We start from the raw sequence: 66712 nt of genomic DNA, 5'->3' as shown, positions 1-66712 counted from the left end.
GGCTAATGGTTAACGACGGATTTAGCGACTGATAATTTAGAGACCGAATTAGTGACCGAAATTAGAGACTGAATTAGTGACTGAAATTAGAGACCGAACTAGTGACTGAAACTAGAGACCGAACTAGTGACTGAAATTAGAGTCAGAATTAGCGACAGATTTTAGAGACTGGAGTAGTGACAGACTTTAGCAACCGATTTAGAGACTAATTCTGTGACGAATTTAGTGACTAACTTTTGAGATCGATTTAGTGACTGATTTTAGAGACTAATTTAGTGACAGATTTTAAAGACCGATTTAGCGACTGATTTTAGAGACTGATTTAGTGATGGATTTTAGAGACTGATTTACCTACCGATTTCAAAATTGATATAGAGACAAATTTTTAGTGACAAAATCGGTCACTAATAATATAATATTAACTGTAAAATATGTAAACTAATTAATCGTAATTGAACCTAATAAGCAGAGATATATCATCAATAATAATCACTATTTTTCATCAACATAGGGACATCTTTACCATACACAATAATATATAATAAATCTCTAAAACACAATACAAATTGTTAAAGTCTTTAATTGCATACATACTACATAAGTCTCTAACTCATACACAATAGAAAAAAATATGTAAAGTAATATAAGGTAACAGACACTGAATATTTCATTCTGACTCTCCATTTGTTGCTTTTTCATGAATAGGTTGCATTGATTGTAAACCAGAAGGTTGGAAGTTTATCTTTTCCATCATTTTTCGTAACAATTAGTTATTCCATTGAATATCTCTCTCAGTATTTTCCACCCTAGTAAGAAGGTCATCTCTTTCAGTTTGAACTTCTTCTAATTTCTTTTTCAATTCTTTAAGTTTCTCTCTTCGTACCCACTCGGATGATGAAGAACTTGAACCATGATAAAAAGGTCTCCCAGCTACCACAGTGGACTCCAATCCAAGGCCATATATTCTTCCCCTTTTTGTTCCAGCTACGTCACGCCACACATCTAACTCACTCAGTGGAGGGGTTCCTTGAGAAGATGATGTTTGTGTCGCTTCTCCCATATACGTGTAAATTCTGCCTGTTAGAAACAATAATATAAGATAAAAGCCTTAAAATCATACATTAAAAACAAATTTGAATTACACAAAAGGGTGACTTACATCTATATGTGTAGATTTCTTATCCACCCACGTCTTATCCTTCTTACGTTGGTGTACATGACAAAATAACTCTGATGGAGTAGGAGCATTTCCAGTTAACTTTGTTTATAAGACAAATACAATAACACATATTAATACAAAGTGTGTATAGAGATAAAATACAAATTAATTCATGATACAAAACAAAATTTATAATAAAGTTTAAAAGTATAAAGACAAAACTTAACCAAATTAGCTCTATGTTGAGAAGTCGTAATGGAACCACTAGTGTGGAGTGACCCTCCAAATCCTCCACAATCAGATGCTCGATTTATTTTTGCTTGTGTGTTTTTTTTTCTTAAATTGTTCACTTCTCCAATGTTCACATAGTCTATCCCAAACATGATCTCTAAGCCAATTTGGTTTATTCATTGGAGCACGGACCTTGTTAAGAGAATTTTTCAATAATACTGCACCTCGCATTTCAAAATTTCTTCTTGCCCATCTATCGTCCGGCCGGCAAATGGTATTCCAAAAAACTTTATGCCACGATATAACGGTGGTTCTAAAAGAAAAAATATTAACTTTGGAGGATACTTAGGGAGCATTTTTAAAGAGTCTATCTCATTCTTTTTCTCTAACTTCCTAGGAAAGACTACAATGGAAAAAATTTGGAGGAAGTTCTAATGATGGAGCAAAGTGATTGATGTGTTTATCTCATCCAAAAGAGATAGATACAGGAAGTCCTTCAGATTTGTTCAATTCGTAGAGGTAAATGATCAAGTTAGGTTGGAGAAAAACATACAACACGTGTGGATTCAAGGGATGAATCTGAATGTTAATATTTCACAATACAATCAGAACAAAAATCCAGGAAAGGGAATGAAGACAAGACAAAATACTTGGATAGCCAAGAATAGAGACGTAATGAGCCAAAGATCTTTTGAGAAGGTGGTGGTCGGGAAGAGCAAAGAGAGTCCTAAACAAAGGAAAGAAGTGTGGAATTAATGTGGGGAGAAGATGTTTGAGAAAATTTTTCTCTTTAATCGCAAATTAGGTCGATTTGAACTAGAAATAACAATCAATGAAGACATCATTAAAAAACTTAACAAAGCATATGTGGGTAAGGTGCATTACCCACACAAAATAGCCTCTTTACAAGAGAAATTCAACAACGAAGTATTACTTTCAATCAAGGTTACGCCTATGGGGATGGACCTTATATTACTGGAATCAGAGAATGAAGGGGAACCTATTGAATCTATAGTTAACTCTAGAGTTTGGCTAAGTAACTGGTTTTCGAAAGTCTATAGCTGGTACACAAGAGTAGTGACACAGGCATTACTCATGGATGCAATGTTTCAGGATTCCAGCTCATGCATGGAATTAGACTTTTTTTTCACCAATTAGTGAGGTCATATGAGATATTATGTGACATGGACCAACCCACTACACCCAGAAAAAGGCCTGATGTTGCGAGATTGGTCATACGCACTACATTGCCAAATCTTATCAACTATGTAGGAAAAGTTAAAATTAATGATGAATATTTCTCTACAAGAGTAATAGAGGAAATGGTGGAGGATTTTTCTTATTCAAGTAGCAAGAAGTGGATGGAATCATTGTCTTAAGAGGAGGAATCAAAGGGAGAAGGGATGTCGAAGGAGACAAGGGGTTGGCTAGAGTCATCTGAGGAGAATAATGACACTAACCAGAGATATAAGTGAATTCCAACAAGAACTTGGTACCAGAACCAACAGATGGACCAGGGGGAGAAGGAGAATAGTGGAACGTTGGTGATAGGATAGTTCCCTAGGGCAGCGAGCATTGATGAAAAGGCCATGTCAGTAGATGAAGAAGTAGGTAAACTAACCGAGAAAGAGGAAGAAGGAAGGAAGACTAAACGAAAAGGATGTTAGTAAAAGGGGTTGATGACGGTGGGTTTCTCAGAGGGAGAAAAGAACGGTACACTAGATATACTCATGAAGACCTATAAGTCAAGAAGGGAAAAAAGCAGTTGATTGACAGGTTAGCTTTTAGTGGGACAATAGCTACAAAATTTCAAAAATGAAAAGAACAAGAAATTGGACAAGACAGGACCGGGGAACTATGGCATGTAATCTCAAGGCGTCATTACTGTCCCAAAAAGCAAAAAAGAGGTGGCACAAGGAAGGCGATGTAAATTCTAAATATTTTCATATGTGCATAAAAGCAAGGTACCGTGGTAATAACAGAGTGGTGATTAAAAGTGGTGATTTATGGTTGGAAGAAGTGGATGGTTGTGCCACGTGCTTTTGAGTTGGTGTCTAACATGAAGATTAATTTCTACAAGAGTGAGTTGGTTGGTATAAATGTTGGTGAAGACTTTCTTCTTCAAGCTTCCAATTTCCTTCATTACAAAGTTGATACAATCTTATTTAGATTTTTGAGAATTCCCGTGGGGGCCAATCCAAGGCGCATGGATATTTGGAAAAAGTTGATTGAGGCATTAAGAGAAAGGTTGAAAAGTTGAAAGAATAGATTTATATCAATGGGGGTAAGAGTGATGTTGTTGAATGTGGTGCTCAATAGCATCTCAATCCACTACATCTTATTTTATAAAATGCCAAGGAAAGTAGTATTGAAGTTTATTCGTATCTAAAGGAACTTTTTATGGAGAAGGGTGAAGGATACAAAAAAAAAAATACCTTGGGTGAGATGGGAGGAAGTGTGTAAAAGTAAAGAGGAGGAAGGACTTGGAGTGAAACATATTGATCAGGTGAATTGGGCGTTACTAGAAAAATAAAATTAGAGAGCGTTGGAGAATCAAAAGTGCTTGTGGATAGATATTCTAAAAGTACGACATGGTCCTTTGTTTGCTACACCAAATATTCCATTGAGAAATTCTAAATTTTCAACCTGGTGGAAGGATATTTGAAGAGTAGGTTACCTTGCAAACAATTGGTTTGTAAATGGTGTGAAGAAAGTATTAGGATATGGATCGAATATGAGCTTTTTGGATAAGGTGTGGCTTGGCATAGATAGTTTTGAGTCCTTCTTTCCAAGATTGTATGCTTTGGCACTAAATAAAGAGAGTGTGGTGTCAGATAATGGTTTTTGGTTAGAGGATAGATGGGTATGCAGGATTCGGTGGAGGAGGGAACTTAGACCATGGGAGGAGGAGGTTGCTACTAATCTGTTTATTATTTTGTAGGATTATCAACCACACCAAAACACTTTGGATAGATGGATTTGGATGAGTGATATGATTAAAGGTTTTTCTATGAAATCTGGGTATTGAACTATACAAAGCAATGTGGATGCAGGACCAAATTTCAACATTTTAATTATTTAAATTTTGAATAAGGTATGGTGTTGTTGGGTTCCCCATAAAGTCCAAGCGTTTATATGGCAAGTGATCCATGACTCTTTTCCCTCCGAAGCTAATCTTATTAGAAGGGGACTAAATTATATTTTAGAAAATGAAAGATGTGTTTTTTTATAAAAGAGAGGTAGAGAATACCGTTCATTATACTCATATTCTTCCTTAGTATACAGAAGGCTATTGGTTTTTCTGAGCTCCTACTGGATAAGAAATAGTGAAAAGTCACTTTGGTTATTTGGAGCTTGACATTGTGGTGTATTTGGAAGCATATAAATGAAATTATTTTTTCTAATTGTGAATTGAATGCCTTGAAAGTGCTAGAGATGATTAAATTGAAGACATGACAAGCTCTTGCTGCTCGTACTAAAACAATTTATTTCTCATTTCTTGCTTGGTGCTTTAAACCCATTTTTATCATGGAGTTGCTCTTTCTTGCATGATGACATAGTTATTACTTCACAGCATACTTTTCTTCTTATTACATAGGAGAAGGTTAGGTTTAGGAGAGATTGTTTTTTTTTAGATTGATCTGAGAGACTTATTATATTGTGCTTAATACTTGTAGATATGGGCTAAGCACCTCTAGTGGTTAATGAATGAAACTTTTGTGCTTATAAAATAAAATAAAATTCAATTGTTAGTCGTGTATAATTCATTACATAATCAATATCAGTTTTCTAGCTTTTCTTTGTAAGTGTATTTTACTACAATTCAATTCTAACAGAAAGGGTGTAGGGGGTTATTCTTCAAACTTCTTAGCAGTAAAACTGACCCATGAAAATTTTGCCATTGCTTTTTCCACTTTTTTTTGGGAAATTTTGGTTGATTAGCAGGATGGATTATTTTCGCACAATATTTTTCACGGCACATATCAGAGTTGTTATCAAATGTGTCATAGAATATTTTAAACAAAATATGTTGTTAACATTTTTCTAATTATCTGCCGTTGCAACAACAAATATATATAGTCATGAAAATTACCAATAATTTACTTTTTACCGTCACACTAATATTATATCATTGGATTCTATGTTTTATAGTTCTAAGAGGAAGGGAAAAATTTTATTTATCATTTTGAGACGTAAGTATATAAATAAAAAGGTAAACTTACCTGAGATTATTTTAAATAAAATGAACTTAAATAATGTGAAGATAAAAAAGAACTGTTCTTTAAAATGTAATTATATTTTGACACTGTTATCGGGTGTGAGAAAGAGAGACTAAACAAAAATAAAAGATGTATTGGGTAATGCGACATGAAAGGAAAGAAAAATACAAAGAGATTGTAAATGAAAATGAGATATAAGAGTAATAGATTTTAAAAGTACTATAAATTTATTAGCTTCAACTTATAAATTTGAGTTTAAGTATTTAAAATTTTAAATATTTATTAAAAAAATATTTATCACATTTTTAAATACTTAATAAAAAATGATTATTAATGTTTTTTAAATACAATAGACGACAAAAAAATGATTTAAAAAATTGAAGCGGGTTGGTAGCCTTAGCTTTGTAAAATGACGAATAAACGAAACAGTGTTGATTTCATTTGCATTTGATCGAACCCATCACCCATGTCTTCTTCATCGACTAAGTCGAATCCCCAAATGATTCACGACGTGTTCCTGAGTTTCAGAGGGGAAGACACGCGCAGCAACATCGTTTCTTACCTCTATTCTTCACTCTCAAATGCAGGAATAAACACTTTTTTTGACGATAATATCATCAAAGGACAAAGATTGTATCAGGAGCTGTGGCGAGCAATTGAAGGGTCCAAGATATCTATCGTTGTCTTCTCGAAGAACTATGCTGAGTCTAGTTGGTGTCTTGAAGAATTGGAGAAAATCATGGAATGTCACAGGAATATGGGTCAGGTGGTTATACCCATATTTTACTATGTTGATCCGTCCGATGTAAGAAAACAAAAGGGTAGTTTTGGAGAAGCCTTGGAAAGACTTGCAGAAATGTATTCACGGATGACAGATGAGTTGTTTCGTTGGACAATTGCACTCACCGAAGCTGCTAATTTGGCAGGTTGGGATGTCAAGAATTCCAGGTAAATAATCTTGATTTTCTTTAGCCTTTTGTTTGAGAATGTTGAAGAAGTTAATTATAATTCTAAGTACTTGAACATAAATAAAAAGTTTAAAAACTTATCCAACAGATTAATAATTTTTCCTTGAATACATTATTAGCATAATAAAATACATATAAACAAAAATGCAATAAACAAAAGACTCTTATTTTTTATGGGGGCCACACACAACAACAGAACCTAGGTCTTCTCATTATTATCACTCTCTTTGCACTAACAACTTCATCTAACGCACAGGTCTTCTCCTCCCAAGACCTAACTATGTACCTTAAATGTTATTCTCATTAACAGCTACAAGTTTTTAACATAGACTTTCCAAAATTATATTTCATAAAAAATCATTCCCAAAATATTTATCATGATTAATCATCTTCAAACAATTTAAATAGCTGCTACTTTCACAATCTCGTGAATATAATTATGTTAACTAAATAAAATTCATTTCATAAAAAGTTTAGAAGGATCAAGAATTAATATAACGGCTTGGTTTCTCAAGAAATAAAATTTATACAATAATATTGAGATAATACAATTAAAATTATAATCATAAAAATTTATAAAATAAATTACTTTAGTTATTGTTTCTTTGCAACATTGATTAACTAATTAACTCCCTCTATTAGACTATTCTAAAACTGCAAGAGAAGTAATTTGAATACCAATAATATTCGACGTCATAAATAAGTTTAAAGATAAAATGTTCGATATGAAAACATGCCGAAAACTAAAATTTTCAAACCTTTAAACTCTGAACATACCTCTCAAATCTTTGAATTATGAACATATCTTCGGACACTTAAATAGAAATTTTCTTCAGAATGGGCGACACTCCTTACTCCTCTCTAACTCTAAAAAATTATCCAAAGCTATCTGGGTAAAAAAGAAAAACAAATGATTATAAAAGTTTCTCCAAAATATTAAAAGGATGAATTAAAGGAAGGTAATGGAAGCTCACATATAAAGGTAGGTGTGGTGAGAAATAGAGAGAGTGTTTGTGTGTTATAACCTTCTTTTCTTTTCTTTGTTTTACAAAACTTACACGCACACATATGAAAGTATTGAATTGAATCATGTAACATTTTAAAATGATCATTGAAAAAGTTTTTTATCTTGACCATCGTTGTATGGTTAAGATTTACTTTCCTCACCTCATGCTAGTCAGATCATTTCCCTATATATGCATATGTAGATATAGGAATATTTCAATTAGTATCTGTATGTATAATCGTTCTCTCCTTAATACACGCTATATATAGACGTTATAGCAGCATGACAAACTCGTCCATAATGCAAAATGGTATGACAATTAATTGCTTGTATGATTAAAGTATAATTTTAGTTCTTATATATGACATTCTTTTACATTTAGTTCTTGTATGATTAAAGTACAATGATTCAAAAGGCACCCTATTGTTAATTGGAAAATTTATATTATCTCTTGTATTCCAGACAACTTATATGAAAAACACCACCTCTAAATATAAAAAAATTCTAAAGCATATTCAAGAATTAGCCTTTAGATAAGATAATCAAACCTATTGTCAATAATATATGAAGTGTGGTAAATGGTAAATTAGGAATCTTATCTAGTTTGATGGGAATTGCAATAGTCCTTGGTGGCACTCCTTCGATCAGCTCTAGTAAACTAGAACTAATCTTAGCTTCATCACAAATCATAATGTTCTCCAAATGTTAACTTTGTAAACTTATCAGCATTTCATTAATTACCCACTTTGATGTGCCTATCTCCAAAGACCACAATATAGTCCTTCCCAATTTCACATTAATGAAAATTGCCCAGAAAGAATAGTTGCATAATGCAACAAAGGCTCTGTTTTTTGGTCCAAGGCTAGAGACCATGAGGTGTCTCCAAGATCAAAGGGTCGAAAGTTAATCTTCACTTGTTATTCATGGCTGCCACTAACCCAAGTACAGTTGCACATGCTGAGGTTTGAACACAGAACCTTTTGCTAAATAGATCAATCTCACATATAGTTACTGAAAAGGAAGAGTCAAGGTTATTTTGTGAGAGTATAAATTATTTTAAATGTTGAGAGTAAAAATGGAACGAAATTTAAAGCTTGCCTCCAATCACCTGAATTTTACTTGAAATAGCTTTTCACAAATTAGCTTCCAAAAATTACAACTCCTTTATTTTGTTTTATCAAACAACTCTACTAGTTTATTGAGAAAACTGTAAGCCTGTGTTACTAAATGAATTTCTTATGTTCAATCTTGGCTAGCTTCCAAATGAATGTCCATTACAAACATTTTGGAAACCTTGTTTTAAATAGATTCCTCCCCTGTAACTATAATTTGTGTGCCACCCTATGATTTTGTCTTAGTAGAAAACCTTTGAAATTTAGCTAATAATATATAATGATCATCGACTGCTCATATCACCCTTTACAACACCCATGACATCTTGATCATCGACTATTAATATTAGTTGTATAGCGGCTCCACACCCTCCACATGTGGATCATCTAGTATCACTACAGTGCATTTTTTACACTGACCATGAATTCACACCGTGAACTCACTCAGTGACAGTTCATCTACTTGTTTAAGCATTCATCTCTTTATAAGCCCTAATTTGCTCATATCCCATTTTATGTGGGACTACTTCACGCTTGATTTCAGCATTATTGAATTCTGGTTCCTCCTGCATCTTCTGCCACATTAAATTGAAAATTAGCTTCACGTATAAGGGTATTACTACTTCACTGTGGTACTATACAAATAACTGTCACATCATTTACATCACGCTATTATCATGCCTATAGGTCATTTTCACAGGGACTGAATTGAGAATGAATTCACATATAAGGATCAATTTGAAATATTTTTACATATAAGCACCAAATTGAAAAATGAATGTAACATATTTGGGCTATAATAATAATTTAGGATTAATTGTACTTTTAATCCCTCCATTATAGTTAATGAGATTTTTGTACCGCAATAAATTTGTATGTGAATTTAGTTCCTTATTTTTTCAGATATTACAGTTAAGTTCTTCTATCACCTTCCTGTCATTTAAAACTATTAAAATTTTCAATATCTGTTCAAAATAGTCACAAATTGAATCAATCAGATCATTCTAAACCTTCTTTTACTCAAAATTCCCCAACAAAACATATAATATTTCAACCAAAATTTAAAAAGATCAAAATTTCCTCCTCTTCAAATCCTAGTCTCACATCCAACAAAATCTGTAAAATTTTATGAACATATTCTTAAAAAAGAAATAAAAAATAGATGGGCTTGATTTCCTAAAAAAAAAAATAGTGAGCAAAATTACAAATGGTTGTCTAAACTAAAAGAACTAAAAATATAATTAAGCCAATAATTTAATACACACATAAATAATATTTTTAAGGTATGAGATACTTCTCTTTAATTAATTGGAAATTACAAATTAACACTCAGAGTTTTGGGTTATATGTAACTTAGTTCCTGAACTTTAAAAAATGCTTATCTTGGCGCTTAGGTTCATTATTTGACTTGTTTATTCAACGGTTAAGGGTAGATGATATATCTAGAGTAAACTAGTTGTAGGTAAGTGACAAGGGATCAGGTCAAGTCAAACTTTTCTTTACAAGGTCTTTGCTTATGCATCAAATTATAGGTCTAAACCTGAACTACTTATGTGACGTCAGACATTTTCTAATGCTTCTCCTCAAAGTTTATATAAACATATTCTTTACAATAATTTCTTAAAATAGTCATTAAGTCTATCAGCTAATGTGGATAAAGTTTTAAACAAAGACTAAATGAAAAAGAAGATAAAATGAGGTAAGGTTGTAGTAAAATGAATCAAACATCACGCACAAGTTCAAGTTATTTTATGCAAGTTAGAAGGGCTTTCTTAAAATATAGGAATCAAATACTTACCCCAATTGAAAAGCATTCATTATCTTATAGCTAATCCAAATTGGGCCTACTTTACACTAAGTTAACGATCTTAAGCATTGATAAACACAAGCCTTCAAACAAACCAGTAAATACATAATTTCAAGAAGATGATCATGATACATTTACTTGAAAAGACTACGTTGTCATATCCAAAATACGTTTTAGATAGCTGGAAACATAATTTTGTTTAGTTAAATATAAGCTTTAGAAAAGTCTTCACTTGTCGAATAAATAAGTTAAGTCAAGCAAAATGCAAGCCATTAACAATTTGCTTCACCTCTTTTATCCTCAGTCCTGTGTCCCAAATATATAGACTATTTATTTATGTTCTTTCTGTTATTAATTGAACAAAAAATCTAGACTTAAATTTCCATTTCTCACAAGGTATGAATTAATATTTTAATCTTATAATTGATCTCTCATATTCTTTCTCACTGTATTTTTCCTCTTATATAATTATTGTGACAGGAGCGAAAGCCAAGTAGTGATGGAAGTTGTTAATTTTGTAATGACAAACCTAAACAACACATTATTGTCTATTACGGATTTCCCAGTTGGATTAGAATCTCGTGTGCAACATGTGACTCAATTTTTGGAGCAACAGTCAAGCACAGTTTGTATAGTAGGGATTTGGGGAATGGGTGGACTGGGAAAAACAACCATAGCCAAAGCTATCTACAATGAAATCCATCTCAAATTTGGAGATAGGTGTTTCCTAGAAAATATTCGAGAAGTTTGCAAGGACGATAAAGGTCAAATCCATTTACAAGAACAACTTCTTTCAGATATCTTGAAAACAAAGGTGAAGATACATAGCATTGCAATGGGGATAACTACAATCGAGAAAAGACTTTGTGGTAAGAGGGCGCTCATTGTACTTGATGATGTAACTAAGTTTGAGCAATTAAAATCCCTATGTGGAAATTGTAAATGGATTGGTCAAGGAAGTGTAATAATCATTACAACAAGAGATGTGCGCTTACTTAAAGTACTTAAAGTTGATTATGTCTATAAAATGGAAGAAATGGATGAAAATGAGTCACTTGAGCTTTTTAGTTGGCATGCCTTCAGGGAAGCAAGTCCAAGAGAAGACTTCACTGAACTCTCAAGAAATGTAGTTGCTTATTGTGGAGGACTACCACTAGCTCTCGAAGTCCTTGGATCTTATTTATTTGAGAGGACTGAACAAGAGTGGAAAAGTGTACTGTCAAAGCTAGAAACAAATCCCAATGATCAAGTTCAAGAGAAATTAAGAATAAGCTTTGACGGTTTAAGGGATCAAATGGAAAAAGATATATTTCTTGACATATGCTGCTTCTTTATTGGTAAAGATAGAGCCTATGTTACAGATATTCTAAATGGTTGTGGACTCCATGCTGATATTGGAATAACTGTTCTCATAGAGCGGAGCCTCATCAAAATTGAAAAGAATAACAAACTTGGAATGCATGATTTATTGCGTGACATGGGAAGAGAGATTGTTCGTGAAAGTTCAACAAAAGAACCTGAGAAGCGTAGCCGATTGTGGTTTCATGAGGACGTAATTGATGTATTAACAAAAAATACTGTAAGAACACTCTACATACAGTTTTGACTTTTGAAACCTTTCTTGAAAGTTTTAGGCTTTTTATGTGCAGCACATGTGTGGTTAAGCTGCAGCTTTTAAATTATCTCTATAGTGAGCAAAAAAAACAATGGTTTCCCATTTTTTTTATCTTTCCTTTTAATTGCAGGGGACAGAAGCTATTGAAGGGTTGTCTTTGAAGTTGCACGGTACTGGCAGAGATTGCTTTAATGTTAGTGTTTTTGAGGAAATGAAGAGATTGAAACTGTTGCAACTCCATCATGTGCAACTTGCTGGAGATTATGCATATCTTTCTAAGCAGCTGAGATGGGTCTCTTGGCAAGGATTTCCTTTAAAATACATACCTGACAACTTTTATCAGGGAAATGCTGTTGCGATTGACTTAAAACATAGCAATATTAAACTAGTCTGGAAGCAGCCACAGGTAAATGTTACATGCCATTTTCATTTTAAAGTCTTGAGGTTAATGATGACAATTTATAGAAATACCAGTTGCTACCATTTCATTTTTCTTGTCTGACCTTTTCTTCAAAATATGTCTTGAAGTTGCTGAGGTGGCTAAAAATCCTCAATCTTAGTCATTCCAAGTACTTGACAATAACACCTGACTTTTCAAATCTACCAAATCTTGAAAAGCTTATTCTCAAAGATTGTCCAAGTTTGTTCAAGGTGCACGATTCCATTGGAGATCTCCGCAGTCTTCTGCTGATAAATTTGAAGGACTGTAGAAGCCTTAGGGGTCTCCCATGTGTAATGTATAAAATGAAATCTGTGAAAACTCTTATCCTTTCTGGCTGTTCAATGATTGACAAATTAGAAGAAGACATAGTGCAGATGGAATCCTTGACTACTCTAATTGCAGAAAATACTGCTGTGAAACAAGTGCCATTTTCCGTAGTCAGATCAAAAAGCATTGGATATATATCCCTATGTGGATATGAAGGCTTATCACGCGATGTTTTTCCTTCTCTCATTTGGTCTTGGATGTCACCAACAATGGATCCTCTCTCTTGCATTCACCCTTTTAGAGTCATGCCATCGTCGCTTGTTTCTATTTATTTACAAAATAATTATTCGAGGGATCTGTCACCAATGCTTAGCATCCTTTCAAAACTTCGAAGTGTTTGGGTGCAATGTGAGACAGAGATTCAACTATCTAAAGGGTTGAGAACAATTCTGAATGATGTGTATGGTGTAGATTATACTGAACTAGAAACATCAAACACATCAGAAATCACAAAATACTCCTTGAGGTCTTATTTGGTCGGAATGGGAAGTTACCAAGAAGTCTTCAATACTCTCAGCAAAAGCATATCAGAGGTTCGTTCTTTCTTTTTCTGTATTCTTGCCTTTGCTATTCATTTTTTTTACTATTTAATCAAGAGAATGTGGAATAAACATTGTACTTTAGTAATCAACAAGCTAAGTTGTCATGCTCATATTAAGCACTAGGAATTTTCACTTTTTTATGGCTAAGCTTGTTTCATGTTTTCTATATTCTCTTTGATCATTGAAAATTAATTGAAATATAAGTTGAAATGCCTGTATTACATAAAAATAAATGCATCTTGACATGTTTTCTATGTTTTCCTTTATAAAGGCCATATGTAGAATTTGGAATAACAATGCAATGATTGAGGAAGTCCATTTGAATAGCAATGTTACATGGCTGACTAAGCCGCCTTTTTATTTGTTCATGTACAGGGATTGACTAACAATGAGCCGTGTGATGTTATTCTCCCGGGTGACAATTATCCATATTGGTTGGCCCACACAGGTGAAGGACATTCAGTGTTTTTCATAGTCCCTCAAGATAGTTGTAATCGTATGAAGGGAATGACTGTGTGTGTTGTTTATTCATCACCCCCTGAAAACATGGCAGCTGAATATCTTATTAGTATCATGATTGTTAATTACACAAAGTGCACCATCCAGATATTTAAGCGAGACACAGCAATTTCTTTCAATGATGAAGATTGGCAAGGCATAGTATCACATCTAGGATCTGGTGACAACGTGGAGATTTTTGTTAATTTTGGTCACGGATTGTTTGTCAAGAAGACAGCTCTCTATCTAATGTATAACGAGTCAACTGACGTGAAAGTAGAGCCTTCTCCCAAGCCAAAGAAAAATGCCTTTGTAGGAATCATAAAGAAGTTCATATCGTGTATGAATCAATCGTAGTAGAGGTTATATTCAACCACTTTTAAGTGAAACCTTCCCATTTTACATAGACTTAAAGGATACATTTATTAGTAAGGTTCTTCAAATCTTGTTCAGAGTTCAGTTCTCATTCTGTAAAACATCATGGTTGCATGACAAAGGCATGGTTAAATTGAACTGTAGGAAAATATTCTAACTGCAGGTTTCCATGGGATTGGAATTTATGATCGATGAATTCCTTATCATCAATGAAGAGCATTGACGTGCGGAAATTTCCTTTATCTTTCCATAACCATGGTTTTTAGTTGAAATATGATAGTTGAAAAGTGATAATTAAAGAAGTGTAAGACATTCCTGAGATGAAGAATTGATAGTTTGATTACTTTTCTCTGACTTTTATAATGAGATGGCATATCAATTTATAGGCATCCTCAACTATTATGTTTGAGTGGTTTAATATTTTAACATTTACAATATTCTAGAATTCTCTGAAATTATCTTGAAACTAAGATATAAATAGTTTTTCTTAAATTGTTCTTAATAAATTTATAGACTATTCTAGAAATTTATATCATTTTCTAATATATAAACGACCGCAGTATTTAAGTAAGAACTTAAATTTATATTGATCCCCTCTTACTATTCCAGACATTTCAGCTTTATCTGCGTGAAAATGATAGAAGGAAGAGTAGGAAATACAAATCCATATTGATGACTCTATTAAATCATATAATCTAGCCTCTTAAATATTTAAACAAAACTATATCAAATTAGAACACTAAGAAATTGTTGTAATCAATCTCTAAAATTAAACTTAGTCGTTGAAGAAATTATCTTTGCTAAGAAATTGTTGTGCTCTTTTGTGTGAATCTTGTAACAACTAACAGTTTAGGGCTTTCTCTATACTCTCTCGAAATGTAACTCTCGAAAGTATAAGTAATGGAGCTATAGAGTATCTAACTAAATATATAAAATATTAACTCTGTTACTACTCAAGAGAGTGAATCTAAACCAATAACATTTATTGAAGTAAATTAAAATTTTTAAAACCAAAGTTAATATTTGCTCTTTATATCTCAAGACATTTATTTATTTATTTGCTTGTTTCCATTTTGATTTGTATTATGGAGGACTGCCATTGAATAATCAAAGATTAGTGCACTGTAAATAAAAAAATTATACTAGTACAAAAATGACATTTTACAACAGGATTTACATCGTAACTGATGTGAAAAAAAATTACAGTAACATTTTTGAAATTTAAACAAAATTTTTTTCAATATCAGTTGGGTCATATCCGATATAAACTGTATTTACTACATTAGTTCAGAAAACAACTGATGTGACCCGATGTGAAAAAGGAGGCACGAGTTTTTTTAAAATTTTGTGGAAGATTTTTTATATTGGGTGTAAATAAAAACTGACGTAGAGAGTGTTTTTTACATCGATTCCTTCAAGAATTGCTGTAAAATAATAATGTTTAAGTTTTATTTTTATTTTTTTGCATTATACATTCCACATCGGTTGTATATTACAATTGATGTGAAAATGTTTTTCTACATCGATTTTGACTTATAACCAATGTAGAAGAGTGTTTGACTCCACTTTACCAGTTACGAACAATCACTTTTCTCGTCTCCACTACACAAAGCACTCCACTGTTTGAATTTCTCTCTCGTCCAAGCTCTAGAATCTTTGTCACAACTTTGTTTCTTTTGATCTTGTTTAGAAATTGTCATTAGTACATGAATTTGCCCCTAATCTCGCATCCAGTACACAACACATTTCACTTAATCTCTTTTTTATAACTTTAGAATTTCTCTTATACAAGAAAATCTTTTATTTTTTATACATGCTAGTTGCTATCAAATAAAAGAGTAACTTTATTTTTGGTTTTTTTTTCTCGCATACAAAAAGAAAGTAAACAAAGTTCAATGTAAATCAGTAATTAGGAAAAACAAAATCTGAAATTATGCAGGAAAATGCAAAACAAAACATGAAGAAAACACAGAAAGTTATGCAAAGCAAAATTTACAATTATGCAGAAAACTTCAAAACAGAATTACGCAAACAAATGTAGAAGAAAACACAACAATTATGCAGAACAATTATAACATAAACCCACAAAAAATAAATGATCAATCTAGCTATCTTTCTGTTACTAATGATATTGTAAGTAAACAATTCTTGGTAACGACGCCAAAAAGTTGTCACAGCTCTTAGAGTACTAACTAGCAACTATACTATGTAGTTGTAGCAAGTAATAAAATTCAGACTTATGAGTTCCAAGTATCGTTCCGAGGGATTGACTCATTTAATTACCACTTCACAAGATTAATAACTATTTGAGCTAAACAAAATTTTGAGAAGTTTGATGCATTTGAAGAATTAAAGCAATAAAGTTCAGAAAATTAGAAAGTAACATAAAAACAGATTGCATAGTTTTGAAATGAATTGATATGTGGGATGGAATTAGGAATGATTTCACCTCTTTATCAATTGCTAAACTAAATTAGATTTGAACTCTAAGTTCCTTAATTGATTGATCATCAATTTCATTAGATTAATCAAAGTTTAATTCCTTGACTCATTGATTTTAATTTTCAATTAACTATCCTAATTCTTTAAGTGTAAATCAATCAAACATTGCATTAGGCATTAGAAATTAAGAGATTACAAGATCATGAATGTTTATCCATAAGATATCAATAACCTTGATATTCAATTCAGATCTAAGAAATTAACTCAACTTTCATTGATGAAAATCTTTTAGGTTCAATTCAATTGAATAGTTAATCCAAGAATTGCATTAAGGAAAGATTTGAATGTTCAATATAATCAATCCATCAAAACAACAATTGAAACTCTTTTAATGACAGAATTAGTTTTAGATTGTTAAGAATTCCTTCATTTCACTTCATCCTTTAAACAAATTTATTCATCCATTCAATCAGAATGAAAATCACACTCAAGAAAGTTCTTTTATGCAAAATCTTACTAATCTAAGCTAATGAACAATAAAGCTACATGTGAAACAACAATGAAAGATATCATCACAACTAATAAGATAGTATTTCTCTCTTCACTCATTAGTGTTTAAGGTGAGTGTTTACCCTTACAATCATCAACTTTACCTCATCCTACCATATGCTTGTGCATATTCTCAACCTTCTTTGCTTATATACAATTAATTGCATATCAAGAGGGCTTTTGCTAGTTAAAATGGGTTTAGGGTAGGTGTTAAACAATTAGGGAAACAATTTAGGTAATTCCAAAGAAAAGGAAGACATTTTGAGTGAATGAGCTTAAAACTAGTGTAATGCCCCGAATTTTGTAATATTAATTATTGATAATTATATAAATCTAAATGTATATTCATGTGTGCATTTTTAGATATATATTGTGAATATGTATGTGTGTTTGTGTGTATATATATATATATATGTGTGTGTGTGTGTGTATGCATGACTGGTTGGGCTGAAATGGGCTAAGTTCCTAAGTACAAGACGAGATACTGAACTGTTCTCGCTGTAGCGAGAGGGCCCTGGGAGGAAGGACCAGAACTGTCACCTTCTCGCTGTAGCGAAAGACGTCTTGTTGTAGCGAGAGAGCGACAGTCTGGGGTGCATTTCTGGGTGCAGTCTCGCTGTAGTGAGATTCTGCAGAAACCAGAGTGTAGTTTTCTCTGATTTTTTCGCTGTAGCGAGAGGGCGGGTCGCTACAAGCAGAATATCTCGCTGTAGCGAGAGTGTCACGACCAAAAAAGGATTTAAAAGGGGCTTAGGGTTTGAGAAGTTATTTCTCAAAAATCCCTTTGAATCCCTCGACCTAGAACCCTTTTCCCACCGGTTAATTGCCTCCAAAGCCGTTCATGAGCTTGATTGAAGGTTGAATCAATGTGGAGAACGCTTGGAGGTGAGTTTTAATGGTTAGGGTTCCGTTTCTAATCCCTATTTCTCTGTTTCTCAGTTTCTTGGAGTTCTCATGGAGTTCTTTCATGTGTTTGAGGCCGAAATCTGTGTAGGGAGCACGTCTGTGGTCGAATCCGAGTGTGGGTCTTCAATCTAAGGTAAGGGAGGACTCTATCTTACTCTTTTGTGCATGAATTGTTGTTATTTTGCTGAATATTGTGTTGTGCCTAAGTTAGTGGGTAGAAAATTGCTACGAAATGCCTTATGGGCCATGTGCCGTGATATTTGAACCTTGTGTGTTTTGACCCGAAGTTGATGGATGTGAATTGTATGTAAATGTTGTGTAATATAGATGAATGTTGGCTATGTGCCGTGTAATGTGAAATGAATGTGGGCCTAGTACCGTGTATTTGAATGCAATGTGGGCTGTGTGCCATGTGTAAGTATGATTATTGCATGCGTGAATGGAATATGTGCAAATGGGCGTGTTAGCGCCGTTGTAATGTGTTGTGAATGATTCAGCGATACACTGGGGGTGTGGAAGATGAGGACGGTAGAAATACCTTGAGGAAGAGGGATGGTGGTGACACCGACTGCGGAACGGGTGCACCACAGGCCACACACTCTCTTCCTGACTAGACCTCTGACCATTACCTTTGTTGAGCGACCCGTGACTGTCCACCTGGTATCTGTGAGGCGGGGGTAACCGGCGACCATTCATGGTGTAAATCTGTGATCATAGTGCTACAGTGAATGTGGCTGACGTGCATATGCATGAGTTTATGAATTATACTTATGGATGTGAAATGCTGCTTGTGATTGTATTTTTTTAATGTATTGGAAATGTTCTGGAGGTGAGAGTCTACGTTTATTGTGTGTTTTTGGGTAATGTAGAATACTCACCCTTACATTCATTTTTCAGGTAACCAAGACGATCAGCACCAGGCTCAGTAAAGGGACGGATGGACTGCTATAGGACTTAGATTTTATTTTGAAAACATTGTAATTGAACTAGTCCTTTAGCAGTTACTTGATATTAACTTGTAACCCTTCACTTATTTCGAAATCTTTTATGAAAATTTGGTTATCCGATTTGCAAAATCATTATTTAATTTAAATTAAAATTAAGGTGTTACAACTAACATGGACTGCATTATTTGTTTCAATCATCCTTTCAATTATGTAGTAAACAGAACTATTTCAAATAAAAAACTAGGTCAAACAATTCCAATCATTCTTTCCTTAATTTTATTCACTAATTTCTTATTATTTCGTTCATTAATTTGCTTTTCGTAACAACACTTTGTTGAATTTTCTCTTTTGAACTTACAACTTAGCTATTCATTTATTTCCTTTTGAAACCATAACTCAGATGGTTTTGCTATTCTTCATCCCAAACTTAAAATTTTGCTTGTCCTCAAGCAATTAAAATTTAGATGTCACCCGAAACTTAGTTTTAAACTCATCCTTGATTAGACTCAATATGCCTCTTTTTCTTTGGATGGTTATAATGGTTTTTCACCAAGGTTTGTAATGAGGAAATATCAAGGAAGAGATATTAAGCTCAAATGGGTGAACTAGGACATTCAAGCACAAATGGAAGTTCATTTAGGCTAACTAGACACAATCAAAGAAGGTCTCCATCATATATGTGAGAATTGTAAAATTGCATATTCAACCAAGAAACAAAGTAAATCGTAGAGGGTGCAGCAAAATTACGATCAATCATACATGTAATCTTCAAGGCTTAAATTCTTACAATTAGAATAAAGGTGATGATATCAGTCAATCATGTTCATAATTCATCTTATAAATCCATATATGAACAAAATGGTAAGAACCTCCTTATTTTTAAAAATAAAGTATGACAATCATATGAAGAAGTATACAAACAGAATATTTACTCAAAAATCAGAAACAGAGAAATGGAAGAAGGAATCTGAATTATTCATCACAAAATAGGAAAAGGAAACCTAATACTCAAACAATTATGAAATATATATATTTTTATGGTTTCTTTATTTAGTTAAGTAGGAAATATGTTAGAATTCAACACATGAATCAAGAGGTAAAGAAATGAATAACTCGTCTTTTCATGTAAAGTGTTCAAAGTGAATCTTCCAGCAAAACTCTCTTCTCAAAATTGCTAAGTATAGCCTCTGTGTAACAACTTTTGGCACTAAGAGTGGAAGTTCCAGCAAATTACAGCAAGCTACATTAGGAAATTCTCTTGTTTGTTAATTTTACTATCACCTATAACCAGAAACTCAGATTATGTAGAAAAAAGGCAATCAAAAACCAAAAATTGAAAAGAAATGAAAGAAAAAGAATGTGAGTTATCTCTCACAAAGCACTTTTTTAATGTCACCAGCTTGATGCCTAATGATCTTTAGCTCCAGGAGATAATTTTGATGGTAACAACTCTAGCTCCATCTTTAGAAATTTCTCCTTTTTCTGACCAATTTGCAGCTCTTCATTCAATTGAGAACCTGAAAAAAAATAAAGTGAAGGAACTTCCAGCTGCTTGATATATTCAATAAATTTCTTTCCTTGCTCTTCATTGTCTTGATATGTCAATGCATCTTCAAACAACAGCTTTTTGGTTCTTCTTTCAGGTTGTGTCTTGTTGCTATCCTTTGGTGAAAACTGAGGACTAAAGAATGTGTTGTTGCATTATTAACATTTGTAGCAGACATTTGTTGATTCTAATTATAATATGCCGACTCATGTTAGCTTGATACTGGTCTACAGGAAGAAAGGTAGGTTGAGGTCTTTGAAATTTTCTCCTATAATTGATTTGTTCTTGAAATTCTGGTATAGCCACATCATATGTTCCATTCACATGATTTTCACCATAAGAATCACACTCTAAGTGGTTTGTTTGGGCAACTTCAGCTTGAAAACCATTAATTAAAGCTTCAAAAGCCTCACTTCATAAGCTCCTATTCTTACAACTTAGCTCTCGTTGAAATTCTAATACATGTTTCTTACCATCACAATAAAGTAACTTTATTATTGGTTTTTTTCTCGAATACAAAAAGAAAATAAACAAAGTTCAAATCAAATTAGTAACTAGGCAAAATAAAATCTGAAATTATGCAGAAAAATACAAAATAAAACATGCAGAAAACACAAAAAATTATGCAAAATAAAATTTACAATTATGTAGAAAACTTCAAAACAAAATTACGCAAAAAATATAAAAGAATATAGAAAAATTATGCAAAACAATTATAACACAAACAACAGAAAATAAATGCTCAACTAACTATTTTTTTGCTACTAATGATATTGAAAGTAAATAATCTCCGGCAACAGCGCTAAAAACTTATTACAGCTCTTAGAGTACTGATTACTACTCTGTTAAATGCAAGACATTGGATAGCGCGAGATGTTAAAGCACTTATAAACGTTCTTTAAGTTCAAACGTAATCGCTCTTACAACTCCTTAATGGTGTAGTGATGGCTTCCTCTTAGAAGATGTTACACCCGTTATAATGGCCAAGATAATGTCACAACCAACTGTAATAAATGCACTCACACAAAAGAATTCAACAAAGTTGTCTCATCAGCTCAAATATCTCTGCTCCTTAATCTTTAACCAATTCAATCATTAGTCTATTTCTGAAAAATTTACATCAAGAAAAGCAATAAAGAAACACAATAAATTTATTAGCGTGCATTATTTTAACAAAGATATTTGAAATTGTGCAATGAAAAACATGATAAACAAAACTTGAGCATGTTGACAAAATATCAATTGATAAAGTAACAAAACTTCTATTATGAGAGCAAATGAGACATTAGTCATGGGGAGAGAAGTTGGTGCAGCATCTAGTGATCATGTTTTAGTCGATCTTAAAGATCAGGGCAGGCTTAAGAATGCAAGAATCAAAATAAAAAATTCCCGTCTAAAGGATTTTGTGTGGGGCTAATGATGGTATATACCGGATAGTTAGAATGAGAGAGGCATGGAAGGCATTGATTTTGTTTTGTTCTTTTCTCTAGACTTGTTTTTTTCTTTTTCCTTCGTTTTCTTAAACTCTCTGTATAGGCTATTTTTTAAAGTAGTCATACTTACTTTGTAAGGAACTCATTAAAGCAATAATACTTAAAATGATTTCTTGTTCTCCTTGTACTGATTTACTGTTTCATTGAGTTTACACATTACAACTTCCCTTTACAAAGTAATCTTAAAGTATTATTTTGCAAATGAGAAAACATATTATCTTAAGTTATAAATAACTTCTGTAATACAAATTTTATAATTAATTTTTAATTTTAAAAGATTCTCTTTCATTTAATCTTTTTAATATAATAGAATATTTATTATTAATAATTAAATATTTACTCATAAAAATTAATAAATTATATAATATTTTAATTTTTATTTAAAATTTATATTTTTTAATAATACCAGTGCAAAGTCAAAAAAGTTATTAGCATTAAATATAGGGTGGTTAATATCAATTTGAACACAGACTCTAATATTGTTTAACAATTGAAAATTAATATTATTAAAATAATTTTTGTTTATCTTGAAACAAATGGACATTAACTCAAAAACTAGTTAAAGTATTTTATCAGTGAAGTGATAAATATTTTTTATACTTGATCCTACATTATAATTCATGAATGATAATTGAGAGTTTTAAAGATATTCATTGAGAAAATTTACTATTATTAATTTCATTTTATTCATATTTCAGAAAAAAGAATCAAGAAGTGAAAGCTTTAAAAGATATTGGAAATTGAAACAGACAAAGAACTAGAGATATACATGGGCTAGTATACGTCCGTGTATATGAGCGTGTATCTCACTGGTCGCGTCAATTGAAGTATATCATCAAAACCAGAGATGTACATAGTCAAAGTACATGGCCGTGTACATGGGCGTGTACTTTTCATGAAAGCTATGAAGTACAATTTTTTGAGACCAGAGATGTACACGGCCAAAGTACATGGCCGAGTACATGAGCGTGTACTTTTTATGAAAGCTGTGAAATAAATTTTTTAGAGACTAGAGATATACATGGCCAAAGTACATGGCCATGTACTTTTAACGTGCGTCAGAATTTAAATTTTTGCGTGAAGATGAGCCCTTGGGCCACTCATATAAAAGGAAACTTGGCACAGAAACCTAGGGGATACTGTTTGGAGGAGAAGAAAGACTCAGAGACGGCTGGAGGATGGGATCAAGCACTTTTATTCATCTTTTTTGTAATTTTAGTTTTAAGATGTTTAGGTTCTAATTTTTCTTTGAGTACCTAGACGTAATAAATCCTAATTGACCCAATTTTCTGGAATTCTTCTAATACTATTTCATGTTCTTTCTCTTGGGTTTAATTGAGTAGTATCAATTGTCTTCCATCTTATTTTCTTGTTTGAATTTGAGTAAAATTCCTGCATGAAATTAACATTGCTCAATTAAAAGGACTTGAATGTATTTCTAGAGATAGAAAGACGTAAGTTTTCTGTATTAGGATTAACCCTAATTATGGAATTCATAATAAACTTAATGCAACCTAAGAGTATTAATTAAGGAAGAGATTCTGATTGATCAACCGAGGGTTAGGAATCATTATCCTTGAGAAAGGTATTGATTTAATTCAGAATTTCCTGCAGAGATAAGGGTTTGGAACTAAGTAGTTGAAGAATTTTAGTTATTTGGACACTTATGAGGATTTACAGTCTAGATACTCGCCTATTTCCCTTGAATACCTTTAGTCATAATTTTCTATAATTTATTATCATAAGAAATTTGTTCCTTTTAATTTATTATTCTTGTATCTTTTAGCAATTTTATCAACAAAAATTATTTTTTTATATTCATTAACAATTGCGCAATTAATGAAGTAATTCTTAATAACAGTCCCTATGGATACAACACGTGGTACTCTATTTTTCATAATATTACTCTGACAATGGGTACACTTGTCCAATGATCGGTTTTTACACACCATGAAGCAAATAGGCGCAGTAATTGTTAAGTTTCTCCACGTTTACACTGAAACAAAAACAAACTGTTTTTGATAGAAAAGGGCATCAATAACTTTATCATCACTAATCACGAAGGATTATTGGTAGGATGTGTACAATTTGGTGACTAACAATACTCGTTTCTTGATAACTCTTTTAGGAGATAGGTTTTTCTTTAGTTTTCTTAAAACTTTTAATTTATTGATAGTTAGTTTTAGTTTTCTTAGTTTCTCTTTTTTACATTATTAAATTTAAATTCTTGCATGATTACACTCACATCTAATCTTATATTATAGCTGTGTTTTCTTTTGATTTTGTAGCTTTTTGGGAAAAAAAATTAAGAAAATTAGATATCAATCCTGAAACTTAAATCACACTCTAGAATGGATAACCACACTACAACATGGGTACATGAATCTGATATTTGTGCTGGACCTCTATATTGATCTTGACAGGCCATAATTGGCACACAAACTTAAGAGAACATGATAGAAAGGGGGAGATATGAAATATTGAGTAGAGAAAGCCTAGAGCTTAGAAGTTGGGACCTTCAAGAGCTTGAGAGCAAGACTCTTGAGATTATTCTTTAACTCTGTGTAATTTTCTTCATTCATGGTTTCTTTTTATTTCAATTCTGTCCATTGTAAACTACTTTTTCATGACTTATATCTAAATCCTTTATCAACGGTGGGTGATTCATGGAAGCTATGTATTTGATATTATATTAATATGAATGAATTTATATCTTATTTTTATGTGATAATAAGCATTGTATTTGAGCTTATTTATCTTGAAATGGTTGATCACCAATTTAAGATTCTCTTCACAAGTTTGAGAAAAGAGTATGAATGCAACGTTATGAGTTGAATGACACTTAGAGGTAGACAAATATGATTAGAGTACACTAAGAGATTAAGTGCTTGCTTGACTTTACTTGAGTGACATTAAATAATTTTGAAAAAGACTTTAATAACATGATGACTCTATTACCGCTTAATTGAATTTGAACAAGGCATATTGATATTTATGTTATGTTTTGTTAACACAGTTGAAATAAATCTCCTTAGCATTTAATTCCATTAAATCTTATATTGTTTTTAAGTTGTTTAGCATTTTAACGTTTAACATTTTAACATTTATTCTTTTTGACATCATTTCTTTTTAATTGTTTAACTTATAATTAACTAATTAGAATTGGTATTTGAATTATCTATGTAGTTACAACAACATCTTATTTTACTCTAGAAACCAGTTGATAGGAAAGGGCATCACTACCTTTATGATCAACCCCCCATAAGCTTAATCATGAAGGATAATTTGTGGGATGTGTGCAATTTGGCGACTAACAGCACTTCTCTCTGTTTGACATTCTTTAAGTAAGAGGGAACACCTCACAACCTCAAAGATCTTTAAGTTGGTAAGACGACTCATTCCTTCGGGCAGCGATGCCAATTTTGGGCAGCGTGAGATTTTGATCCGCTGAAGTGATGAGAGGTTGCAAATCCAATCTGGCAAAGCCTTTAGGTTTTCACAATCATATATGCTGATTTTTTGCAGAGAAGAAAGGCAGACGGTGTCGTCCTTAAACTGAGTTTCAAATTCCTCAAGTGTTTCACTTTCACATTCTTCAATTCGAAGAGAAGTCAGATTTTGCATCCAACCCTTTGGTAAATTGATAGGATCAGAAATCGTCAATTGTTTAAGCATGGAAAGAGGAGCAGCGGAGGAAGATGAGTAAGCTGAACATGTTGACGCTGTTGTGTTTAGTGTTCCTATTAATGGCTCCACACCGCACCGTCGCAAATACAAATTCTTAACGTATGGAAAAGAAGGCATGCAAATCAACCGTGAGCAGGAAGAGACATATAGTTGAGAAAGATGAGGAAATGAAAGAGGTAGGGAGAGATTACGTGAATTCTTAGAATCATTGATATCATCTCCCCGCCTCCGCCATCCCATAAGCTTAGGACAATCCTCTAATTCCAGTCTCTCCAAAGAGGGGAAGAAGGTTACTGCAAAACCATCTTCATAACGATATATGTATTCCAATTCATCAAGATTAATTATCTGAAGTGACTTTAGGGAGGGGAGACATTCCAACGGTGGGAGACAGCGACAATTATAAAGGCCATAGAGATAGATGTCAACAACATTTGTGAGCAGAGAAAGCCAATTTGGGAAAAGCACGCCTGGATACCACTTCACCTTCAATCGCTTAAGATTATTGTGGGGCTGAAGGTTTTCTAATAATTGTAAACTGTCACTGTTACAATCTGGAACTTTCCAATCCAGAGTCAAGGATCGAAGGATTTTTTTATCTTTTAAATTTACATCCTGTGATGCCAAAGTCATGTCTCTAACACAATTGAGATGCTTAATGTGTAATTCTCCCCTTAGGTGGTTTAAGTCTTTCAATTCATTTAATGTGCCATATTTTGTTTCTTGGCTATCTTCCACAACAAAGATTGATAAGAATTGCAACGAGCACAATTTTCCCAACCCAACTGGCATCCCACTCAAGGAGAAATAAGAATCAACAATGTTAAGGTACCTTAAATGCTTCAATTTTCCAATTGAATCAAACATTTTGCAAAAAGAAGAAGATGTCATCCTCAATACGCGTAAGTATTTGAAATTTTCAACAGACAATTCCTCCTCGTTGTATGACCACAGAATCAAAGTGCGCAGCCTGCTCGGATCTAATGATTTCAATAAATGAATGGCATTAGATTCCAAAGATACGTGCATGGGACTACCTTCAACTTTTTCTGCCTTGCTATCCAAGTAACAATAATCATTGCCAGCAACTAGCATTGCAAGATCATGCATTAAATCATGCATTTTGAAACTAATGATCTCACCATATTTATCACTTTTTGCATCTTGGAAAAATGAGTTCATCAAAAAAATCTTTACAAATTGGTTACCAATATCTTCCATGTCCATGTGCTGTTTTTCAATTGAACATCTAAGGTAACCCTGTGCCATCCACAACTGAATCAACTCGTTCTTTGAAATTCTTGAATCCTTAGGATGTAAAGAGCAATATGCAAAACATTGTCTCATTTCTGGCGACAATTTTCGGTAGCTGAGTTTTAGAATTGGCATGATACTATCCTGCTCTTCACATAAATTCCACAGGTCACCGCGTAGAACATTCTCCCATTCACTTTTGTCATTTTGTCCTCGTAACAAGCCTCCCAGCGTTTTAACTGCAAATGGAACCCCTTTACATTTTTTGGCTATTTCTTTCCCAGATGATTCTAGATCTTGATTCACTCCTTTGAAATCATCCTCAAATGCAATTTTCTTCAACAAACTCCAAGATTCTTCATTGGTCAAACCTTTCAAAGGATAGGAAGTGCTAGCAGCAGTTGCCTTTGCTACATTTTCACTTCGAGTTGTCACTAAAATCTTACTATCTTGAGCGCCACCCATCAAGTACTTTCTCAATTCAGCCCATCTTTTATGATTCTCATTCCAAATGTCATCCAGGACCAACAAGTATTTTTTACCACTTAAATTTTTACGAAGCCGTTTTTGCATCTTCTCTAATGATTGGTCTTGTCTTTGGCCATCAGTAATTGAGTCTAATATTTTCTTCAGAATAGTTTTCACATCAAAATTATCAGCGACGCACACCCACATTTGCTTTTCGAAAGAATTCTGCACTTCCAAATCATTATACACCAATTGTGCAAGAGCTGTCTTACCTAAACCACCAATGCCAACAATAGCAATCACAGAAACTTTCTGGCTTTCATAAGGTTGTCTCAACAGACTAATGATCTCCTTTTTACTATCATCTCTTCCAATGATGTCTGATTCTAATACATAAGAACATGTTTCCCTCCATTCACTGTTAGTTTGCGTATCCACCACAGATCGTGGGCTTAAATTCAAACCCTTCATTTCTTTTACTACACCATTAAAACTTTCTCTTATTTTTTTAATTTCGTAGGGCATTTCATTGTATAAAGGAATATGATTTGAAGATGAAATGGAAAGAAGTACCTTGTTTACTTCTTTTCCTTCTGCTGCACCGAATTTGTCTCTCTTATATTGGATAGCAAGGTTATCTAAGAAGTCATCTGCATAATGAAGTACTTTTTTGAACCTTCTGATCCAAACTCGCACACCACCGTCATGATCTTGCTTGCCTTCGGCATCAAGGAGCTTATCATTGAGGGATTCAATAGTGTTCTTAAGCTCTTCCAACTCTTCCATCACATCATATTTCTTTCCAAATTCAAGAAAATCCGTTGAAGCCAACCTGCGAATGAGATTTGAAGTAACAGCGACTCAGCCATCATTAAGAAAGACTGTATAAAGGGTGCTTTATTGAGAGGAAAGTTGAGCAATGTGTAAAACTATTGGCAAAAGGTAAAACAGGTAATAATAATAATACAAATCCGATCGATTGAATCTTGATTTGTCCATGGCCTGCTCAGTTACAAATCCTAAGGAATCATAATTTTCTCACGACAGAAAAAGGTTAAAAAAATTAATAATTAATCCATTTAAAAATAAATATTTATTTCTTATAATTTTAGTACAAGAAAATATGCCAATTATCACTCTAAAATCTCCTTGTTTGAGATATTTTATTAAAATATTATTATTAATACAATCCACTGATAAAAAAGAGTATTTTATATAAAAAAAATGATAATAGACATTTTGGAGTGACAATAGACTCACTCAAAAAAAAATATTAATAATTAATTTTAAAAAAATACAAGACATAAAGTCGAATTTGATTTTTCAAAACTGAACTTTTTTAACATAGCATTAATTTATAACATATAATTATTTTTTTATTAATGTTGATGAATTACTTATTTATGTCTCACAAAAAGTATAATAGAAAATAATTTATTGTAAATTCTGGATAATATGAATTGTCTTGCATTCTCGAATAAAAGAGTACTTAAGATTTTTTTTTATATATATTTACTTGTTTAGCTTCTTTTATATTAATATTTTTTATATTTATTTTTTCATTAAGTTTAAATTTTTTTTTAAATTAATAAATTTTAAAGTAAATTTTAAATATTTTATTATGACGCACTATATTAAATTGTTAGATATAAAAATTATATATTCTATTAGTTTATCTGTAGTTTGTGCCGGATTATTTGGATTTAAAATTTAATATAATATAATTATATTTATTAACCATATATTTTAAGTAATGATTTTCAAAATATGAATTTTTAATCAAAATCTTTTTAAAGGAATATCTGATTAAAGTTTTACAATGCAAAAAAGGTTATTCAAACAAATTTATAGTCTCAATGGAACGGACTTTTTTATTTAAATTTAATGAAAGTTTTAAAAAAAAATTATAACGTGTGATTCATCTTTGAAAGGTTTAATTTTTATCTTCTATACATTGATTTTATATTATATTATTAACCTTAATTTGAATAAATATTTTTTCACCATTAATACTAAACATATAAAGATATAAATTAAAAATTATAAAAGATAACATAATTTGATTTTTTGGAAATAAAATAAAATAAGTAACACAAGACACATTTTATGAGTCTCACTTATATATTTTTATACTTAATATAGTTATATATGTTACTAATTTTATGTTTTATAAGGTTTACATATATAATGTATAAATAAGGTAGTTTATTTTTCTCAATTATTTTAATTCTTAAAGTGTCGTGATTAATTTTTATTTTTAATATCTTGATTACGTTAAGAATAATTTTTAGATTTTAGTTCGTGATAACAAGATTGAATAGCATGCGTATAAACTTATAAACAAAAATACGTTAATTGTTACGACATTTTAATTACTTTACTTATATAAATTAAAATTTTAAATGTGATTTCTTCTGAAGAAAAAAAAAAGGAAGATTTAGAGGTAACACTTAATACCTGTAATTGGGACTCAAATTATATCTGACTTGACTTGAAAAAATTCTGTCATTTGATCTATTGCTATAAGTCTCTATATCTGCATTCATTTAATCTATTATTATAAGCGACAAAATTCTTTCACATGATTGGAACTCAAATTTGAGACCACAAATATCTCTTTTCTTATAAATATATATATGTATACATAAATTTTTAAACAAAAATAATTTAAGAGGTGATACGACGTAATCTCAGTTATGAATGACATTAATATTTAATAACTTTATTCATCAATATTAGTTTTTTTTACTTTAATTTTTAAAAGTGAGTTTATATCGGTAAAAATAATATCTTTTAATAAATATAGCATTTATTATTTTTTATTTTTAAAAATACAATATTTTATTATAAAAAATTATTATTTTTAATCCTCTCCTTCAACTTTAAGAGTTCAAATTAATATTTTTATGAATATTTAGGCCTACTTTAAAAAACTAATAACTTGTTAAGACTTCACTGTAAATGATGATATTAATGGTGTTATTACAACGATGACTATCTCAGCTTCTCATTCAAAAATAAAAAATAAAAAAATATCTTTCTGATTGCTAAAATAATGACATGTATTGACTCAATAGCATAACGTTATAGCTGACATACTCATAGTATTACACTTAAGACACTCAACTATTATGACGATAATAATATATAATTAGTATTTATTCAAAAATAAATATTATAATTTGATTCAACACAATTTTTATTTTAATTAATTTATCAAAGCATTAGAGGTACGATTTCTGAAAAGTAAATAAAAAATAATTCTTCTAGGCGATAAATAAAATGATTCTGGAAATACCGCATGGAATTATCTATATCAATAATTTTTTTATACATAATATATTAATAGATAAAAGATAAATTACTATTGAAGTAATTAATTATTAATTCGATTATTTAATTACAGTTTTGATTTTATTACAACAACAATGATTCTAAAAATTTCAATAATATATTTGTGATTAATTGTTATTTGTAAGTATTAAGAGTTTACGTTTCTATTTTTCTAAATACAATTTATAATATGATTTTATATTTTGGGTATAAATTTATATAATTACAATTTCATTTGATTTAATCTAAAATACTATTCATTTTTAATTTATTTCAATATTTTCAAGAGATAAAAAAATTATAAAAAAAACAAACAACTTTATTAAAATAAAAAGAATCATGGTAGAAATACATGACATGAAATTTAAATAAAAATTTATATTGTATTGGTTTTGATGTCATAAAAAATTTCAGATAACAAACAGAACGACGCATAGGAAGAATCATTACATAAAAAATTAAAAAAATTTAGTCATGAACAATATTTGTTTAAAACAATATATATATATATATATATATATATATGTATGTATATATACACATTTTGTGCATGCAAGTGATTAAAGTTATTTTTGTATTAAATTAGGAATTTAATTTTTTTCAACCTATCTTTGGTGTTGCTTGCATTATTTAGTAACAAAAGAAACATAAAATTTAAAAATAATAGTAATAAATAAGCTTTAAATGCTAAGTATTAGAAAAAGAATATTCAAAGAAATAAAAAGATAGAACCTTTACGGAGAAGAAAAAACAATAATAGAAGGGTGAAAGAGATTAAAACTTAAAAAAAACAAAATAAGAACCAATGAAAACCATAAGGAAAGTGGTACTTCTAGAAAAGAAAATAGAAGGTATAAAAAAATGTAAACCTTATTTTTGCAATTAAATAAGAATGATAAATTTTTATGTAATCATAATTTTATTTTGATTAAAAGAAAAAGAATTTTAGTGGAAAAATACGACATGAAATTTAAATTAAAAATTTTAGTTTTGATATTTCAAAAAAAAAAATTGAGACGATAAACTAAAAGCATCAATATATATGAACATGAAAAACAAACTGTAAGCTAAACATATTATGCAAAAAAAAAAAAAAAAAAAACAGATCCAGACTGAAGAACGGGTGCAGAAACGAACCTGTGAATGAGATTAGACGCAACAGCAAATGGAATGTGTTCCGCCATTCTCAGAATGACTGATAAAGACTAAAGATCTGATGAGGAGCAAAATAGATCTGCACTGTGTTATGTTTGAGATTGGCAAATGGATGCAGCAAACACATTTTTGCTCATATATCAGCCCATGACAGGGACACATTTGTAATTAGCTATGTCATTCAAATCATCGTTTCTTAGTCTTGTTGGTTCTATGCTTTGATCTTATCTTCAATCCAATATTACATATATAATAAAGTTGGTTCTAACACGAGTTACCCATTCTGCAGTTAGATATAATAATAATTTAATCAAAGGTTGAGATTAATTACTGTCACTCGTCGGTTCTGCTTGTATCTTTGCCGTGTAGTCGAAGAGTTAATGTGATTCCCAAAGAGAGCAACAAGGTGGTGCATGTGTATGCAGTGAGTGACTCATCTAATATTAGTGATCATTTTAAATAACGTCTATAATTTGTTACTACAACTCAAAGCTAACGATTTTAAGGTTTACAAAATCAATACTTTCACAGTGTTATATCTTTTCTTTCTTTAAGCACACTCAATGAGAATTTTCAAGTTGACTTCTAATATACTAAGTTTCTATGCTTGATTGTTTTTACCAATACATTTTTACAGTATGTTATTAAGTAGACTTCTGACGTGTGATTGTATGTTGTTTAATATGAAAACTATATAAGACGCGTGTGTGTTGTGTACTTTTGAAAAAATTAAGAATGATGATAAATTAAATTTTTGCTTTCTTAATTTTACTCATTTGTTTGTAGTATTTTTTTTCTTGTCTGAAAAGCAATAAACGTTATGTTTTGGGAATGTAATGATTAACCTTTTGTGTTTTACCCTCTTGGGATTTCTCTGATTTATTGAAATTAATTGATGGTCTTGAGTTCATATCTATTATACAAAAGTGTAGGTCTGTTTATTCTTCAATCTTCATCGAGTCTCCTACTAATCCACTCATCAGAACTGTTCACATTAAGTTATTTTTTCAGAGCTTTGCTGTGGGACTTTGCTCTACTTTGATGGTACATTTGCAACACCTTTGAACTAGAAGGTCCTTGTATTAATTGTTGCACGTTATTTGGAATGATTTTTAGTTAATAATTTTACTTATTTGTAATTAAAGTATCAATTTTACCACTGAAATAACAGTTCAAAAACAGAGAAAAAAAAGCCTTTCTAAGTATTTTTATTTTATTTTTTCAGCAATATCAATTATTAAAATCACTTTAAAATTAGCAACAAAATTGCTCCCAAGAGTTTTTAGTTTTACCGAACATAAATTAGATCTTTATGGGGCCCTCGTTATAATAACTAGTGGTAATATTAGAGGGTACACAAGTTTTTTTAATCTGTCATGTTACTTTTAAGTTGTAATAACTTTTAATCCCTATTTCAAGAAATGATAAAATAAGAAATCATATGAGAGATAAAAGTTGGACAAAAATAAAATATGCTAAAGAAAAAATAAAATAGGATAGTACAATAGAACATATAGCATTATTTTATAAATATGTTCAGTTTTCAAGAATAAATTATAATACAAATTTGTATTACAATTTATTTTTAAAAACTGAAAACAATTTTCAAGAGAGAAAACAAACATAACTTCAAATTTTCATGTTTTGGAAAAGGGTACAAATTCAACGAGAGGTTGAATTTGTACATCAATTGAGAAGTGGTTATACATCTATTGAGACTTTGACAGTGTCCTTTTATGGAGATTAAGCAACAAACTCTCAAAATTGAGAGTATCCAACACACAACTACCATAGTAGAATACGAGGAACTTAGTATAAGCAAATTCTCCGAAATTCAAAATGCATAGAAGGCAATATATTGAACAGAGGGTCAGGGTCAGGAATCAAGCTTGCTGCTCCAACATATAAACACACTTGCATTTGTTCTATTCAGCAAGCCCTGAGGTGTAATATCAGAGAAAATATTAGATCATAAAAAGTTACAGAAATAAGGTTGAAAGTATATTTTTATTTGAAATACCAGCACAAACAGTTTCAATTAAACATTATGAAATCACAAATAGTAAAAGATCTGGATGGTGATACTAAATTAGCAACATGCCAAGCAGAACAAAGTATGCCAGCATGTGTAACGTTAAACATTAAAAAAAATGAATAGCTATTCAGTTCTTAAAGAGTTACATGACTAAGTGATGACGGAAATTCAATAATTTTAGGAAGTCTTCAATATTCAGAATTTTTTTTTCTATTTTAACTAATAAAACAATGAATCTTCCCATAATAAAATTAAAATTTACCTTCAATTCAAAATTAAGAATGAAAGTCTAAATAAATTGTAAAAAGTAAACAACTGAAATTGAAATTATACAAAACATCAATTTATATTTTATATTTACGAAGTAGAAGGAACCTAAATTAATGTATATTTGTTTTACATTAATAATCAATTCCTAACAAAATAAATAATCTATCTTTATAATTTGGGTCCTAATTTCTTAGGTATTAGTTATCTTTCTTATTATGTCACAGGACTTACATTGAATATTTAATTTTTTAATTCAATCTTTATTTAAATTTTATATTAAATATTTTTAATTATTTTTTTAATTTTCAAAATATCTTTTTATTTTAATCTAATTTAATATAATAGAATGTTACTATTAAAAATTAAATTATATATTAGTATCAATTTTAACCCAGGCTCCGATATTGTTTAACAATTGAAAACTAGTTTTATTATTTATTAGGATAATGACTATGTAACTTTAAAACAAATTGACACTTACTCAAAACTAATTCAAAGTATTTTATTAGTAAAGCAAAAGTAACACGACTGTTTACACAAACAAAAACAGTTTTTGATAGGAGAGGGCATCAGTACCTTTATTAAAACTCATCACACAGGATAATTTGTGGGATGTGTGCGATTTGGCGACTAACAGCACTTGTCTCTGTTCTGCATTCTTTAATTAAAAGGGAACACCTCTCCACCTCAAAGGTCTTAAGGCTGGTAAGACGACTCATTCCTTCGGGCAGCGATGCCAATTCTGGGCAATCGAAGATCTCGATACGCTGAAGTGATGAGAGGTTGCAAATCCATTCTGGCAAAGCCTTCAGACTCGGACACCAATCCATGGTGATTCGTCGCAGATTGGCAAGGCAGTTGGTGTTGTCTTTAAACTCAGTTTCAATTTCCTCAAGTGTTTCACTTTCCCACAATACAATTCGAAGAGACTCAAGTGAAGTCAGATCTTGCATCCAACCCTTTGGAAAATTCATGGAATCGGAAATGTCCAATTCTTTGAGCATGGAAAGAGGAGCAGCGGAGGAAGATGAGTCAGCTGAACATGGTGACGCTGGTGTGTTTAGTGTTGCTATGAATGGCTCTGCACTGCACCGTCGCATAAACAAATCCTTAACTGTTGGAAAAGTAGGCATGCAAGTCAACTTTGGAACACAATTGAGTCTTACGTGAGAAAGACGAGGAAATGAAAGTAAAGAGAGATGATGTGAATTCTCAGAATCATTTATATCATCTCTCAGCATCCGCCATCCCCTGAGCTTCTCACAAGAACATAACGAGAGGTTCTCCAAAGTGGAGAAGAAGGTTAATGCAGAACCATCTTCACGAAGATATATGTACTCCAATTCATCAAGAGAGACTATCTGAAGTGATTTCAGGGACTGGAAACCTTCCAATGGTGGGAGACAGCGGCAATTATAAAGCTCAAAGAAAGAGATCTGAACAATATTTGTGAGGAGAGAGAGCCAACTTGGGAAAAGCTCGCCTGGGTAATAATTCACCTTCAATCGCTTAAGATTATGGTGGGGCTGAAGGTTTTCTAGTAATTGTAAGCTGTCACTTGTCTGTATATCTCTATGCTCTTCATCATCAGACCAATTCAGAATCAAGTATTGAAGGGAATTTTTTTCTTTTAAATTGACATTCTGTGATTCCAAAGCCACGTCTCTGACACGATCGAGATGATTAATTCTTAATTTGCCTCTTAAGTTTAAGTCCTTCAATTCATTTAGTGTGCAATATTTTGTTTCTTGGGCTCCCACAGCAAAGATTGATAAGAATTGCAACGTGCACAGGTTTCCCAACCCTAATGGCACCCCACTCAGAGAGTAATAACGATCAACAATATCAAGATATCTTAAATGCTTCAATCTTCCAACCGAATCAAACAACTTGCAAAAAGAAGATGATGGCGCCTTCAAGACGCGCAGGTATTTGAAATTTGCAAACAATTCCTGCTCAGTGTCGGACCAGAAAATCAAAGTTCGAAGTTTGCTTTCATCTAATGAATCCAATAAATGAATGGCTTCGGATTCCAAAGATACGTGCATGGGACTCCCTTCAACTTTTTCTGCCTTGCTATCCAAGTAACAATAATCATTGCCAGCAACAAGCATTGCAAGATCATGAATTAAATCATGCATTTTGAAACTATTGATCTCACCATATTTATTATTTTTTGCATCTTGAAAAAACGAGTTCATCAAGAAAATCTTTACAAATTCGTTACCAATATCTTCCTTGTTCTGTTTTCCAGTTGGACATTTAAGATAACCCTGTGCCATCCATAACTCAATCAACTCATCCTTTGGAATTTCTGAATCCTTGGGATATAAAGAGCAATAAGCAAAACATTGTCTCATTTCAGGCAACAATTTTTGGTAGCTGAGTTTTAGAATTGGCATGATACTGTCTTGCTCTTCACATAGTTTCCACAAGTCACCATGTAAAACATTCTCCCATTCACTTTCTTCATTTTGTCCGCGTAACAGGCCTCCCAGCGTTTTAACTGCTAGCGGAACCCCTTTACATTTTTTGGCTATTTCTTTCCCCATTGATTCTAGATTTTGATTCACTCTTTTGGAATTATCCTCAAATGCAATGTTCTTCAGCAAACTCCAGGATTCTTCGTCAGTTAAACCTTTCAAAGGATAGGAAGTGCTAGCAGCAGTTGCCTTTGCTACATTTTCACTTCGAGTTGTCACTAAAATCTTGCTATCTTGAGCGCCACACATCAAGTACTTTTTCAACTCAGCCCATTTGTCATGCCTCTCATTCCAAATGTCATCCAGGACTAACAAATATTTCTTACCCCTTAAATTTGTATGAAGCTCTCTTTGCATCTTCTCTAATGATTGGTCTTGTCTTTGGCAATCAGTAATTGATTCTAATATTTTCTTCAGAATAGTTTTCACATCAAAGTTATCAGAGACACACACCCACATTTGCTTTTCAAAAAATCCCTGCGCTTCCAAGTCATTATACACCAACTGTGCAAGAGTTGTCTTCCCCAAACCCCCAAGGCCAACAACGGCAATCACAGAAACTTTTCGGTTTTCACAGGGTTGTTTCAACAGGCTTATAATCTCCTTTTTACTATCATCTCGTCCAATGATATCTGATTCCAACACAAAAGAACATGTTTCCCTCCATTCACTGTTAGTTTGCTTAACCGCCCCTGATCTTGGGCTTAAATTCAATTTATACATGTCTTTCACTACAGCATCAAAACTTTCACGTGTTCTTTTAATTTCTTCAGCCATTTGAATGGGAAAATCAATTCGATTTGAAGATGAGAAAGGATAAAGTACCTTTGTCACTTCTGTTCGTCGTTCCTCGTCTAATTTGTGTCTCATAAATTCGATAGCAAGGTCATCTAAGAAGTCATCTGCAACATGAAGTACTTCTTTGAACCTTCTAATCCAAACTCGCACACGAGCTTGTTCTTGTTTATCGTCAGCATCAAGGAGCACATCATTGATGGATTCAATTGTGTTCTTGAGCTCTTCCAACTCTTCCGTCACATCGTACTTCCGTCCAAATTCATGAAAGTCTGCGGAAGCCAACCTGTGAATGACATTTGAAGCAACACCAAATAGAACTCATTCAGCCATCATTAAAACCAGGCTTAATTATGTTTTGTTCTTAGAAAAAACATTATTACTTATTTATATATCATGAAAAGTACATAAAAAGTAATTTATTGCATTTAGTAAATAAAAAATAAATAAATACCGTTTTGAAGTTACCTAATCTTAGCTATCAATATTTTTGTCATAGGAAGAAAGACAACTTATCCATTACTCAATTAAAGCTTAAAATTTTGCATATATATGTTAATATTATTGTCTTCTTGTTTTCTTCATCTCTAAATCATTCTTTTTCTTAATTTTTTTTTGTATGTTTTTCTATGTAATAATTTATTTACTTAATAATAAATAAATAAAACAAGTAATATCAAATTTAAATATTATATTAATATAATATTTTTCTATTCAAATATATTTGATATTAAAAAAATATGACTACAAATATTTTTTGTTTAAGCATATACGAAGAAAAATATTGTTTTTCAATATAATGATTATTTTAATTGATAGTAAATAAATAAATAAACTAATTTTAATATTACATTAATATATTATTACATATTTTCTTAAGTCATTTAATATAAATCATTTAATTACACGAGTATTTTATCAAATTATTATTATTTTATTCTTTAATATAATTTAAAATTTTTAAAGAATATTTTATTAAAGTTTTATAATGCAAAAAAGATTATTCAAATAAATTTATATTCTCAATTGAACGACTTTTTTATTTACATGCATAACAAAATTTTACTACTGTGTGGTTCATCTTCTAAAGGTTTCATTTTTTTCGGCTTTTTTACATAAAAAAAATTATTATTCCTTAAATATCTTAAAAAGAAAAAAATTACATAAATGTCCTAAAAGTATATATAACAGAAGTCGATTTAAATCGACTTTCGTTTTAAAAATTTTTACACAGAAGTCAATTTAAATCTACTTCTATTATAGGTATAATTTTTTTACATAGAAGTCGATTTAAATTGATTAGCAAAATGGAAGTTAATTTAAATCGACTTCTATTTTTCTTTTGAAATTTTTTTACACAAGAGTCGATTTAAATTGACTTCTATTTTATTTTTAAATTTTTTATATAAAAATTAATTCAATTAAACTTTCATTTTGGTTTCAAATTTTGTTTACACATGAGTCAATTTAAATTAACTTTCACTTACACATGAATATGTTTTAGAAAGAAGTTGATTATAATTAACTTTGTAATACATAATTAAAGTTGATTAAAAAGAAATCTATTATAAATAAATAAAATTTGCCATTTAAAGATGAGAAAATTTTGAAATTAAGTGTGAAAATTAGAGTGAGATGATAACATTCATTAGCAATCACTTTGTACCTTTATTCTTAATTAGAGTGAGATGATAACATTTATTAGCAATTAGAGTGCTCCACATAATATACATGATATGCTGAAAGGATGTCACTTATTCCTTGTAGCTTCTAGAGCTAATTTGATTGCATGATAGGGATCAGGTTGGAGCTCGACAAGAGCAAGACAGGAAACCATACAGTCGATGGCTAGCAAGAAAAAGGAAAAAGATAGTAAAAGCTCAAGGGATTCATCATGAAGGCAAGTACTCTAGCGAAAACTATCAATTAAAAGGGAAGGCCGGGTAGTGGTAGTTAACCAAAGGAGGGAGCAGCTCATCCGTCAGAAAGATAGTAAAAGCTCAAGGGATTCATCACAAAGGCATGTGCTCTAGCGGAAGCTATCAATTAAAAGGGGAAGACCGGATAGTGGTAGTTAACTAGGTAATGGTAGTTAACCGAGGGAGGAAGCAGCAGCTCATCCATCAGATGGGATCCCTTTATTTCACGTTTTTGGCTTATCTTTTTCTTGTGTTGACACTTTTAAAGGGACTTTGTCTCCACCTCAACCTTCTTCGCTCCCAGCTAGGTATCTCTAAGGACTTAAACTAAGGAATTGTTTACTGAACGTCCCATATAGTTATCATGCAATCAAATTAGCTCTAAAAGTTACAAGGAATGAGTGACATCCTTTTAGCATATCATGCATATTGTATGCAGCACACTGTGTCATTGTATCAAAATTTGTTGTAAGGTTTAAGAATAAAGGTGCAAAGCAATCGCTAATAAATGTTATCATCTCAATCTAATTTTTACACTTAATTTCAAATTTTCTCATCATCAAATGAAAATTTTTTATTTATTTATAATAGACTTCTTTCTAATCAACTTTAATTATGCAATACAAAGTTAATTATAATTGACTTCCTTCTAAAACATATTCATGTCTGAGTGAAAGTTAATTTAAATTGAATCATGTGTAAATAAAATTTGAAACTAGAATGAAGGTTGAATTAAATTAATTTTTATATAAAAATTTAAAAATAAAATGAAGTTAATTTAAATCAACTTATGTGTAAAAAATTTTACAAGCAGAATGAAAGTCAATTTAAATTGACTTTTATATAAAAATAATTAAACCTATAATAGAAATCGATTTAAATTGACTTATGTGTAAAAAATTTTAAAACAAAAACGAAAGTCGATTTAAGTCGACTTCTGTGTAAAAAATTTTAAAAGTAAAATGGAAGTCAATTTAAATTGACTTCTGTATAAAAATTTTCAAAACAAAAGTTGATTTGAATCGACTTCTGTTATATGTACTTTTAGGACATTTATATATTTTTTTTCAGGATATTTAGGAAATAATAATTTTTTTTATTTTATTTATGTAAAAAAACCCATTTTTTTCTTCTACACATTTATTTCATATTATATTATCAACCTTAATTTGAATGAATATATTTTTTTTTACCATTAATACTAAATACTTAACATATAAAGGTATAAATTAAAATTTATAAAATATAACAATTTGATATTTTGAAAAAAGAAATAATGAAGTAAGTTGCACAAGACACATTTTACCGGAGTCATTTATAAATATTTTTTTACCTAATATAGTTATGTTACTAATTTTATGTTACATATATATTGTATAAATAAGGTAGTCTATATTTCTTAATTATTTTAAATCTTAGTATCATGATAAATTTTTATTTTAAATATCTTAATTACGTTAAGCTATTAATTTTTGAAACTTTGGCGTGATGATAAAATTGGATAGCATGCATATAAACTCATAAATAAAAATATGTTAATTGTTACAGATGTAAATTAAAATTTTAAAATATAAATTTCGAAGGAAAAAAAAACAAGACTAAAAGGTAATATTTAATATAAGACTTACTACTATTTAGTTTGCAGAAATCTTAATTTTTTATTCATGTGTAATCCATTTTAATTCATAATCGTAGTTTTATTAATGTCGAATTATCATATTATGAATTATTTTGTTCTTTAATTTTTTCATTTATAGTTATATCTTAATTATAAAAGAATAATATTATTAAACAATATATATATATATATATGGAGAAAATAATAATTTAAGGAGTGATATATCACGTAATATTCGTTAACACAGAATCTTGTCTTAATTATGGATGACTCCGGAGGTCACAGAGCAATTTGATGGAATCTGTGAATGTCTAATTACATTAATTTCTGAAGTATAACGTGATTACATGAATATCAGATTTCTTAACTTTAATTTTTCAAAAATAATAAATTTATGTAAAAAATATTGTTAATTATTTATTTCAACTTTAAGAGTTGAAATTAATCATTTTTTTATATATACTAATGCTTTCTTTATAAAATTAATGATTTATTAAGACCTAGCTGTAAAAGAGGACATGTATTGATTGTTATTATAATAATGATGGTTATCTTAAACTCTCGTTGTCTCGGATTAGAAAATTGTAAACACTGAAAAACAACACCGTCAAACAAACTACTGCGTGCAGGAAAAAAAACTAAAAGCTTATGTTAAAGTAAGAAGAAAAATAGAAAAAAAAACATTTTATAAAAATTACTGAACAACAGTAAATGAGATGTTATTCAATATGAAAATTTAAAAACGAAAAACTAAATGATGTGAAATTCTCAAACAAACAGACGAACTAAGAACAAAGGGAACAAAACCTAAAGGGTAAGCTAAGCATATTATGCAAGAATAAAACAAGAATCAGTAGTTATTGTATAAATAGAAGAAAGGGTGGAAAAAGGAACCTGTGAATGAGATTAGAGGCAACAGCAAATGGAATGTGTTCCGCCATTCTTGAAAAAGGGGGGAAAGTAGATCTGCACTGCGTCTGTGTTCAATTTGAGATTGGCAATGAATGGATGCAGAAAACGCATTATTGCTGTTATATCTGTTCAGGAAAGGGACACATTTGTAATTAGCTATGTAAGTCAAACCACCATTTCTTACCCTTTTTTGGTTCAATGCTTTGAGACTGTTTCTGCATTTAAATATTATAAAGGATAGCCTCCAAAACGAGTTGCCCATAGCCCATAGCAATGAGTGAGACTGTTTCTGCATTTAAATAAAATAATAATTTAATAAAATGTTCAGATTAATTACTGTCACTTGTTTTGCTCGGTTCTGCTTACGTTTGTTGTGTAGTAGTTCTCGAGTTAAACTGTAAAGTGATCAAGGAAGGCTATTCGAAATGAGAGCAACAAGGTGCATGTGTAGTCTCATCTTTTAGTCATCATTTTATAGCCATTTAATGTAGTTAAAATTTGAATAACGTTAATAATTTTTTCCTAAAACTCAAATTTGAATTTATATATTAAACTTAAACAACTTTGTAAATTAATTGATATGATTGGTGATAATAAATTTTTATAATTTATTTTTGTTGATTTTATTTTATTATTTTTTCATTATTTATATCATTCTAGTTATATTTCTAATATTCTAATTTGACTGCGTGGGATGCAAGCAGGTGAAATTGATTAGGGCGTCTTTCTTGAACTATTTTGTTATCTTGTTAATGATGTGCTTCTTATTTTGCTCTTACTTAGTATAATCATATATCCTTTATTTTATTAAAAAATATTATTTCTAAGTTTTATTGGTTGAATACTTTCATCTTATCTTCAAAGTTTATTTATATATACAGATGCAAAATTCTTTTTCCATCACCAGGGATCTTCAGTGGAGGAGGATTTTGAGCTATCTTCTTCAAATGTCGAACAGCTTCAGTTTGTTCATTGCTCCAGGATGGAGGATTTTTCCTTAGTAATTTTGACAAAGGACTTGTGTACTTGGCAGCATTAGGGAGCTGTTCTACTTGAAGAAATTAATAGAAAAAAGGCTTATTGTGGACACATCTTTTTTTTTTTTTATATGAAACACAAATTTTATTTCGGGTTTCGTTCCTTTTTCTTTCTTCTTTGAATCTCTTCATCATCATCTGATTCTTCATCAGAAGTATCACCAGTATGCATCCAGCAATCACAATCAGGATCACACATAGAAGGATCAACATCCCACATGAAGTGTCCATCGAATTTATCAGAATAGATGGAGGATCCATCAGGTTTGAAGCTGTATACTGGGATTCTATGTTCTTTCCCAACAGGGATGACCATAAGTGATTGGAAACAGTCAGAGGAAGGTCTAGGTTCTTCTTCAGGCTTTTTGAATATGGTTCTAATACCACCATCAATAGATCTTCTGAACGTGGCTTCAAAAGATTGGATGGGTTTGTTGTTTTGCCTGATCTTCTCATAATTAGTCGTCCACTCAAGTGGAATTAGTTTGAGAAGTTCTTCCCTGGGGATCTGTCTAGGAACTTGGATGATAGAAGGAACATCATCCTCACTCCTATTGGCTATGACAAACAGACTATCATTTGCTGTTCTTGAAAGAGGTAGATCATGAGCATGGTTTTGTAGTCTGTAGATCATTTGATGATGAAGGGTTGCTGTAATAGCTTCTTCTATCTGTTCAGCTCCAGTAAGCTGAATCTGGACTTTAAGTCGGGTTGGAAGGGTTTTATCTCTTAAAGAGACATTATAGTTAGGAAAAATGGTGAGGACCACACTTCCAGCATGGAGAGTGGTTATTAGTGTTGCGATGACGGCGTGTTCATAATGGATATAAGTGGAATCAAGGAGAGTGATTCTGGCAGTAACTGGAAGATTCTTCCTACCATGGAGTGATAGGACTAATCTTATTGCACCAAAATGTAGAGCAGAGTATCCCTCAGTCTTCCAATGATCTATGAAAGTTTTAGGGATTTCCAGGTTAATATACCTTTCTTCCTTTGTAGCAGGTATCTCACACTGGTCCATTCTGGTAGATTGAACATACTCTTTGATGGGAGATTGCTTTCTCAGGATCAAAGCATTGACTTTGTTTGTCCAGGATTTATGTCTCCTGAAAACATTATAAGGACTTAACAGTGGAGCTATGAATTCCTGAATTTGAGCACCTTCAGCAACATAGGTGTATTCTATCAGGTTTTCTATTTTATCAGAGGCAATTCTGATACAGTCTTTAGGTAATGAAATGGGAGAGTTTATAAGAAGAGGAGTAATTTCAGAAGAAGTGTCTGTAGGTGTATTCATGGTGTTGTGGTAACTCTTTGAAAATTCTTTTTACGTTATAATTAATTTTGTATTCCTAATTTTGCAGATATACAATTTATTTTTTATTATTTTTTAAAAAATTGTCATATAAAAAAATAAAACTTATTTTTAAAACAGTTTAGTAGGCAAAACCGACAAAATTTAAAAATAATAACACATATGAAAATTTTAAATAATTTTATTTACATAACATTTTTATTTAAATAATCTCGGTAAAGGGCAACATCCATCTACATTACTAAAATACCCCTTGCGGTTCTAAGCCGGCGACTTGGACCCTTTGGAAAATATAGGAGCACGGTTCAACTTGCCTCTGACTAAGAGGGACCCAGACACAAACAGAGATCGATATAATATGATATATTAAAGTGATATATATAATATCATAAAGTAAGAATAATATATGTTATGTATGATTTAAAAAATGTTCTGCAGTTACATATAATAACAAATTATTTAAAGGTTGGGATTAATTACCGTGACTTGCTAGTCATGTATTTTTTCTTATCATATACTTGTCATGTTTTATAATTTTATCTTAAATTTAACTAAAATATTTTTATATCATTATTTGATTATAAATTATTATATATTTATAAATTATATTTTTATAACAATTATTTTAAAAATATTAATAAATTTAATTAGTTAATAATTTCTAATAAATTAATAATATTAAAAACTTTACACTAACAATTCCTTAAAATTGAAGCAGAATTGAAGACAAAATTTACCATACAATCAACTCATAATTTCACATACATCACGATGTGGACCCAACTATCCTTTCATGTGTTTGGTTGGTATGCAAACTTGTTATCATAATATATGAGGTGGCTTCTTTCTCTCTAATTAGAGGTTTTAAAATTAATTCAGTATTTTTAACGATAGCTTTGATTAGGTTTAGGTATTAGTTTTGATTTATTAGATTTTAATTTTTTTAGTTTAATACTAAAAAAAATTTGCTGTGAAGGAAATATAATTTTATAACAAAAAACTTATTAAGAAACAGAAAAAATAAAGGAATATGTAATTTTTTAACCAACCTATTACAGTTCCATGTCAAAGATAAAGAAATGCATGTCAAAATTGAAAATAGATAATTTTAAATCTCTTTCAACGTGTACGCAAGTGTGATGTTTTTTTACCCATTTTGCCTTTTTATCACAAAAGCATTCTTACTTGTTCAGCAAAAAAGACAAATAGGTTGTGATAATGTCAATTAATTCCAGGAGATTTTGTGAATTCCAGCAAAGGAAGAGATTTTGTGAATGTGACTCCCAAGGCTAAAATACCTTCCACAAAAGGCAAACAAACAAATGTGATGGGCTGAGTTTTTCTAAACTTGGTTTGAAAATTGTTGTAGACTTGAATAGAACACTTGGTTGTGTTGATAGCTAACGATCTATTTCTAGATATTGTTTCTCTTTTAGATAGTCTCTTATTTCTTTGCATTTGAAGAAACAGTTCACTATATCACTATCTTTTACTGAGACAGAATATTAAACACTGTAACACCTTATGTTTAATTTTAATAAATCATAATTTCGTAAATTCAAAATAAAATAAATTTTATTTCAAATAAGGTTCTTAACCCTTGGTTTCATCAAATATTTTTAAAATAAGGAAAGGGGTTATAATTTCTATCAAGTCACTACTACAAGACCCATTCAAATACATTAGTTTCAAATTAAAATCCTAGTCCTATAACAGTTCTATCCGCCCCTTTTACTAAATCCGATACTGATCGTCTTGATTATTTAAAAAATGAATGTAAGGAGTACTCTACACTACCAAAACATACAATTAAGCATAGAGTCTCACCTCCAACACATTTCCTATACATTAAACAAATACAAGCACAGGCAGCATTATCACACAACTCAAGTCAATTTAACACCGATGCACTCACGGCATCAGCAGCATTTCACATCTATAAATACAAATTATAAACCCGTGCATACGCACACCAGCCACACTTACTGTGGCACTGTGATCACAGATTTACACCATGAATGGTCGTCGGTTATCCCCGCCTTACAGATATCACGTGGGCAGTCACAAGTCGCTCAACAAAGATAGTGGTCAGAAGTCTAGTCAGGAAGAAAGTGTGTGGCCCGTGGTGCACCCGTTCCGCAGTCGGTGTCACCACCACTCCCTCTTCCCCAAGGTATTTCTACCGTCCTCATCTCCCACATCCCCAGTGTATCGTTGAACCATTCACAGCACATTCCAACGGCACTACTACACCCCAGTCACACACATTTTAGTATACGGCACATAGCCCACATTTAACAGTACACGGCACTAGGCCCATATTTCATTTTCACAGCACACACAGCACATAGCCCACAATTCATTCATGACACACGGCCTGTAGCCTATTTCCATTCATATTGCACGGCCCTCAGGCCCACATTTTCACAATGTTTATTCAGATATACACATGTATAAACGGCACAAGTGCCCACATCACATATTTCAGCAATTTTTTACCCTCTACTCAGCCACATCACAATATCACACAAAATATCAACAAATCACACATAAAGAAGTAGGGTAGAGTCCCCCCTTACCTTGGACGACATCCCACACGCTAAATCCACCAAGAATTACTCTCCCTCACGGATTTCATCCTAAACACATGGAGAAACTCCATGAGAACCTAGGGAAACCACGAAAATAGAGAAAGGAGATGTAAAACCAAAACCCTAACCATTAAAACTCACCTCCAAGCGTTCCCCACACGGATTCAACCTTCAATCAAGCTCCCGAACGACTTTGGAGGCAATTACTCAGTGGAATAGAGCTTTTGGATATGAGAGGATTGAAGGGAGAGGGAGAAATAACTCTCCCCAAATCCTAACCCTCTTTAAATCCTATTCTGGTCGTGACGCTCTCGTTACAGCGAAAAAACCAGAGAAAATTGCACTCTGGTTTCTGCAGAATCTCGCTACAGCGAGACTGCACCCAAAAATGCACCTCAAACTGTCGCTCTCTCGCTACAGCGAAAAGGCGACAGTTTCAATCCTTTCTCCTAGGGCGATTTCGCTGTAGTGAGAATAGCCCAGAATTAGACTCTGCACTCAGGCACTTAGCTTATTTCAGCCTAACCAGTCATGCATACACACACACACACACACACACATATATATATATATATATATATATATATATATATCTACATATTCATAACTTATATCTAAAAATACACACATGAATATACATTTAGACTTGAATAGAACACTTGGTTGTGTTGATAGCTAACGATCTATTTCTAGTTATTGTTTCTCTTTTAGATAGTCTCTTCTTTCTTTGCATTTGAAGAAACAGTCCACTATATCACTATCTTTTACCGAGACAGAATATTGAACACTTGCACTTGCCACTATTGAGTTGCAATGGTTGACCGTTCTTCTCAACTATTTAAAGATCACTTTAGCATGACCTTTGACTCTCTACTATGAAAATCAAAAAGCTCTTCATATTGCTGTCAATCATATTTTTCATGAACGAATAAAACACTTAGATATTGACTATCATATTGTCCGTGAAAAGACTCAGGTAGGACTCATGCAACTTTAATCTTCCAATTTTCACCAAAGTTCAAGTTATTGATATATTTATTAAAGCTTTGGGACCTCATCAATTTTATGTACTTCTTTCAATGCTAGTATGTTGGATATCTTCTATCCTCCAACTTGCAAGGGGATAATAACTGATAAGTCTATATTTTGACATACTTTTATAGCTTATATATTTATGTCTGACCTTTATTTTATTTGAGTTTTACATTGATTTATATATTACTTATGCATTTTAGTATAAAATAAGCCACAATTGGGTTTTGGGTGCATTTTGGGCACAAATTGGTTAAAAAACAAAGCTTAGCAGCAGTCAGCATGTCCATACTCCAACAGCAAGCACGAGAACATTTTGATATACATGCAAGACTATGCTTATGACCTTGCACCGTGCTCATATGCGAGAAGTCCAATTATGAAGAGTTTTTAGAGTTTTCAAATCCTATCAAAAGGAACTTTGGGGGAAGCGATTAAACAACCTATTCTTGACCCTGTCCTTGATTTGTAACACATCTTTCATCTCATCCTTCTGACATCCTTGGATCTTTTGCACACTCTTAGTAGAACTTAGAGTTTCAAGCGATTGTACTTGAAGATCGAGAACTCACCTCATCTCCAACCCTTGGGGACATTCTAGTTTGCTATTTCTTTTTCACTATGGCTTTAGTTATGATTGTTTTAGTTCTTTTATTTAGTATAAGTAACTAAGTTCATAGCTAGGACTATGAAAATTCTTATTAATGAATTTTTAGGATTTTGATGTTTGAATCTAAGTTTGATTTTTGTCTGTGATTAGTTTTTATCCTGTTGCGCATAATTGTATGTTGTGAATTGATCACTCGTAACATAATCATAATTAATTATATCGTCAAAGAACCGTACCTCAATTAGTTAATAAATCTATAGGATAAAACAAGACGATTAAGTGGATCAAACTTCTTAAATTGATATCTTGCATGACTATAGTGAATGTTATTTATAGAAAAGAATATTAATATTTATGACCATTGGTTAATAACAATATTTGTATGAATGATTATTAATCACAAAGAAATCAAATTTAGAGTTAAAAAAAAAGAATAACATAAAGGATTGGATGAGTAAACTTATATGTCCTATGTTCTTCTCCTATAACATACAAGACGTGTATTGTGTTAACTGTTCTAAATTTTATAATTGATTTTAAAATGATGTGTAAATTTAATTTAATAAATAAACAAATATAAGAAAATTGAGACAAAAGTAAAATAATCTATAAATTTACAAGAAAAGTTGTTTTTTACTCTTAGAAAAAAATAATTTAGCTAATATTTAAGTATTATTAGCAATATTTTAAATCGTATCTAATTTTATTAAGGTTATATTTATATGAGGAAGGATCTTCTTACACCGATGTAAGTGTAAAAATTCTTATACCAAATCTAAATCTTTCATTTAATTTAAATCTAACAAGTTATAATTTATTACTTTACTGGCCGTTAGATTTAAGTTAAATGAAAGGCTCATATTAGGTATAAGTGTTTTTAGACTTAGACTGGTGTAAAAAGATCTTGCCCCTATTTATATTGTATATAATTATTTTTTTTAATAATTTTGATAAGTATTCAAGTGTACCCAATGAGTACTAATACTCGTTATTTGCATCTTTTCTCCCTTCAAACTATAACAAATATCTTCTCTTTTTTCTTTCTCCCAAAAAATATTATGAAACATTTTTTAGTTCACTTATTGTTTAAGTATCAACAAGAGATGGTTGGCTAATTATTTGTAATGTAAGCAATTAAAATATTATAGATTATGATAATGACATTTGCACGTTTTAAGATAGTTATCATCAATGTTGGTTATAAACAAACTACAAGTGAATTTCAACATAATCAAACAAACATTTTGAATTAGATAGATAGAAAGAGAAAACAAGAATCAACTCAGTTTCAATTTTTTTTTTTAAGTCTTACTTCAATAAGTAGTCAATATTAAATACAATCATAGATCAAATTTAATTTAAAACTCACAATGATAGAAAGTAGAAGCATCTATGTCACCCTTAACACCAAGGTGAATGCTAGATTGTAACTAGAAAGCATATTGAACATACGAATTAATAATAATATTGTAACTAGAAAATATGAGCAAAGGACAAATACAATCCAACTTGTAATAGGCAACAGTAGATCAATTTTAAGGAACACTAGGTTCTTATGACTTCTAAATCTATATTTTGTCCCACTTTAATAGTCCATATTTTTATGTTTGACCTTTATTTCATTTAAGTTTTATTAGTCAATTTTAAAGAACACTAAGTTTTATACTGATTTGACCTTCTAAATCAATTTAAGTTTAGCATAAAAAGGCTATAGTTGGATTTTTGGACATTTTGGACCCAAATTAGTTGAAAAACAAAGCTTCTCAGTAGTTAGCATGCCTAAACCCTAGCATCAAGCATAAGGTGCTTCGATACACATGCACAATCGTACTTATGACCTTGCACAACTGTGCTTATTTGCAAGAAGCCCGAATATAAAGTAATTTTAAGATTTTAAAACCCTATAAAAGAAGCCTCGAAGGCAGTGTTTGAGGCAACCTATTTTACATCTAGCTTTTGATCTTTGATACAACTTTCATCTTATCTCTCTTGCATGAGATCTTTGGTACATTCTTGGCGAGACTTGAAGCTTTGAGCAATCGTACCTGAAGACCGATAACTCATCTCATCCCCAACCCTTGGGAACATTCTAGTTTGCTATTTTTCTTCTCGACTATGACTTTTTTTATGATTTTTTTAGTTCTTTTCTTTAGTATGAGTAACTAAGTCTATAGTTAAGGCTATTAGAATGCTTGTTCATGAATTTATCACATTTTTATATTTAAATCTAAGTTTGATTTTTGTCTGTAATTAGTGTTTATCCTATTGTGCATAATTGCAACATAACCTTAATTAATTATATCATCAGGCGATCATATCTTAATTGATTAATGGATTTATAGGATAAAATAAGACAAAAGATTAGGTGGACCAAACCAAATCTTTCTCTTCCAATTGTTACTAAATTAACAAGTTCATGGTGTTTTATACTTTCTTAAATTGATATCTTGCATGACTATTGTGGATGTTAGTTTAGAGAAAAGAATATTAATATTATATGACTATTAGGTATTGATAGTATTTGTATGAATAATTGATAATTATAAGGAAATCAAATTTGGAGTAACATAAAGGATTGAATAAGTAAACTCATATGTCCTAGGTTCCTCTCCTATAAGTTCAGTTAAAATGTATATTATGTTATTTGTTCTTAATTTTAATGATTGATTTTATTGTTGAATCCTTGTTTTTATTTAATTTTACATCCATTAGGTTCGAACAATTGAATTAAAAAAATTTTGGTAACTGGTAACAATATCTATAGAACGATAATATCGAGAACTTAATTTAAAATCCTTTATTACTTTTTGATGGATACACTTACCCAGGAATACATTATAATGGCCAAAACAATGCCAAGACCAACTCCAATCAATGCACTCACAACAGTTGAATTCAACAAAGTTGCCTAATCAACTCATATATCACTACTTGCATCAAATAACATTGGTTAATCTCTATCCAATGAATCATTAATCTATTTTTGACAATCTACTAGAACAAAAGAATTAAGAAAAGAAAAAATTTGTTACTCAACATTATTTAACTAGTATATTTAAAATTGTGCGATGAAAAGCATGATAAATAAATCTTGAAGTGTTGTTTTACCAATGACAAAGCATATTACCTTAAGCTATAAATAATTGAGTTTCTAATAAAATTTTACTTATTAAGCAACAACAATAATGTAGTAATATCTCTAAGTAGTTAGATATGTGTTATTAGATCAAACAAATCCAATGAGCTCAATGAAGAAATAAACTAAGAATAAGGTATTTCAAACAATGGTTAGGTGATTTAATTCTTCCAAGATTTAAAGTCTTTTTGACCAAATAATTAGAAATTTGATTCATACATACAACTCCTATTACTCTAATAAAAATGTTCAATTTCAACATAAAGCAGATTAGAACTATACATTCTTTATATTATAATTTGTTAGGACTTTTCCTTCAAACACAACAAGTGTACCAGGTCTGTTGCAAGTAATAACCGATAAAGTATCAGAATATCGTCCTCAAGGAGCAACTCAAAATGTGTTAATTGTTAAGATAAATATTAATTGAGCTTATATACAAGAGAATTTGATTAACAATTTTCATGAAATTTTAAGTAACAATTATAATGTAAAATGATAAGGTAAAATACAGTGAAAATTCAAATAAAAGAAATTGGGATTGAATTTAATCTCTCTCCCTCTCTGTATTCTAGTAATTTAGCGATAAATATAGCAACCATTTCCAATGAATTTAATGCAAAATTCAAAAATCGTATATTTCAATTCTTTGAAAATATATTTCTAAGATAATTTTTTAAATGTTAATTCCTCAAACAGTTAACAAATTATTCAGCATTAAAATCGAGATTTAAAAGTAATCAATAACTTGAAATCTATTATTAGAGTAACCAGTTATTAAGTAATCTCAACTAGACCTAGATCTAAGTAATATTTTTACAAATATAACTTAGATCTAAGCTCAAGAAGCTATCAAACAGACAGATTCAAACATTAAAACAAATTAAAATCACCAAATTAATAGAAATAAAGAAGAAACAACTATATTTATATAAACTATTGAGAACAAATTAAGTTTGTAGATTTACATTCAATCCTATACAAATTCTAGTTGCTCATTGCAACTATAGTAACAAAAAAATGAGATACAAATGGAATAGAACATCGAAATTTGAGTATTCTTACTCTTTTCTTTTGCCCTGCACCTCTCTCTCTCTCTCTCTCTCTCTGAAATTGTATATTGAAACAGCAACCCCTTCAAAAACATAAAAGTCGCCTTTCAAATTGGCCTGCACGAACTTCTCTTGCTACAGTGAGACATGGAGATAAAAATTAGGTCATTCTGTTCATCTCTCGCTGTAGCGATAGTTCTCACTACAGCGACAAATTTTCGCTGTAGCAAGAGGAGCACAGAATCGCCTTCTTCACAATTAAACATTCTCGCTGCAGTGAGGGTATTTTGCTACAGCGAGAAACGTCTAGAAGCTAACTTTTTCTGCAACTTCTTACTTTATATGTTTTTTTTTTTTTTTACTTTTTTCTAATTTTCTTCAACTTTAAATGATTTTTCTCATTTGATTTCAACTACAAAATAGATCAAAAAGGAATCAAAACACTACAATTGCATTCTTTTCCTAAAATATACAAGTAATTATAAAAGTTCCAAGTTTAAGGAAATTTAACAAAATAATCTAACTTTTAATATAAAAAGTGTTGAAGTCATCATCTTAAATAACTTATTTTATACAATTATCATAATCCCAAAAGGCTTACCATGAATACTATAAACATTTTGATGACCAAGTGAACAAAAGGAAAGGTTTTCTCTTGTAAAGTGCTAATAGCATATTGTTGGCAACATCCACTTCACTTTCTTCAACTTGGCCTTCCAAAGAGTAGTTTTTATCAAAACTTTTCACATTATCCAACTCACACATGTCTTGAAATGAATAATAAAAATAACTACATATAATATGATCCTAATGCAAAATTTTCCTATACTAATAGCTCAAATGTTGGAGAACAATTTGTGTTGAATTATTTTAATAATCTATGTAGTGGCATATGTAACTCATAGTATGACTCTAATTAAAGATTTAATATGATAGTGGTTAAATATAAAATATAGAGTCATTGAGGGTATTTATAAGGAAACTCTCCTCTCTCTCTTCAAAGACATAAGAGAGCGATTACTATAATAATTTTTACAGACTCTCATTTTCACGATCTTTATCTCTCTTACAGTAATTGAAAAAGATAAATTTCTCTCAACCATCAAAGAGGAGCTAAAGGAAGAAGGAAGAGTTGAAAAAATATCGAGTTTAAGAACTCATAGAGGTCACATCAAAGCATAATGGATTTAGGTTGGTGATCTTCAAACCCTTGATTGTGTAAGAACTTATATATGATGTGAGAACCATGCAATTCAAGATCAATGAGAGAAGTAATTTCTTAATGGTTACATCAAAGATAGAAATTACATTATGAATTAAAGTCCAACAGATTGGTCCAAAAGGAAAACTAAAAGAACACTCATTATGATATAAGTACTCATAACATACCTTTAGGTCCTTTTTACCTTTCTTTGTAGAAAATATATACACTTACAAACAACTAAAATTGTAAAATTGGCTGCTTTTATATATTTCATTTACCAAGTTCCAAACCAACATCTGAACAATACACTAGTATCAACTCCATACTATCCTAAATCACTAATTAGGAGATCTAAATTATAAATATTAAATTACATGATAGTATAATAGAATAATTCCTTTTTTGTAATATTAATGTTAAATGTGTCCAAGATGAGATCTCTGTCTTCTAATTTGAGAACTTAAGTGAGAGTTAGCTTTAGGGTAACGTACGTACATCTTGTAACATCTTCCTTTTTATTACCTTATTTTTTTAAAAGAGAAAGTTTATTTTAGGAGATCTCACTCAAGCGATATATGTCTTGCTCAAGCTAGATAGAGCATTATGAATCAAGCATTTTGGGGCGCTTTCGCTCCTGTGAGATGGGTCTTGCTCTAGCAAGAGTGGATAATATGACCCAACTGTCCCTTCAACCAAGGCAAAAATGGCTCACCCAGGTAAGAAGTCATAGGAAAATAGAGAATGCCCTGGACTGATTCTCGCTCAAGAGAGAATGATATTATTCAAGTAAGAGTTCGCTCACTCAAGCGAGAAATCACAAGTTTTGAAGGGTATTTAAGGAATTTCAAGTTTAAAAATTTTCATTATAAGCCAAACAACCTTTTCTCTCATTTCTCTCTATTATCTCACCTTCTATTCTCAGAAAAAACGTCCTCAAACTCTGAATCTATCGTAGATCTAAAACTTATGTCTATTCTATTTAGATCTAAGTAAGTTTCTAGCACATAACTGTTCAATCTCACTCCTATTTTTCTATTCTCTCTTTTATATCTCACTCCTATTTTTTTATTCTCTCTTTTCATAAAAGTACTTTATTTTGTGATATTAAGAATAACTTTGTATGTTGGGTAATATCACTTGTCAAAATGTTGACCTTCCCTCTAGATCTTATGAAGGCCTTATTCTAGGTTAAGGGAGTTGATCCTAGATCCTATATTCTACTTGAAATTTTAATTTGAAAGACCTAAACTACCTTACCTTAAATCATTACAACAATTTAAGGGCTTGGCGACAATGGCTTGGAGGCGATTTCTTCCAACCATTGTCGCTCCTCCATTTTCTCCAAATTTTCACACCCTTTTCTAAACCGCTGTTGCTACATTTTGGGACCGCTGTCCATAATTGACGAAATTTTTATTTTCCTTTATTTCCTTCACGTCACTCACCCTATTCTTCTTTGAAAATCCATTTCTACTCGTACCAAAACCATTGTATTGTGAAACTCACCCTAAAACCATTTTCTTTGTGCCTCTAAGAGGAGCAAGAAGATGATTGAAACAACCCCATCTTTGCCTGAACCCATTTGTTCCGTAAACCCATTTCTCCTTCGCAAACCTTTCATTTGGGTCCCACTAAAATGACCAATTCCAACAAGGTCTTCTTTTTATTCTTGCTCTCTTCGCCGTTACTGCCACTATCGATGACGTTAGAGGTCTTGTTCTTCTTCCTTTCTTGGAATCGAAGCTCATCTCCAAACTTAAGGTGTGTTTGAATGAAGGATTTATAGTTTTTCTTTTTTCTTTTTTTAATAAAATGAGTTTCCTCTTCTTTCTACCACTGCCTCAGTTATAATCCTTAAACTGTGAGTATTCTCAACAGTCACAGTTTCCTTCTCTCTGAAGTTGCCACATTAAGGCCTCTAATAAAAAAGACTACATAGGTAGGTAATATCCAATTCTTTCCTTTTTTTATTTTCCTTTTTTTTTATTTGCGCTACGTTCTTTATTGCTTAGCAGTTCATTGATTATTCTTTTAAGCCTCCAATATAATAAAGCTTCATTGTTGATGTTATTGGATTCTTATTGTTATAAACAACACTTATTTTAAGAGACTGACCAATTTAATATTCAACCGCTCTCTCATTTTCAAAGAATAAGAGGATGATACATTGTGATTTCCTTTGTTTTCTTAATTTTAACAATTTTAGTCTTAGTTTTTCCTAAACAAGTTGCTTGCATAATTATGCCTGTAGAAGTTTTGCTTCATTTAATATTCAATTGCACATGTATTGCTTCATTTCATTTGATTATTTTGATGATTCATACTTTTGCTTTAGATCTATATTGCTGAAAGGTTAATTAATAATACTTGTGCCTATAGAAGTTTGCATTGTAATGTGCTTGTCTGCAAACACTTTATGTCCTTAAGTGTTGTTTTTGTATGATTATAGGATGTTTGATTCTAAAAAGGATTACTCCATCAACTAGAGTTTCCCTCAACAATGACAACTATGTTCTTCATTTAATTCTACCAAGCAAAGTTGATCCACTAGTTAATTTGATAAAATTTGAGAAAGTTTCTGATGCTATCTATGACATGATAGATGGCTTAGACTAGCAAATCAAAGTCTAGGAATTTATTTATTTGTTCAACGAAACTTCATGAGTTAAAAATGTTTTTGGGATTTTTAATCTAAATACATGCTAAAAATATACAATGTTTGGAAGATGCTTTTGCGGTTGTGAGCTTTTGTAGGATATATTGACACTAGGTGATACTTTATTTTCCTACTTATGGATGGTCTCTACCTCGTTGCATTAGTTACCAAAGCTTGACGAAAGATTTTTAAGTAGTAAAAGTTTTGTTGATGTTTCAAGTAAATAACTGGCTTACATTTTAAGTTGGGTTTGAATTCAATTGTTACCTAATTGATCTTTTATATCTTGTGACTTTAACTTCATAGTGTCTCATGTAACATGATGATGCTTATGTTTAATTATCATGGTTTGAATTTTACTATGTAAGTTATGCATGATTATTAAAAGTATTTTTTATATATAGGACCAATTAGCCATGCTTGAAAGTGAAGGGACTTCTTCCCAACATACTTGGCATGATGATGCTTTTACTAAGGTATTTGAAAAGGAACACTCGGGTCGTGTTCAAGGTATGGGCTTTGGAGTGTGTCCATCTCAAGTGTTGACTTATACCCCAAGATATTGCAAAGGGATAGCATCCTCATCCTATCATACTTCTAAATCCGCTAAGATTTAACAAATGGAAACAACTGTTTCAGTGCTACAAGCTCAAGATAATTACTTCATCACGCACTATATGGGTGGTGTAGTACCACTTGATTTTCCTATTGCTAGAGAGAATGGGGTAATTATTTTCCTATTTGCTTCAAGGTTATTGATGACATAGCTCTTGTGTGGATTTCAAAGTTTTCTTACAGCTTTATATTGGTAAAAAATATTTGTTTTGTTGGTACAGTGTAAAATCTAATTTTGTAATTTTTTCCTACAATTTCATATTGGAGACAAGGAATCGTCGGCGCTAGCAAAACCCTCTTTTTCAGCTAATCATAACCCACAACACCCTTCATCATCCAACACTTAGTTTGTTTAAGAAGTTTTTTTGTTTGTAACTTAGGATTACGACACCCAAATTTTTAGTTTGTAAGATTTTTGTGAATTTCTTTTAATTTAGAATGACTATGAAATTTTACCTAAATATTAGGTCTTATTTTTTTTATGTGAATGTTTGAATATTTAATATTAGCGTTTAAATATTTCAATCACTAATTCAATTAAAAATATAATTGCAAAAAAGAAGAAGCAGAATTTACATTTTATGGCGATTTAAAACTGTTGTTATATAAATCTTTTTGTTATTACTGCAGTTATAAATGTCGCTGTCGGTATGAGTTTTTTTCCCATAGTGGACATTGGTGGCAATTATAAACTGGTATGAGTTTTATTAACATGTTTGATTTTTTGTATTTGGTTGTAGTTTTATAACTATTGCAATAATATTTTCTTATTATCCTGATTTTTTTGCTATGGTTTTACAAAAAAAAATTCTTTATCATTTTTTTTGTGGCAGTTTTACAACTGCCATAATAGTTTTTAGTTATTATTGTCATATTTTTGTGGCAGTTTAAAAACTTCTGCTATAATTTTTAATTATTATTCTTGTATTTTGCAACAGTTTTTGAACCGCCCCTATCTCAAAACTGTATATAGGGGAGGTTGTTCCAACGGTTTTCAAAACCACCGCTAACCACTATTCTGACGTCTGGAATGGTAGCAGTTTGGCAACCGCCACAAGTGTCAAACTGTGGCAATTTAAACTGCTAAGAAGGGCAAAAAAAACCACTGCTAAGGCCCCTTTTTTCCTGTAGCGAATGAAAAATCTATAAAGGTTTCTTAAAACTATAATGTTGAAAATGGATTTTGGTTTAGAAATGCTTTGATTTGTTTAAAAATCATTTAAATCCAAGTTTTATAGTAAAAGTTATAAGTAGGATAAATTTTAAGAAGTTTTCTATAGGCATGTTATTTATTATATCTAAATATATATTTATGAGATGAATGATGAAAAGTAGAAAATGTGAAACTTTAGGTTAGATGATTTTCTTATTAAGACTGAGAGAATGTGATTTTCGACAAGATATTTCTAAACTGTATAATTGGTCTGAGTTTGAAGGTATTCGACTTTCAGCACATTGTACTGATTTGTATGATGATGTGTTTTCTGTTTTGGTAATATATGATTAAATGAGAAGTTTGATTGTTATATAAGATTGATGAAAATTGCTTTGGCTATCATTGAATGAAGGGTATGTTATTATAGACGTGTGAATTGGATTAATCTTAGACACAATTTATTTAATTCAATTATGAGAAAGGGATGAAGCAAAAGATGATAGTAATAAAAAGTAATGAAATTAATTGGCATGAATATTTTTGAATTGCTGACAAAAACTGAGTAAAAGAAAAGAAGTAACTCATACATATGTCGTAAAATACCAGTTAGTGTGATTATAACACATGTATTAGGACAATATTGATTGGTATAAAGGGCGTAATCTTAGTATGCCACTGTTAAGTCTCTATTTAGATAGTTTAGAGATACACTGTAGATATAAAGTTCCGAGACGATTTGGAAAATGTAGGAAAAATGAGGTGATGAATGGTAATACCTAATGTGCACACAATTGATAGTGAAAGCATTCACAGGCCTCACACTCATTCCTGACTAGACTCCTGATTATAATTTTGCTATGAGACTCGTATAACACACATGTATATGTGTGGTGGCTAAACGACAACTATCCATGCTAGTGTAAGTCCTTTATAACTAGGAAGAGTATGTTGGTAGTGATTTAGGGGCCCGTGAGCACCTAGAGTACCATTATTTGGTGAATCCTTCATAATTGAAATGAATATAGTGTCATGAACTAAATGATTGATGGATTGTATTTGATTAAGTGTGAAATAATGTATATGGATGATTACTATTAAATAGAATTGTAAAAATGAATTATTTCTATTTTGATATATGTTGTATTAGATATCATTTTCTGCATTATTTTGATTATTTTATAAAATGAGATTTTAGTGGGGTAGTGGATGCTCATCCTTATAAATATTTCTAGATAATTAAGAAATAAAACAAGACTAATACGTTCTAGAATCATAATTGTATTGGATTATAAGGAACAAAATTGCCCTATTAAGATTTAATTTATTTTGAAGAATGTAATAATATTAATTAAATTTTCATTTATAGTTAACAACGATATGTAATTATTCCAAATAATAATTTAAAGTGTATGTATAATACTTAGCAGTTATTTACTTTAAATTCTAAATTATACATAGCTTTTTTAGAAATTTAATTTATTGAAATACAGTTTTGTCGTATTATAAATTTCTATTATATAACACAGTGAAATTTCAGCTTTAACATTGAATATGAATTTAATTTACAAAAACACATTTTTTATTGGGTCATTTTTTCTTTATATGGGATTTTTTTTACTTAATTACCATAATATGGACTTTAGAAAAAATTACATAAATATGGGAAATTTAAAAAATTGCCACTGGCGAGTTTTCAAAAATTTTTGACAATAAAAATTGTTTATGACGATTTTTAAGAAGTAAAATCACCATCGGCATTTTTTAAAATCTTTTTCTATATATAGTCATTGCTATTTGTGATAAATTGCACCGTAACCCTATTCTCTCTACTCTCTAAAGCTTTCTATTGCATTTTTGCTGTTTGCATTTTTTTTTGGGTCAAATTTGGCCATTCTATTGTAGTTGAAGAAAGAAATGAGTACAAATATAGTAGTGTACTTTAATAGTGAAATTATTACAAACGCATGTGAAGGTGTGAGATTTATATGTGAGAAGCCAATTTGTATGTATATTCCTAATAATATATCATATGAAGCACTAAAATATTGGCTTTGTCAATATATTGAAGTGGAGACTCCAAAAATAGTAGAGAGTATAACATACAGGTGTCCGATTTCTATTTTTGGAGGTTTCATGCAATACCAAGGAGTTGCAATAACAACCAACGAAGATATTTAACAAATGTTTCAAATACATAATGAGCATCGACCCCCAACTTCTACCATTGAACTGTATATTATTTTTAAACAAATTACAACTTATACACATGCAGAAGGTATTCATGCAGAATCAAAATGAAGCCTATGCGAGCGAGCATTGTTCCTAACAGAGAGATAGAATGGGAACAAAACAGCACTGAAAGTGATGACCCCTACTTTGATAAAGATGGTGATGATGAGGAATCAGAAGATGAAGGAGTTGATGAAGACTCCTATTTATCAAGTCCAATGATTGGCAAACATCTGTTTGAGGAGCCGTTATTCATGCGTGCGTTAGATCTTATAAGTATGCAAGCACCTGAATTTCTAGAATATGCTAATTTAGGTATATGATGTTTGAAATATTTTAATTATACCCTTATCATTTTATGTTTAATTTAATGAATTAGTTTTTTTTATTAAAATTTATGTGTTTGATAGGTAATTCTGTGGCAGTAGGAGAATTGTGTGTTGGAATGCAATTTAATGACAGAGAAAATGTTATATGAACAATTAAACATTATAGTATATCAAAAGGAGTGAACTATAAAGTATTTGAGTCTAAACCAAATACATTTTACTATAAATGTGTAAGTTATGGCATAGATTGTGATTGACTTGTTTAGGCTAGCTTGAGGAAAAACAAATGTTTTTGAGAAATCAGGAAGTATAATGGGCTACACACTTGTATGAGGGCTAGGATTTCGCAGGATCATAGCAAGTTGAATGCAGACACAATTGCAGAATGTATTAAGCCAATGGTAGAATCTAACCCTTCTTTTAAGATCAAACTTGTGATTAATGAAGTTCAAGCTCAATTTAGATATACGACAACATATAGAAAAGCATGGATGGCAAACCAAAAAGCAATTGAAAAAGTGTATGGTGAGTGGGAAGCCTCATATGAAGCCCTGCCGCAATGGTCTGTAGCGATGTGTGACTCTGTTCGTGGGTCAATTGTTTAATTGGATGCTGTTAAAGCTTATCGCAAGTATGAGTTGGTTCCTGATGTTCAAATATTACATCGTATTTTTTGGAGTTTTCCTCCTTGCATTCGAGCATTCAGACACTGCAAACCACTTGTGCAGGTTGATGGGACACATTTATATGGAAAATACAAGGGGGCTTTATTGGTAGTTGTTGCACAAGATGGCAATCAAAATATTTTGCCGATTGGCTTTGCTATTGTTGAAGGAGAAACTGCAGATGGTTGGCATTTTTTCCTTGAGAATTTACTCAAACATGTCGTGACGCAGGATGGTGTTGGTATTATTTTTGATCGGCACGAGTCAATTAATGCAGCAATAAGACGAAGTAACGGACAATGGGAACCTCCAAAGGCATCTCACATGTATTGTATCAGGCATATTGGTGCTAATTTCTTGCGAAGATTTAAGACACCTTACTTGCATAAACTTGTCATCCGCATGGGTAATTGACATTATTCTTCTGTCAATAATATTTACATTGAATTATAAATTTTATATGTTGTTGACATGCTTATATTAATGAGTTTGTGGTATGCAGGTTATTCAAGAACTGAATCAGAATTTAATATTCATTTTGAGCGGTTGAGACAACGTGGAGAGGTTCATACAGACTGGCTTAATGAAATTCCACGAGAGAAGTGGGTTCTTGTATATGATGGCGGGCATCGATGGGATCACATGACCACCACTCTTGTTGAGTTCATTAATTCAGTATTAAAGGGCGCTCGTAATCTTCCAATAACAGCACTGGTTAGAGCAACTTACTTTCTATTGGCTAAGTTATTTGCACGTAAAGGTTGTGAGGCATATGCGCAAAAAAAGGCTGGACATATTTTCTCTGAAGCTGTGACGACTCGACTTCAATCAAATGAGCAAGCATCTAGAAACCTTTTTGTTGCTGTATTTGATAGACGAAATGAGACTTTTCTTGTTCAAGATGTAAACAACAATCAAGAATATAAAGTCTAACTCAGGCAAAGGTATTGTGATTGTGGTGACATCTAAACCGATAGATATTCATGTCGTCATGTCATTGCTGCTTGCTCTAGTCAGAACATTGATTGGCGTTGTTATGTCGAAGATGTTTACAAGATAAATGAGTTGTGCAAAGTATATAAGAAGGAGTTTGGAGTCATTGGAAATGAAAGTATGTGGCGGATATATAGAGGTCTAAAACTTATTCCTAACCCAAATTTAAAGCGCATAATAAGAGGTCGTCCAAAATCAACACTTTTTCTGAATGAAATGGATAGGCGTGAGATGAGAAGAACCCAATGTTGCACTCTTTGCCGAAGTGAAAGCCATAGTAGAAGAATATGCCCAAATGCTCCTAGGTCAAGTTCGCAAGGTTGATGTTGTTGTTTTATGTAGTTTTAATTTATGTTGTTGTTGATGATGATGATTAAGTTGTTATCGTCATGTAAGATGAAGTAGTATTGTTTAATTATAAATGTAAGGGTCATATGCAATATTTGTTATATTTTGAAAGAGTATCTGCATTAAGAGATGATAAATCATATAATATTTAACTAACAAACAAAGCTTCCTTTATTAAATATTTTACTTACAAACAAAGTTGCATAATATAAATAACATTCCATGCTTAAACATAAAGACAATAATGAAAACAAAAATTAAACATAAACATAAACATTAAACAAATATCATTTCCCCTTTTTGTTCTTGGTTAATGAGGGGCTATATCTATCAGGGGCATGGGTGAAGGGACGTAACATGTGCAAAAAAAAATTCCCTTCGTCTTCCTTCGATAAGACCATCATCCCCAACACCCTCATCATCTGTGGCATCGTGTGTAACTCTCTCATCAACTGTAGGTTCTGCTTGTACCACATTTTCAGATGTATTTGTACATATGCTATGTTGTTGTGTCATCTCCCAAGACATGATTGGCACAGAATATTGTTCACCCAATGAAAATGTTTGCTGAGAAGTACCACCACACTCTATTGTCACAAGTTCTGGTCGATAAACATCTTCATCATCATAATTTCCTTCAACCACAATTGCGTCTTCATTAAGGTCAAAGTTGCATACAGGAATGACAAGAGAAGGTCTGGCATCCTCAATGAGAAAGTCATATGTAGAAAGTAACCCACGAGATGTCCCACTTTCACTGCTGCAATTAATTGATCTCCTTCGACATGATTCATTGCTTGTTGACCCACGACGATTATCTCTTCTATCGACAAACATTCGTGAAGGTTGTTGTTGTGGGGGTTCTTCATCCCATTCAAATGACTGCCATTGGTTTGTGTGTGGTGACCAGTAAAGCGCCTCATTTGGTTGACCTGTCAGAGGTGGAATCCCTTATTGATGCTCAGACAGTGGTGAGGACATAAGCTCTTCATCCACCAAAAACTGTTGTTGCTGGGGTTATGGCTGTTTCATTTGTGGAGACAACCATCACCAATTCATTGCATACAATGTATACCAATTCCAATACTCATTGGACGGGTAATACTGGTCAATTGCCATTCCCTGTAATGTACGCTGATATCGTTGTTCCCATATCATCACCCAATCATCATGTATCAACCTCTAGTCCTTTGGTTCTCTTAATCCACGTAAATCTTTGTTGTGGACTCCGTCAAGACTTTGGGGCGGGAGAGGAATAGGTTGAGCAAATTCATATTGCCGCATCACACGGTCAGTTGCATGCCACTCTACAACCTCAAAGTATATCAACGGGCTTACAATTGACCACAATAAACGTTCTTCTCTCAGATCATGTGGAACAACGACATCAATCGCTTCATCCTCATATGGTCGTCACATGAACTGTATTTTCAAAAATAATTATTCATAAATAATTTCAAACATGTATAAAAATAGTTAAGAAATGTATAAATATATTAACAAGTACCTCATGTAGTGCCATTTTATCTAATGCTAGTCTAACATTTCCAAGATCCCTATATGGAGTCTTGGTTGGATATCAAAGACATCTCCATCTGAGTATAAGTGGAAATACTACTGGTTCACCAGGTATTGGAGCCAACCACAGGAGCCTGTGCCATGCCTATACCTGCAATAATATTATGCATCCACAAATTTCTTTGGCATCATATCATGAACCACAATCCAAACCTCTATACAGAAGAGCAAGTCATGCTGAACCCCAACTGAACATTCCAATTTCATGGACATTTACCAACAATTGTAAGAATTTTTCATGTACCAGGGAGTTGCTCTTGTTTGGCATTAAAATATGTCCCAACAAAGAAAGTACATATCCTCGAGCATGTTGTGCTATCCTAATGTTTGAATTAGCAGGAAGCCAACCAAGGTGTTGTGTGATCCACTTTAATCTTATTTCAGAACCTTCAATATCATTTGATTCAGGCTGACTTCCTAGTAACTGTTCACACATATTCTGCAATGCCAAAGTATTTGGATTAGTAGAACCAGCTGCTATACCATTGCATCGCAGTCCAAGCAACATAACATCTTCTAATGTTATTGTGCATTCTCCACAAGAAAGATGGAATGTATGTGTTTCTGATCTCCAACGTTCAACAAGTGCATTTATAAGGCCACCATTTATATGCATTTGACATAATTGTGCAATACGATCAAAACTGGCATTTCGTAAAATCTCATTTATTTCAGGTCTAGTGACATTATAAATAAGTGACGTGGTCATAATACTCTCATTACCTAAAATTTAAAAATAGTAATTTATCAGTAATCTATGAATTAAATATATCAAAATATAAAAAACTAACTATAAAAAAATGATATGTTTCTACTTAATTATACCCGCACATAGTATTATTATTATTTTAATATAAATTGTGCTTTACTTATTTTTACATCTATTATTATTATTATTATTATTATTATTATTATTATTATTATTATTATTATTATTATAATACTATAAAATGGCTAATATTAACCCTTCGTACGAATAATTTATTATATATTTTTCAATGATAATAATTTTTATTAAAAGTAAATAATATAATAAAAATTATCCAATACTAAAATTTTATAAATTTTATTATGTTTACTTAGACTAAAATAATTATCTTTATTTTATACAAACTTAAAATAAATTGCATTAATTAAAAAATAAATAACTCAAATAAAATTAAGAAATTTTTTTATTATACTACATTGTATGTATTAAAAAATAAATATTACTTACATTTTGAGTACGAATACGTTATGAAATATGTTTGTGCGATTCCATAGTCACGTCTTGAACCATTTTATTCTCTTTTTTGATATTGTTCTTTTGTAAGCTCCTTCCTCGTTTTCTTTTTTGTATTTCTCTTTCTCATTCGCGCATACAATATGGTTCAATTCCTATTTATAAGCATAGTTCCAACTCCATCCGCACAAAACGACATTTCAATACACTACTGTGCTAGTAAAAATCGTCACTCACAATTTTTCAGGACAATGTATTACTGTGTTAGTAAAAATCGCTATCCATGATTTTTTAGTTGTAGGACAGAGCTAGTAAAACTCACCACTCACGATTTTATTGGCTTCCCATAGCACCTGTACCTATTGTTCATTACATAAGCGTGCTCACCTAATGCTTGTACCTCATTTTAGCCTTGGAAGATACAGTCAAAATTGTAGACCAGAAAGTCAAAATTGAAAGACATTATAAATATCGTCGCTGGCAATTTTTCAAATATCACACGTTTGTAATTATACAAAAAAAACTCATATTCCAGTAATTATCTTAGGAAAACACCATATTAAAATTAAATTCCCTTTTTTATTTCTATTATGAATATATATATATATATATATATATATATATATATAATTTTAAAAATTTGTTAACTTTTATCGGTTTAGACTTATATATATGTAAAATTTTTCAAATCCTTTATAATTTTAATTAAATTTTATTTAAAATTATATATTTAATAGAAGAAATTATTTAAATTATAGAGAGGATGTTACATGCCTCTTTCTCTCTTTTTTTTTTTTATCATATATCTGATAATAAAATACGATGAATCT

The 66712-nt window shown here is 31.1% G+C and overlaps 4 protein-coding genes and 1 pseudogene across 4 annotated transcripts; 2 read left to right on the top strand and 3 right to left on the bottom strand.

Annotated features, from left to right (window-relative positions):
• Positions 1-766: 766 nt before the first annotated feature.
• Positions 767-3533, bottom strand: LOC113850720 (annotated as a pseudogene).
• A 2543-nt stretch (positions 3534-6076) lies between these two features.
• LOC113850719 (TMV resistance protein N-like) lies at positions 6077-14284 on the top strand. Its single transcript, XM_027481275.1, has 5 exons — positions 6077-6558; positions 10984-12082; positions 12249-12524; positions 12647-13420; positions 13805-14284. Exons 1-5 carry the CDS (start codon positions 6077-6079, stop codon positions 14282-14284), a joined length of 3111 nt encoding a protein of 1036 aa, XP_027337076.1.
• An 11168-nt stretch (positions 14285-25452) lies between these two features.
• On the bottom strand, positions 25453-28899 carry LOC113850718 (putative disease resistance protein RGA1). The gene is made up of 2 exons (XM_027481274.1): positions 28893-28899; positions 25453-28454 (listed from the first exon to the last, which is right to left on the bottom strand). The coding sequence occupies exons 1-2, from the start codon at positions 28897-28899 to the stop codon at positions 25453-25455; spliced, it is 3009 nt and encodes a 1002-aa protein (XP_027337075.1).
• Positions 28900-33577: 4678 nt separating this feature from the next.
• LOC113850525 (putative disease resistance protein RGA1) lies at positions 33578-42208 on the bottom strand. The gene is made up of 3 exons (XM_027481089.1): positions 42097-42208; positions 34964-37951; positions 33578-34021 (listed from the first exon to the last, which is right to left on the bottom strand). Exons 1-2 carry the CDS (start codon positions 42141-42143, stop codon positions 34969-34971), a joined length of 3030 nt encoding a protein of 1009 aa, XP_027336890.1. The 5' UTR covers positions 42144-42208; the 3' UTR covers positions 33578-34021; positions 34964-34968.
• A 19197-nt stretch (positions 42209-61405) lies between these two features.
• On the top strand, positions 61406-63058 carry LOC113850717. Its single transcript, XM_027481273.1, has 4 exons — positions 61406-61601; positions 61698-62147; positions 62244-62644; positions 62759-63058. The coding sequence occupies exons 1-4, from the start codon at positions 61406-61408 to the stop codon at positions 63056-63058; spliced, it is 1347 nt and encodes a 448-aa protein (XP_027337074.1).
• The last annotated feature ends 3654 nt before the right edge of the window (positions 63059-66712 follow it).

The sequence above is a fragment of the Abrus precatorius genome, unplaced genomic scaffold, assembly GCF_003935025.1.
Source record: "Abrus precatorius isolate BTA unplaced genomic scaffold, Abrus_2018 Scaffold9, whole genome shotgun sequence".
Lineage (NCBI taxonomy): Eukaryota > Viridiplantae > Streptophyta > Magnoliopsida > Fabales > Fabaceae > Abrus > Abrus precatorius.
This window is presented reverse-complemented; position numbering and strand designations above follow the sequence as displayed.

What these genes read in the sequence shown, in the direction of transcription:
- LOC113850717 (XM_027481273.1), top strand. Translation starts at nt 61,406, where the DNA reads ATGAGGGCTAGGATTTCGCAGGATCATAGCAAGTTGAATGCAGACACA. An exon ending in AGCAATTGAAAAAGTGTATG is followed by an intron (nt 61,602 to 61,697) that starts GTGAGTGGGAAG and finishes ATGCTGTTAAAG; the next exon opens with CTTATCGCAAGTATGAGTTG. An exon ending in TAAACTTGTCATCCGCATGG is followed by an intron (nt 62,148 to 62,243) that starts GTAATTGACATT and finishes TGTGGTATGCAG; the next exon opens with GTTATTCAAGAACTGAATCA.
- LOC113850525 (XM_027481089.1), bottom strand. Translation starts at nt 42,143, where the DNA reads ATGGCGGAACACATTCCATTTGCTGTTGCCTCTAATCTCATTCACAG. An exon ending in GCCTCTAATCTCATTCACAG is followed by an intron (nt 37,952 to 42,096) that starts GTTCCTTTTTCC and finishes TGTCATTCACAG; the next exon opens with GTTGGCTTCCGCAGACTTTC.
- LOC113850719 (XM_027481275.1), top strand. Translation starts at nt 6,077, where the DNA reads ATGTCTTCTTCATCGACTAAGTCGAATCCCCAAATGATTCACGACGTG. An exon ending in ATGTATTAACAAAAAATACT is followed by an intron (nt 12,083 to 12,248) that starts GTAAGAACACTC and finishes TTTTAATTGCAG; the next exon opens with GGGACAGAAGCTATTGAAGG. An exon ending in TCAGCAAAAGCATATCAGAG is followed by an intron (nt 13,421 to 13,804) that starts GTTCGTTCTTTC and finishes GTTCATGTACAG; the next exon opens with GGATTGACTAACAATGAGCC.